At 43.8% G+C, this 72,089-nt stretch overlaps 1 non-coding gene across 1 annotated transcript; it reads left to right on the forward strand.

The window, feature by feature from the left end:
- The first annotated feature begins 7,960 nt into the window (after positions 1-7,960).
- LOC134374468 (small nucleolar RNA U13) lies at positions 7,961-8,065 on the forward strand. Its single transcript, XR_010023311.1, has one exon. It is a non-coding gene; the product is annotated as a small nucleolar RNA U13 (small nucleolar RNA).
- The last annotated feature ends 64,024 nt before the right edge of the window (positions 8,066-72,089 follow it).

Below are 72,089 nucleotides of genomic sequence, written 5' to 3' on the forward strand. Positions count from 1 at the left end.
GGGATCTTTGGGCTTCCTGGATCTGAAGGTCTGCATCTCTCCCTATACCTGGCAAGTCTTCTGTTATTATTTCCTTGAATAGGTTTTCTATGACTTTTCCTTTCTCCTCCCCTTCTGGGTACCCAGGATTTAGATGTTTGTGTGTATGAGGTTGTCTGCTAGCTCTCTTAGAATTTCTTCATTTTTAAAAATTCTTTTTTCCTTTTTTTTTGTCTGCCTGGGTTATTTAATAAAGACTATATTTGAGGTCTGAAATTCTTTCTTTTGCTTGCTGTAGCCTGCTGCTCAAGCTTTCTGTTCTGTTTTTTCTTTCATTGAGTGAATCCTTCAATTCTAGGAGTTCTGTTACATTCTTTTTTAAGGTATTAATCTCTTTGTAAATTTCCTCCTTCATATCCTGGATATTTTTTCTTGTTTCATGTGTTCTCTAATTGATTCTTCTCTTATCTCTTTGAGTTTTCCTAAGATCAGTGCTTGGAATTCCTTTTCAGACGTCTCAAGGGTTTCCTAAAATCAGTGGTACTTGAAAATTACCATGTTCCTTTGGTGGTGTGATATCTTCTTGTTTATTTGTAGTTGTAGTATTTTTTCATTGATGTTTGGTTATCCAGTAGGACACTTCTTTCTTCTATTACTCTGGAGTGGGCTATGAGAGAAAAGAATTCCTCCTCTATTTGTAGGCTCTGCTGATGACTCTTCCTGTATCAATGTATTTGAGTGTGTGGTGGGCTGCCTTAGCTCTCACTCAGTTGGTAGGTGGGCCTCTCAGGCTTGGGCTGGGCCAGCATCGGCAGCAGGGTTGGCACATGGGACTGGCGCTCACCTGGGCACCCACTTGGTTGGTGAGAGGGCCTCTCTGGGCCTTGGGTGTGGGCCAGCCTAATTTACCATTTTTAAGTGTATGATTCAGTGGCATTAAGAGCATTCACAATGTTGTGTAACCATCACCTCTATTTCCAGAACATTTTCATCACCCCAAACAGAATCTCTGTACCTGCTAAGCAATAAGTCCCTATCTCCTGGCATTTTGATCCTTAGCTTGTGAATTTTTAAGTGAATGCACTTTAGAGCCAAGGAAACTGAGTTGGAATATTGGCTCTGGGGCCTTGAACAATTTACCTGATCTCTTTAAGTCTCAGTTTACCCATCTGCAAAATGGAGAATAACAGCCTTCGTAGGGTTGTTTGGTGCACATACCACATGCAAAAGGTAGCACCTAAACCATCATAAACTCTCACTAAGCACCAACTTCTTTTATTGTCTGCTTTGCTTGCTTGTCATCAGTGGCTCATTGCTTCAGATGAGGGTTCTTTGCTATGATCCCCAAGTCCCTAGAACCTCACTCCACCTGGTCTAGACCTAACTCCCTCCACTCCCCTTGGGGTGGAGCTCAGAGGGGATCAGGGCATTTCTTAATCTTCACAATACCCAGTAACATTTGTCAAGTGCTGACATATGAGGAAAGTGACCACAGAGATATAAACTAAGTAACAGGAATAAGGTCTCCCAGCTTGTGGGTGAAAGAGACAGGATTTGAAAGCAGTATCACGTCATAACTCATGTTCTCAGCTGTTGGACTACAAGGTCTTGGCGAGTTAATAAACATCTGGTAATGATGATGGCAGAGGTGGAACTTAAAAGGGGAAATTCAAGCTCACCCAGCAAGTCAGTGGCATGGCTAAGACAGCAGTCTATGTCTTCTGACTCACCATCAGATGCTCCCCCACCCCAGCCACTGGCTCTGGCTGTGCTGCGGGTGTCATTATCATAAGAGTGTAATGTCAAAAGCAATCTAGGTGTCAGGTAATTAACTTCCCCTTCCATAGAGTGAAGCCTGAGGTATTTAGGAAGATTTTAGACATGGACAATTCCAATGGCCTCCTTCATGTAGTATTGATTTGATGGGTTTCCTCATATATCTTCCCACAGATCAGCCAAAACACATGCTTGGAGTTGCCTGAAGATAAGTGAGTGCCACCAGTCACCCACCCACCCACTGCCACCTTCCTCATTCTCAGTCCCCTAACAAACCCACCTTGAAGGCTTTATTAACTGATTTTAGGTGGATCTCCTTCATTTCCCTTACAAGGTGGTTGAGACACCTCACATTTAAGACTTTGTTCATGTTCTCATGTTGGTTTCTTAAAATGGCTTTGTCAAGGTCCCTAAGTTAGAGCAGAAGACCTTTTTCCTTGTTCTCCAGGAATTGATGGAGTTTGTCAAACTCACAGGTGACTCTCTGCCACTCAAATTCTGTTTCTAGAATAGATAGAAATAAGTGGTCACATGAACACTGAAGCAATCACATACATCATTCCTTTTCACCATTGCTGAGAAATGCTACCCTGTAATTTCCTCTTCATTTGATTCTATTCCTATCACATATCAACTGTACAAGAATTAAAAAAGAAAGACAGAACATAAACATTCTTCAGAATTTTAAAGTGTATGTCATGCAATGTGATTCCAAACAGTTTTTGCAACTCCAAGGTTATCTCCAGCTATCTTAGGGGATAATTGTAATAACGAGCTTCTCAGAAAATTAATTTTAATTCATTTTGGTTCAAGATTAGAGACATCCATGTATTTCTAAGAGGAGAATGGGATGTGTCATAAAGTCAAGAAAACGTGTATGTGGGTGTAATTATGAAAAGACTGGGAATGAGTGAGTTACTCTGTAAAGCATGTGGGTGTCTGCTTTGTGGGTTAGTTCTTTGGTTCTGGTGTTGGGCTTTAGGGGACTAACTATATGTATCTTAAAATATGTGAATAGGAAGAGCTCAAGGAACATGACTATTTCTGCTGCATTCAGACTCTATTCTTGACAAGTAACATTCAGAATGACTCAGGTATGGTGAATGAGGAGGGAATGTAAAGGGCAGAAGGCAGGTGCTCTGGAGAACTAAACTGCATGGACTAGGAGGGTGTGTTCTGAGAGATAGTAGCAGACATGAGATAATTAAGTATTTATCACCAAGATCCTAAGTATCAGCTAATTGTAGGAGCTGAAACCAACTAAACCACAAGTGGTAACAATTTTTTTTAATGGCTCAGAGGTAGTAAGATATAAAGTGATCAATTAGAAACAATTTCAGATTTAATAACAAGGTACAGAAACTGTATCCAATTTGTGTTTATGAATAACTTTTTTTTGGTCTTCCTTTAAGTCAGAGACTGGCAAGCTACTGCCTGCCGGCCAAGTCCACCTCACCATCTGTTTTTGTTTAGCCCTTGAGCTAAGAATGTTTTCTACATTTTTAAATCGTTGGGGGAAAAAACCAAAAGAAGACTATTTCATGACAAGTGAAAATGATATGAAATTCAAATTTCAGTATTCGTAAATAAAATTTTATTGGAACACAGCCACGCTTATTCATTTACATGTTGTCTATGGTTGCTTTTGAGCTTCAAGAGGAGAGGTGAGTAGTTGCACAGAAATCACACGGCCCTCAAAGCCTAAAATATTTTCTATCTGGTTCTTTTCAGAAAAAAGTTTGCTGAGCCCTGCTCTGAGGCAATGCTTACAGAGTGGGCAGTTGGTAGCTGTTCCCTAAGAAAAAAGAGTGCATTGACATATAAGTTAGGAAATTCTATTCTAAATAAAATCAAACCAGTTTCTTTAATAAGCCAAGGTGACATGTAGATCCACCAATAGAATGGCGGAGGAGGGAAACAAAATATCTGGTGTTTCCCAAAATTATTGGCTGTGGAACCTTCTTTTTCTTTTTCTTTTTTTTAAATGGGCTCTTTGGTGGGACTAATCTTCCGGGGAACATGACTCGTTGGTAAATGCTGCTGAAAAGTAATTGGTGATTTATAGATACACAATGAGGAGAAAAAAAAATCCTACTACTGAAAAAACTGGTAGTAGAATTTTTCTCAGGGAGAAACCTGTTTTTTGTTTCACAAAACCCTTTAATGGGTCACTTCGTCATGAAAAGTTAGGTTCCAGGAACTCGATGTGGAAGATGGAAAATGGAAACAGAGAGCGTTAAGTAATTCTGCATAGTACCGTGAGGGTCATTTGGAGTTTGCGGTCAGCCTAGGAAGAAGGTTTGAGAGGTGAACAGGACAGGAAAAGAGGGAGGTGAGGAGGGTCTATGGGAGAAAACAAAGAAACCTGGTGGGGGAAGTTGGCCAGTGAGAAAGTCCCTAAGGCAGAGAGGGCTACAAAACATCAGAACAAGGATGACCAGGAATGGCTATATAATTTGTGGAGCCCAGCGCAAAATGAAAATGTTCACAATGCAGCAAAAAGTACCATTAAAGGTACTAAATTATGAAGCTCTTTCCTTTCCACTGCAGTCTCTCTCTTGATCTGTCACGCCATTTTTAGTTTGCTGTTTCGTGTTGTGAAGGGAGATGGGAGGGGCTGCTCTATAACTCACAGTGCACAGGCGTGCAGCCCACTGGCTGCCCATCGGTCACCTGATCTAGGTGCTTTGCCCAAGCCAGGGGCAGGGAAGTCAGACCAGATATCTCCCCTTCCCATGTGCTAGCTGCCCCAACCCACAATGGATTGGCAAGAGACAGAGGGTGGAGGGTAGGCCAGTGGGTGAGGGCAAAGAGGGGGCTTGGGGCACCAGGCATAGGTGGGAGGTGGGGGGAAGGCATTGGAGACAGCTGAGAACCTGGCCCGGGAAGGCAGAGAGTTGGCAGGAGGCAGTACTGGGCATGAAGCAAGGCTCCATCTTGCTGGCACATGCTTCACTGATCCATCAGACTTCATTTTCATAATGCCAATTCAAAGATAAAATTATCAAGAATTTCAAGACAGTGACCACAGAGTGTGAAAGCTCAAGTAAGGGACGCTTCTAAGCACAGAGCCCTGCAGGATTGCACTGGTTGGCACACCCATGAAGCCAGCCCTAATGATGTCTAATCACTTACTCTGTTGAAAAGAATAAATTATCCCCATGCTTTTATATCCACACCATAGGTCAAAAGCTGCTGCATAAACAGTATTGTGTTGAGCCAGAGATTACCTTGGGAAATTCAAAGCAAAAGGGACGGATTTCCTTGTTTGGGTCAATGCCAGCTGAATGAACAAAACAGTAGCAAGGAGGCAAGGCTAGAAGGAGACACAGAGTTCAGCATAAATGAGAAATTGGATGAGAAATGGTTGTGAGAACAATCCCACTGGGAGAATGTGGACATTCTGGACTTCTAGGCATGCAAGTGACCAGAGCCAGCTGGAGGACTTGGAGACAGCCAGATGGCCAACACTTGCATTGCCCATAGTATGGACTTGTGCTTTATGGGGCACATGTTAAAATATGTAAAAATCATACAAGGATATTTAGTAGTCTATTTTTTTTTTTTTTTGTCGTTTTTTTCGTGACCGGCACTCAGCCAGTGAGTGCACCGGTCAGTCCTATATAGGATCCGAACCCGCGGCGGGAGCGTCGCCGCGCTGCCAGCGCAGCACTCTACCAAGTGCACCACGGGCTCGGCCCTAGTAGTCTATTTTTAATATATGCATTTCTCTAAATCTAATTATGGTCTTATGCTCCTTTAATTTGTCACTGTTTATCACTGGTGGCAGGAATTGGCAGAGATAGATGCTAATAGATCTTAGCTCCAGTTCAGGTTCTTACTTCATGTCCCAGCTCCCATATGACTTGGTGAGAAGCTGGCTACATACCAAGAGGCACTTTCACCAAATAGAGAGGAATATATAATGCACATTTTATGGAAAAGAAAAAAGCAAGACAAGGAGGAGGTGGACCACTTCTGCCCAGCCACCCTGGCTTTGGTCAGAACAGAGTGATGGAGAAGGTGGAGAAAGAAAAGCAGTGGCTGTGTTTAGCTCACTTGCCCAAGCTGAAGGCATTGAGTAAAGAAGGAATAAATGAATAATACAAGCTACTATTATTATTATTATTATTATTTTTTATTTTTTATTTTTTTATAAAGATGACCAGTAAGGGGATCTCAACCCTTGGCTTGGTGTTGTCAGCACCACGCTCAGCCAGTGAGCAAACCGGCCATCCCTATATAGGATCCGAACCCGTGGCCTTGGTGTTATCAGCACCGCACTCTACCGAGTGAGCCACGGGCCGGCCTACAAGCTACTATTTTTGAATACTTTCCAAGTGTCAGCATCCTGCCAAGTGATTCTCATGCATTAATCTCACTTAATTGTCACATTGATCCTATGGGGTGAATTATCACCTACAAGGGTACTTCAACAAGTTCATGGAAAGATTTGCATTATCTTTTAATTCTATTTTTTCATGAATGTTTTGAAGTACCCTAATATTTTACAAATGAGAAAACTGAGGCTCAGAGAAGTTATGTTTGTGTATAGTGATATAGCCCGTAATTGGGAGAGGCAGGATTCAAACCCAGATCTGTCTGATTGCAAAGCCAACCTCTTCAGTCAAATCTAATAAGCTTATGCTGGCTTTTACCAAGAGATGAAACTCTTCTTACCCTCGAGTAACCATATCCAGGAGGTCCTAAAGCTGCTTAGAAATTTTGTTAATAGTAGTAACCCAAGATGAATCAAATTGCCAAACACCAGACATAAAATAGAATCAATGGGAGGGATTGACGGCACTGGCATCTAAACATCATTCCTTTGATTTACAGTGTTTTACATCAAAGATTTAAGGCTAAGATCCTGTGTCTCATGCCTAATTTTATCTTCAGTGTCTTACGGTTAGCAGTCACTCAAATGCTAAAGGACATAATGCTTAGAGAAGAACATTAAGATTGCTGTTCATCTTAAAACTTTTGGTGGCTAACATGATTAATGGCTGTTTTAGGACAGATAAAAAATTATCAGGAAAATTTTGGCAATACTTTGCAATTAAGAGTTGATATGTGATTTAAAATCAAGTGGTATTTAAATAAAAGTGTTTTGAAAGAGAAGAGTGAACATTTTAAAAAGGTTATCCAGTTTACCCTCTTCATTGTACAGAAAGGTAACAGTTCCAGAGAGGACAAATGGCCCATCCAACTCTCCAACCCAAGTCTCAGCAGCTGACCTCACCAGCTACTTCCCTGAACTTATGGAAGCCATTTCAGGTTTAGTTTAGGAACTTGGACTTGTCCTCTCCTTCAAGCTCCACATGCACCTGTCACCAGGCACTGTTATCTAAGTATCTCTTGAATCTGTTTCTTTCCTTTCCCACTGACACTGCCTGTTTTTAGGTAGCCCAGATTTCTCATTTGGACGGTTGCTGTGGCCCCCTATGCTCTAATGCACCTTATATACTTGGGTGGGATATTTCCAAAATTAAAATGTGGTACTGCCTCTCCTCTACTTAAACATCCTCGGAGGCTCCTGAGAGTGGAGAATGGCATACCCAATAAAACTTTATGTGATGATGGAAATGTCCAATATGGCAGCCACTAGCCCCCCTGCCCCCATGTGGCTACTGGGCATTTGGAATGTGGCTGCATAAATGTGACTATGGAACTGAGTTTTTAATTTTACTTGATTCTAATTAATTTAAATACCAACATGTGTCTAAGGTATTGGACAGTGCAGGTGTGGGATAACATGCAAATTACTTAGCACTGCCCACATGTTGCCCCTCTTTCCCTTCTCTATCCTCATTTCCTGCAACTCACCCCTCCAAACCCTGAGCTCCAACTGAACTGCTTTCTTTTTCCTATACACACATACACACTATGCTCTTTCACACTGTTGCTTATTCTGGAATGCCCTATCCTGTTTTATTTGCCTGACAAAGTTCCTACTTTCCTACTCGGCTTTTAGGACTCAGCTCAAATACCTGCGAGGCTTTCCTGTGCCACCTTGGGATGAGTTGAGTCCTTTGGGCTCCCTTCAGGGCCACCACACAACTCCAGAGGGTGCCATTTACACTGGAGTCCATGCAAGTGGCACCTTCTGGATTTGTGCAGTACACAGTATATGCAGCCCTCATGGTGGTCAAGGTCAAAACTTGTTTCATGTATGTTGCTATTTTGATAGAATACTTTTATTCAGATCATTTTGTGGTTCATAAGCTTGATGATTGGGTTTTCACACTATTGTGTAAGATGTGCCTTCCTCTAAACCTTGTTATTATGTCTGCACATTACCAATCTGATGCAAACTTTGAGGGTAAAAACACCCCAATTTATTCAGTTCATTCATTCATTCATGAGGCACTGGGCTTGACTTATGTACTATGTAGTCATTTGCTTGTATGTCTCACTCCTCTGCCACTCTGTGAGTCCCTGCCGGCAATGACCTTGTATCCCTAAAACCTGGCTTACTACCTGCCACATAGTAGAAACTCAATAAATATCTGTCAAAGCAGGGTTTGGCAAATGGTAGTCTGTAGGCCAACTCTAAGCCACTACCTGCTTTTGTATGGCCCGCGAGCTAATAAGGGTTTTTACATTTTTAAAGGGTTAGATAAAAATCAAAAGAAGAGTAATATTATGTGACACATGAAAATTATATAAAATTCAAATTTCAGTGTCAATACACAAAGTTTCATTGGACACAGACACATTATTCATTTAAATATTGTCTGTAGCTTCTGTTGCCCTACAACCACAGAATTGAGAAGTTTTAACAGAGACTGGCCCACAAAGCCAAAAAAATTTACTATCTGGCCCTTTAAAGAAAAAGTTTGCTGACCTCTGTGTTAAAGGAATACATGAATAGACTCCCTCCCCATCGGAACTCAGCTACTCTTCCTCCCATTTTCCCTCCTGGCTACGTGCTTCGGAGCAAGGCATAGCGCTGGTCCTTGCCAAGCCTCATGGAGAGATCCTCGCTGCCTGGCTTCCTTGGTACTTTGACCCTCAATTGCACTGATGTTTTATTTGCCTCAAGTTATTCTTGCCTCATACTCTATGCTCCATAAATATCAGATGGCTTGAGGTTCTCCCAAACCACGTATTTTCTGCCTTTCCTTTATAATCCCAATATACAAGATTCTTTTTCCCTCCTTCCAGTTTCTAAAGTCTCCCCCTCCCCCCACTCCCAACACATATACCTCTGCCTGGGGTTCTTCTAGGACCCAGAGCAGAACCAAAGCCTGGAAGTCTTTCCCAAACCCTCCCTCTCTTAAATTTATTCACTTGCTCTCTGCAGAGTTCAGACTCTAACTATAGCTAGTCTGAAATACCGCATTATATCTAGTGAATGGTATGTGTCTAACTCCTTCTTTACATTTCATTAATTAACTAACTCATGCATTTTTACAGGTATTTGCTGAGTGCCAATACATGCCAGGCCCTGGGCTAAGTGATACAATGTGTTGGTGACTGAGTCAGATCTGGTCCTTGCTTTGTCTGGCTGGGGAGAAGGTTACTACACATGGCAATAAATGCATCATTATAAATTGTGATAAGTGTTATGGGGGGAGGGGAAACAGTGCTGTGAGAAGAGTTATCTGACGTTTAAGAGACTTTCAGAACTCTTTGCTTAATTGGTGCTGAATAGAAAGGGATGGCCTGAAGAGATGGCCCAGTCAAACCTCTCTCCTCTCAAATGAAGAATTAAAGCTTATAGATCTCATATAGCTTGCCTATAGCTTCTAGCAGTCAATAATAGCAGAATTCAATTGAATGCAGTTAATTGAATTCAGTTGGGTGACTCCAAGTCTGATTGTCTTTACGTTATACTGTTCATCTTATTTTCCAATGAATATTCTCATCAGTAGTCAGCAAGTGCCTATGTGAGAACTTTATATGCATGTTTTAATCATTTACTCATCTTAATTGTATACCAATAAATCAGGCATGCTGAGTTATGGAAAGGTAGTCCAAACAACAGTGACAGTAATAATTTCCAAAGGCTTCAAATTATTTTTCAAGCTATTACGTATTCTTGCAGATTTTTCTTCCATTCACATGCCCTTAGCCCTTCTGGAGGCTGATGTGGGATATACTTTGCTGTAGTTTTTTCTGGAAATGGTGCTGGAGAGTGAATCGCACAAGAAGCTAATGTGCCCTCCCTCCCTGGGCCCCATGTCCCTGTCAGAAGGCTCTCCTTTTGTGGAAGTGGACTAATCAGAAGCTGACATTGAGAAGTGAGTGGATCAGCACAACCAAAAGTGGCTTGGGAGCAACACCAGGTGAGCAGGTGGTGAAATCTGAAGTCACAAAGAAGCAGTGACTGGCTCTCCTTTAAAACATCTCTATCACTTTGAGCTCACTTATGTTTGCAGTGTGCACGGTGTTGGTAAATGGGTTCTGGGGCCTAGGATTGAATGCCAGCTACTCCTACCATGTGGGTGGCCTGGGTCAGTCACTTAGCCTCTGTGGATCTCAGTTTCCTCAAATGCCCAGAGGAAGTAATGGGGGCACCTGCCTTTGAGGGCTGTTGTGAGGGTTAAATGACTTCGTCTCTGTAAAGGGATCTGCACCCAGCACAGGGTGGGGGCTCAGTGACAAGAGCAAACCCCTAAAAAGTGCTTACTGTGCCCCAGGCACTGTTCTAAATTCCTGTATTAACATACTTAATCCTCACAAAAACCCTCCGAACTGTGTACCATTCTCCTCATTTTACTGGACGAGGAAACTGAAGCACAGAGAGATTAACTGGCTTGGCCAGGTCACACAGCTAGGAAGTATCAAAGCTGGGACTTGAATCCAGATAGACTGGCTCCAGCACCCACACGCATAAGCGCTACTCTAAACAGCCTCTCCATGAAGATGAACTCCTCATCCCTCTTCCTTTAAATTGCCAATTCTGTCTGTTCAGGTGTTCTCTAATGACCATCTTATCTGAGCAAAAAAATCTGAGATATATGTTCAGAGAAAGGATTTTTGTGCTGCAGAAGGTAAGAGGTTTAGAGGAAAGAGGCAATTTTGAAGAGATCATTTAGATACTGCAAAGTTGGGATTTCTAAAACATGTGTGATAGCTTAAGGGGACAGCAGGATAGAATATTCGAAATCAATATTGTCTTGGAAAAGCCAGAATAGTAGATGAAGACATTCTTTTCTTTGCCCTTTAAATCCTTTTCCAAATAGATCTAGTACAAGTCTGAGGGCTTGTATGCAGTCAGCCCTCAATAAACACAAGCAACTGGCAGACTCCGATGGAGATGGGGTGCAGCCTGCCTGCCCTCCCATCCCAGGCGTCAGGGCCATCCCTGAGGACGCCCATCGGGAACTATGAGCACATCCATCCCACCAGGAGATCTCAGCTCCTCATTGCTCCTGCCTCTGCAGATTCCACAGCAAACCCTTCTTCATGGTGTTCAAATCGCTGTTAAGTTCCTGGAAAAAAACAAAAACAAACAACCCAAAGATAGCTTTTAAAGGGGTTTGATTCTTTCATGATTTTTCTTACTTATTATTATTTTTTTTATAATACTGGGCATGGCCTTGACCAAACATTACTTTTAGTAGACATCTGAGAGCAGGGTGAATGGCACTGGCTGTTCCAGGGCATTCTTAGGACTGGAGGGAGAAGAACCTGATATCACTGGTTGCCTGTGGGGAGGAGAATTTGAGGCTGGAAGACAGGATGGGAGGGAGAGGGTGTAGTTTTTTTCTACCTCCTGAATTTTTGCCCATGTGAGTGTATTACCTATTCTTAAAGAAACTGGGCTGACCAGTTAGCTCGGTTGGTTAGAGCACAGTGTTATGAATCCAAGGTCAAGGGTTCAGATCCCCATACAGGCCAGCCACCAAACAAACAAACAAACAAATAAAAACCCATAAAATTAAGAAACAAAGGTGGTATTTGAGGCTGCATTCTTCTTCTGTAAGCTAGGGAAGTGGTGACAGCCACTGGTATTGGAATGCTAATCCTCTCAGGTAGGTTGTGAGGCAGCTGTGACAGAGTGGCACACACACTGTCATTTAAGAGCCACATGATCCTGAAAAAACAAACCACTTTCTGAGTCTCAATATCCTCATCTCTGTCAAAGGAAGTATGGCATGTTACTTAAAAACACAGGTTCAACTCCACCACTTGCCAGCTGTATGACCTTGGGCACATTATCTCTTTGTGACTCAGTTTCCTCATCTGTAAAATGGGGATTAATAATACTACTTCCTAATAGGGTTGGGAGGATTATGTGGGTTAAAACACTTAGAACAAGGCCTGGCATATAGCAAGCAGTCAAACATCCATTAGCATTACAGGTAGTGCTTCTTTGCACAGTTCCAATGTGCACAAACTCTGTTTACTACATTTTAGTTAAAGAACACCAGTCCCCCAATAATATGATTCAAATTTCAGTTACCACAGTTGTATTAACTGTAATTGCATTAAGTATCAACTTTCCTGTTAGCCCTTCAGTCCACAAATCACTACGTAAGGAACGGGCACACATCATGATCAGTGACCAATCATGGCACTTATTTAAAAGACTGTTGGTGATTGGCTACTGCACCTCTGTTGTTCAGTTCATGCACAGACAGCAAAGTGCTTGGTTGTGTTGCCTCCTTGTCCCCCAGTGATAACCCATTTACAGAAATGGTTATTCAGAAGAGGGACTTGGTGAACAAAGATGAAACTGCAGCAAAGGAATAAAAGAGATAACACCAGAGGTGAAATGAGATGTGATAAGAAGATTAGAAAATAGCGACAGCAACATGAAGATAAGATGAGATCTAAACCTTCATGAAGCTGTGATATAAATCATGCTGAAAAAGTCTGATGACTACGAAAGCAAGCTAAAGTCACTTCAACGTCCTTTTATTTGAATTGCACTAGGAACAGAAAGCTGCTGAGGGTTGAAATGGAGCATTTACTTCTGCTTTGCGTTACGTGCAGTGTGGAAGTAACTTTGACTCCACTGGGCAAATAACTGCAGGATTCGAATCTAACATACATGGAGTCACAGAAAAAGTCACTAACCATGGGATTGCTGACCTGCTGCCATTTGAGAGACTAGATATGCAATCAGAGGAACTTAGCGTTTACTATGTGCTAAGTGCTTTAGAAACATTACCTTACTTAATCCTCACAGCTACCCTAAGAGGTAGGAAGTGCTGTCGTCATGTTATAGATGAGGAAGTGGGGGTAGCTAGGTTAAGACATTTATCCAAAGTGACTCTGAGGGGAAGAGACAGAGCATGAATATGAATCCAGGCATGACTGACTTCAGATCCCTGGCTCTTAACACTAGGCCACACGAAAATACGATTTCCTCCTGTAAAGCGTTTAATGATAACTGCTAGCATGGTGGGCAGCTCTCTGGTGACCTATGCTGGGAAAATATTCTACTCCGCTACATCTAGGCATTGCCTGTCCCTTCTCTCCCCTCTGCATAACTCCTGTTTAAATCCCATTCTCCATACCTCCTCCCTCAACCTGTGCAAGCCTGTGTGTGTGGGAACCCTTACTCTGCCTGAGGCAAGTACCTCCGAGCTGGCCTCCTGGTCCTCCTCACCAGCAGCTTTACAGCTTTGGACAGACCTCATGGTGCAAGGACCCTGCCCACTCCCACTCCAGCAGCAGCCTGGCACTGTCCTCCACATTTCCCAGCTGCCTGTTGGCCTTGCAGCTCTTGGCTTGGAGGCTCTGGCAGCACTGGGGGTGGAAGAGGTTGCCTGAGACCCTCTTCCAGCAGTGAGTGGGGCAGGCCCTGGCAGAAGCAGTGGCCACACTCTGATTACAGCTGTCAGAAGTATTTGAGGTAGATGCAGCAGGTGACTTCCTCCTTGAAGTACACAGTGGAGCAGCAGCAGTGTGTCTGGAAGCCAGAGGAACAGCAGGGTTGTGTTTCACTTTCCTGTCTCCACACCCTCTTCATTGATTCCTTTGAGTTGAAAGCATTGGCTGTGCCTCCCAGACCAGCCTCTACAAGTAATCTGAGCTTTTTGGCTCTAGGTTCCTCTCAGTTTCCCAGAATTCTCTGGGTTCTGCAACCTTTGCATTCTGCAGGCTGGCAGGGCCCTCTGTAACCGGGGAAGGAGACTGGCCAGGGCAGGAAACCAGTGCGGGCTGCGTCATGGCCCAAAGCACTCCCCATTTGTCGGATCAGGATCTTTGAAAAGTCCTTTTCAATAGCTTTAGGGCTGGCCCTGGAAAGACGGGAATCCGTGAGGGACGTGATGGCTGCTTCCCACAGTGCTCCTACTGATCCCACAGAGCTCTGCTGCTCCAGGACTGAGGGAGGCACGGGAAGTCTGCTTTCCTAATGGTTAGGAAATGCTCCCTAGAAGCTGGCTCCCTAGAGCACTTTGTGAGTCACGTCTCAAGAGAATTGGGGAGGAGAGGTGCTTTTCCACATTTTTTCTTCATGGAAAGTTAGTCATTCTCTCTCTATTGTGTTCCAGAATCTGGGAATATGGCAGTAAACAAAACAAACATAAACAAAGTAAAATAAAGTAAAACAAAACCTGTTTTGGTGGAATGTATATTATAATGGGAGAGCCTGGAAAATAAGAAAAATAAATGAGAGATGTATAGCATGAAACCTGCTATAGAGAAAAGTAAAGCAGGAAACTGGATAGAGAAAGGTGGGTGGGTGTGTTTTCCAGGGGAGGCCTCACTCATAGGAGACTCCTGAGCCTTCTGGAGAAGAGAACGATGAACAAGGGATGAGCTGGATGTCCTGGATTTCTGGTGGTGACAGCTGAAGGACAAAATTGAATTAACCTGACAGTCTCAGGGCTTGCAGCTTCTGCCTTTACATTGTCTTCTGCCCTTGGAAGGCGAGGCTGTGTGCCTGGTGGTGAGGAGTGGAAGGGCTCTTGTTCTGCTTTGAAGTAGGTTCTGGAGCCCTGGGCTGGACTCCTTGGGCACTGGGACATGAGCCTACAGAGAAAGAGGAGATCATAAGAAGACGGAGTGTTTTACCAAAAGCTGGAGATGGTCCTACCCTTATCTAGATGGGAGATCTGATGAGGGGGTTCCTATTTAAGAGGTGGACAAAGGCCTCAGGGTCGGCTGCTCAGAAGCACAGCTTAGCCTAAGAGAAAGTCCTGGCCCTTAGGTGCTGACTTTGGAAGGGCTGTGGCAAGAGTGAACGTTCAGTAGAAAGAGGCATGTGAAGGTTAATTTTACGCATCAACTTGACTGGCCTAAGGAATGCCCAGATACTGGTGAAACATCGTTACTGGGTGTGTCTGTGAGTACATCTCTGGAAGAGAGTAGCATCTGAATCAGTAGACCAAGTAAAGAAGATCCACCCTCGCCACCGTTGGCTGGCGACATCCAATCTGTTGAGGGTGAAACAGCAAAAAAAAGGCAGAGGAAGGGTGAATTTTCTCTCTCCTTGAGCTGGGACATCCATCTTCTCCTGCCCTTGGACATTGGAGCTCCTGGTTCTCAGGTCTTTGGCCTTAGACTGAGTTATACTGCCTGTTCGTAGGCAGCAGATTATGGGTCTTCTCAACCTCCATAATCACATGAGCCAATTCTCATAATAAATCTCCTCTTATATATGTTTACATGTCTCCTATTGGTTCTGTTTCTCTGGAGAACCCTGACTAATACAAGGCAGTTGCCACAGGGATGGGAGAACAGTTAGGACACCCTTGCTGAGCCCAGCTAGATCATGCTGCTTCTGCAGCTTTGCTTGAGAACGAAGTGTTGAGTGGCCTGTGTCAGGAGCCCCTTCCCCCTCATTACCATTCCCTGAGCACCTACTGTGCCCGAGGCACCTGCAAAGCAGTTTTTTACAGATGGATGACCTCTCAGCACACTCACAGCCCCTTCTTCAGGCTCAGTGAGGCAGAGCCACTTGCCTGAGGCCAAACTTCCTGGGAAATGAATGGAGCCTGGATTCAAGACCAGGTCGCTTGAGTTAAAAACCCATGTTTTTACCGTGAACCTTAGATGATTTCTCACACCCAGTGAGGGATTCTGAAGAAATACCACAGGGCCTGTCCTCTGGATGGGGCTAAAAATTCTCTTTGGAGGCAGAAGTCACTGGAACTTCTTTTGCAGCAGAAGGACCAATGGAGTGGGCGTCTTTCTTTGCTCCTTGCACTTAACATGTGTCTGGAGAGAAGCAAGATTGAATAGCAGTTGCAAGAAACTGCTGGGCTTGTGTTAGACATTTAAGGGAAGGGTCCCTGCCCTTGTTTTCCCCACAATCTAGCCTGAAACATCTGGACTGAAAACATTTAGCCACAAGCTCTTCTAGTACATGCAGCCACTAGAGTGACATTTGAGTTTTGGCTGTTAGGACACATTCTCCCAACAATGCACTTTAAGTCACATGAGCAATGCTGCCCTCATCCCAAAGATGCAGTGCCCTGGAGTTTTACCCCTACCTGTATTGGCCTAGGATATTAAGTCAGGGTTGAGGTGGACTCAGGCAGGATGAGCCAGCTGTTATCACCACGAAGAAGAGGCCCAGGCAATTTCTGACAACAACCTGTTTTAGGGCAGAAGTGAGGGGATAATCTTGGTAACGCGTATGGAAAGATGGTATTTTGTTAGATACTGAGAGAACCCAGCAGAACAAATTTGCATTTATGTTCCACATGGGTACCTCTGGTATTTCATGGACTAGCCACAGAAAAATGTGAGGTTTTCACAGTATTTTCTACAGCAAATTCAGTTCCACATTTAAAAGGGCCTAAGGATGAATATTTTAACAATACAGCTGCAGCATTATGTGTTTTACTAAGTGAAAACCTTTCCAATTTTAATTTTTAAAAATGTATTTTACAAATTACGATAGGCAGACAAGGTGATCCATAAAGGAAAATTGTCTTTCCAAAATGATTTGCAGAGCAAAAGGTTTTAAGGCCTTTATCAGGAAGAATAGGTTCTATTTCCAAGGTTTATTATTTGGGGACCCAGGACTCTAAGGCTTGTTTTTAATTGTGTTTCAATGGGAAACTAACTCCACCCTCTTTCCTTCTGCAAGGATGAGAGAGATGCTGTTGTTAGGACTTCAGATAGTCTGGAGAGACTTGTGGTCCCTTGGTGAAAGGAGAGACCACTACCCTAAGTCATAAGTGTCCCTATCCATTCTTTTAACAAAGGTGTATGTGTACACACATAGGAAAAAAATCCTGAAGCAAACTCACCAAATGTGGATGGTTAACTCTGGGTAATTTTCATTTTACTTTTTTAATACTCATGTGTTTTTCAGAATTTCCACAAAGAACATGTATTCCTTTTATATGGAGAGGAACAAACCTATTGTAAAGACCTCTCTCAGGTAGAAAAATAATAAACATTTATATAACACTCTGATTTATAAACTTTTTTTCATGTATATTCTATTTTAATTCTCTCAACAGTGCTCTCTGATGATTTAGTCCTCAGAAGACAAATTTCAGGAGGTTTAGAAACTTACTCAAGGACATGCAGGTCCAGGGAGCAGAGCTGAATTGGAATTCAGTCTTCTCACTGCAGATTGTGTCATAGTCTGTTTTCTGTTGCTATAACAGAATGCCACAAACTTGGTAATTTATAAAGAAAAGAAATTTATTTACTGTAGTTCTGGAAGCTGGGAGTCCACGGTCATTCGGTGAGGGCCTTCTTGCAGGGGGCACCTCTCTGGACAGTCCCGAGGAGACGCAAGGCATCACAGGGCGAGGGGGTACATGAGAGAGAACCAAACTGGCCTTTATAACAAACCCAGTCTCATGATAACTCACCCACTCTGTGATAATGGATTCATTCGTTCAGAGCCCTCATGACCCCGTCTACTCTCAAATGCCCCACCTCTTGATACTGTTGCCATACATTGGGGATTAAATTTCAACATGAATTTTGGAAGGGACAAACATTCAAACCATAGCAACCTAACATCTTCTGTGAGGATCACTGAAACTTGGGATGAGTAGATTGAGGCTGTGGAAGGAATCAAAGGGCAGGTTGGGGGAGAACAAGCAAGCTGACCTCAGGAGAGGCAAGGGTTTGGCAGGTGCTGTTTAGATAATGGGGGTCATCACACTTCTGGTTTTAATTTGTGGGCTTGGAATGATTTTGGGGTGAGTACAAAGCATGGCCTCTGGAGACTGGTCTTTTTGAGATCCTGGCAGCTGAGTTCTGCTCAGCCTGACTTACCTCTATTGGAGACAATTGGGGACTGCTCCTCCAGGTCTTGCAGGCCCCACACATTTCTTCTGGCCCAAGGCAGGGCCTTCTTTCTCTTGAGTTGGACAAAGAGGCACATAGTTCAGAGTTGGCCAGCCTCCTCGCATCAGAAGATCTTGGGGCTCCTCTAGGAGCCAGGAGGTGCCTCCTGCTGGTATGGGGGCTTCCCAACTGAGGCAGGCCTGGGAACCAAACCTTTGGAGATTGGGGGGGTGGGCATTGGAAGATGAAGGCAGGGAGGACGGTGTCAGGTTCTCTCTCAGAGATGGGTCATGATGTTCTGGACAGCCCCTCTTTCTTCAGTTGGTTAGACACGAAAGAAGTGGAAAGAGGGAGTTAGGGAAGGACAAGTGGACCTTTGACCAGAGCCACCAGAGGATGCTTAGGGGCAGCTCCAGCTGGTACTCCACATTCCCTTTTGGGGTCAGCCTTGCTGGGGCGAGGTTGACCTGTTCCTGCTTGTGGATGTGCACCAGCTGGAAGATTCCAGAGTACAGCTGATTAGAAAGGAAGATGAAAAGGTATACTTTTCCTAGAGTTAAAAGAAGTGGTGTGTGGGAGCCAACTCCTACAGCTTGCAAGAGGCCAACTGTTGAAACTGGTCAGAATGGGAGGATTTACACCATGGAAAGTGGCAAACACTACCAATCAGGGCTTCCCTCTGCCTGAGAGCTGGTTGTTAATCATTTACCTACATACCCCTGGGCAAAAAATACCATTTATCTCCTGGTTTGGGGTTCACTGTGGCATTTTAAGGGGGATGACAACAGTGTCTGGCTTTGGCCTCCTCTCTGTGGTCTCATGATGGGAATTGCCTAGCCAGTGCTGAAGAAATGTTTTGTTTTGGGAATATATTTTGAGATGAAGTATAGGTCACCCTTACCTGTGGCTCTCTCTGCTTTCCATCTCCTATACCTAAATCACAGAAGATGGGCTTGGCTAGAACAGAATCTCTCGTGTCATTCATTATTAGCCTCTCAAGTCCATGTAGCAGCTAGTATAATGCCCAGACAAAGCAAGTGCTCCAGAAATAGTTGTTCAAGGGGGCTGGGGAAATGAATATTACCTATTAGAATTTCATAATTTTCCTGACCGTTGTCAGCAGAGGGCACTACAGGACTAATGATGTATTGGTTCCAGTTGCTTCTTATGAAGAGGAAAAGAAAAAAACAATTCATTAATTTGAAAGAATTAGGAAGATGCTGGAATGAATTGATGATTTTTAGGTAAAGTACTAATTTTGGAAACAAAATTATAGTATTCAAGTGATGATAGTAAACATTGCTGTAGCACTTTACAGTTTACAAAAAGCACTTGACCTATATCATGTTGTTTAATCCTTGCAACAGCCCTATCCAGGCATAAGCATCACAGGGGGGCGGATACATGTGTGGGCTCTGGGGTCAGAGCATCTGGGCTTCAGATCCTGGCTCCATCATTTGCTGACTCTGGCTGTGGATGGGTCAAGAGCCTGGTGTGAAATGAAAAGACAGGACACACAAAGCACTTGATAGACTGCTTCACGTGCAATGAGCACTCAGTAGTGTTAGCTCTTACTCGTTATTGTTACAACGCCAGGAAGCTGATCTGGGAGTGAAGGAAATGCTCAAGGTCATATAACTAGTAAGAGCAAAGCCAGGACAGAAGTCCCACCTCTTCCAGCCTAGGGTCTCTGCCTTTGGCTACCACCTGTCCCCCAGCTGTCACTACTGACAAACCTCCCAGCTGTGCTAATAACGCTTGTCATTCCTGCTGGAGTGCTTGAAGACTACTTAGAAAAAAAATTCCCTATTGAAATCCCATTTGCGCTATTAATTTGCTTAGTAACTGATTTTTCTTAAAGAGCTCACAGTTAACTTCAGCCAAGTGCTATCCAGGCTTCATGATCTGAATCTGAGTGCTCAAAATCGAGTAGATTTACTTGTGGGCAGTTTGGTGTCATGAACTCAAATGACTTCAGGACCAGCAGGTATAACAGAAGAGGAGTACTGGAGATTCTGGCTCTGTCTTAAGCAGGAAGTCCATATATGGGACTGGTAGTGTCAGATTTTCTGATTTTTCAAGAGAAGCAAGATCCAGATTTTTATGTGAAATCTCCCAATTGATAAATCTTGTCAACTAATTTTAAGTTTTATAAAAAAGACCATGGGGACTAAATAAAACATGTTTGTAGGATGCATCTAGTCTGTGGCTTCCAGTTAGCAATTGCTGGATGAGCCTTAAGGTGGGGTGGGGTGGTGTGGGGCGGGGTAGTTTTGGCACATGGTCAGTGCTCCCAGGGACAAGAGTAATCCTGCTTCAGTTTGGAAATTTCTGTTTAAAGCCCGTATATTTTGCTCAATTGATCATTTTCTCTCTTTGGCTGAGTTAAGTAGCAGTCTTCGCTCTTTCTGTAAAGAATCAATTCCATGTCTAAGCAGTGTCGGAAGCTTTTGCATGGTGAATTAGAATGACTGGAATCTATCTGCAATCCTGCAGAGTGACTCCAGGCGAGTTTCAGACCCTTCCTGCCCTCTCCCTCTAACACACCCGATGCAGCTGGGTTCCTACCCTTTTAAGATCAGCCATGTCTGTTTTCTCCTCTGTGCAGAACCTCGCTTAGAGCAGGAGCCTCTACTTTCTAAGGGCCAGGCTAGGAGCCTCCTTATTGGCCTACGTTAGATCTTAGATCTTCCCCACCCCCCAATTTTGAAGTATTTTCATCGCTAGTTTATTCTTTAAGGCTCAGGAATCTTTGGAAACATACAAGCCTATGGTATAGTCCATGCAGTGAGTCAAGGCAGGTAGAAAAAGTGTGTCATTTAGGCCCTGTGAGAAACAGATGCCAAGATGGAATTAGGCATGCAATAAACGTCCTGAGGAGAACACCTGTGAAGGAGAAGGGTGAGCGAGCAGGGGTGGGTGAGGAGAGGCTTTAGGCAATGGTGCGGCTCTGACTGTTGCCAAAGGAGAGAGGAAAGGAAAGAGGGTTGGTTAGGAAGAAACTTAGATTGCAGCACAGTTCCAGGAAAGTCTCGGCCAGGCTGATGGAAAGCCCGAGAGCAGCAGAGTCGCCACTGGGCAGGACTGGCCCAGCTGAGCCCAGGGAGGGTGAGGCTTCAGTGTGAAGGCTGCAGGGATCCCAAAGGTCCACCGCTGGAGGCTGGAGGCCTGCTACCCCTGGCAGCAGGTTCTCTCTCAAAGGGACATCTGAGCCATGACTGCCACAATCAGCAGGAAGATTTCCAAGAGTTCTTCAATGTGTGATTTTACTTACTTTTACATAATAAGAGGGAGCAGAGCATGGGGGTTTAAAGTTAGTCTTGGTTTTGTGGCCTCATCACCGTGTTGGCTGTGACCTTAGGCAAGGAGCTAAATTTCCTTATCTGTTAAATGAAAACAATGTAAGTAACTCTTCCATGGAATTACTCTGAGAATTATGGTGGAAGGGATGTAAAGTGCTTAGCACAGTGCCAGGTACCTAGCAAGTGCTGAATAAACATTTTAAATTTGGAATGTATTATAAGGTAAAATATAGGCCAGCTATCCAACAGTGTTAACTTTAATTTTTAGATGTCTTGTCTTTTAAAATGATACTGTTAGGGTGAGTCTGGTCAGTAGGTCAAGTGAAGGTGCATTTATGGAGAATGGCCAATCGGAAACACTCTCCTACTAGTGCTGTGAGGTAGGTTCTATTATTATGTCTATCTTACAGATGAGCAAACTGAGGCCCAGGAAGGTCTTGATGATTAGGTGGAGCAGGTGACCCAGGAATGGCCAGTCAGAGCATTATGTTGTGTCCCCTTGGTTAATGATGGGCAGGTGACCCAATTGGAACCAAGGAGATGTAATGAGACTGGCCAAGGTAACTGCAAAGATGTTGGGTTCTTTTACTTATGGGTTTGGATCAGGAAAGATGTGAGGCTGGTGAGGCTGATGCCATCTTAGCTCCACAAAGGTAAAGTCTCTCTGGGAATGAGGCAGAGGCAGAAATGTTTGGCTGGCTAATCCCACACCCATTCAACCCCTTTCTCCCCTAACTGCTCTAGAGGAGATTGCTAATTGCCCTGAAATATCATGTTCGTAACAGAACTCCCCAAGTTTTAGCTGGCACATGGCTACCAGATACTGCATTTCCCAGCCTCCCTTGCAGCGGGTTGTGATCATGTGACTAAGTTCTGGCCAATGGAATGTGAGCAGAAGAGAAGTGATGAAAGCAGCTCCTGCATCACATCCTTGAAAGGACCTTCTTGCCCTTCACTTCTACTTTCTCCCCTCTTGGCTGGGAAATGACAACAACACATGAAGAGGCAGAACCATCTGGCGATCCTGGGTATGGCTCATTCTTTGTTGTATGGCGACCAAACCAAACCAAACAAAAAACCCTTCCTCTAATGTAAGGACCAGAAAAACCTAAAAACGTGCTTTTCTTGCCTCCTCAGTGGTGGCTAGGGTGGCCATGTGGCACTGATGTATCCAATCAACTGGAAGCAAAGGTCAACTGGGGCATTTGGAGAACCATTTGCTTCTATGGATAAGAGAATCAGAGGCAGCTAGTCATTAGTTTCTGCCTGGATTACCTGGAGCTGGAGCAGTCCTCCTGTGACCCTAAAGACGGAGCAGAAATGAAGGAGGCTGGGTTCTTGATAGCATTACTGAGCTGCTGCATAGTTAGGCCATCTATGCCTATTCTGGGCTAAAAAATAAACCTCTCTCTGGACTATTTATGTGAGCAAAACCAACCACACTTTGTTGAAGTCCCTATTAGCTGAGTTTCGTCTTATTACAGCCCAAAGGCCAAAACATCAGTGGAAATTAACAGTGTGAAAGAGAGCCCAGAGGTTGGTGATGTCATCCGGCCTCCTGAGACTAACCCACCTCCCTGGACTTCTCAGTTATTAGAGATGGTAAGTTCTCTTTCTGCTCAAGCAGTTTAGGTTGGGTTTTCTGTTGCCTGAAATGGGAAGACTCCTGATAACAGCTATTAACAAATAGCCAAGTAGACTGATTCTGTTTTCACTTCCTCTCAGGCCCTCCCCCAAATTTTATGATGCAAAATATGAGTAAAATTAAAGAAGGAAGGAAAGAAGAAAGGAAGAAAGAAGAAAAGAACAAAAAACAATAGCTAAAAGGAGGTTAGTATGCTTTTATAGTTCCTCGTTCAGAAAGCTGGGTCCTGGTTTCCCTTGCTCCGGATGCTGGGTTCTGACTTGTGTGGCCTGCCTTTAATGCCATTTGAGCATACCGATTGCAGTGAGCAGTGTGACTCAGTTTCCCATTCTAAGCACTCCAGTGCCACATTTCTGAGGACTTTTGTTCTCCCTTACTCTCTCTTCTTTAGGTGTGGCATGGCCCATCCTAATTAATCCATGTCCTGAACCAATCTGGTCGTTCTGCCAGGTTACATTTAAGTCTATGGGCCATAACCCTCTTGTCCATACAGATCTCCACGGTTTTCATCACTTCTGAGAATGGGCCGTTTAGTCCAATCATAGTGCACACCAGCATTAATAGGCAATTGTTAAAGGGAGATAATACAGGAAGAAAAATGGCTAAAAATATACAGTGAATCACAGAAAATTACATCTCTTAAAACCTACAGTGTATTCCTATTGCCATAGCAACCCCCGTTTAGTAACGACAGAGCTGATTTATCGCAGGCTTTCCCCAGCACTCAGTTCTGCAGGAAGCACTTCCAGCCTGTGGTGCGAATCCCCTGGAGGACAGCGATGGGACCCTCGCAAGCCCAGTGTTTTTCTCTTCCATCCAGTGGTGTTTCCGTGCTGATGAAACATGAGTTCCTTCCACGCAACCCAGATTGTCTCCCAGCCCCTTTTCTGAGATGAAGGTGACTGTTCTAACCCCTGACAATGCATCCTGCATTCTGCCCACACTAATGCCAATGGCAGGCGTGGACTTCCCAGAGGGGGGCACTGGGGATGGGGGATGTGAGGAGGCTGGAGGTGCCAGACCGGTCTGAGTGGACGAGGACAGGAGAGGAGAGTCCTTCTTCCTTCTCTTCCTTTCCTTCCCTCTCTACCTCCCTCTCACCTTCCTTCACTTCCCTGACTCTTCCGTCTCCATGGCCACTTCCTCAGGAGGTCACTGTGAAAGAGACTGGTCCCACATCAGCACCAGGACAAGTGAGAGGGAGTCATGCCTTGACTTAGGAAATGAGTCTGGTGTCTAGGAAGCTGATACAATTTATGTAAATGAACATTTTGTTAGTTCATCAGAATTCTAAGATTCATTGGCATATAATGTGTTATGTCATAATGTTAAAAATGAGATTCTTGAATGCTATCTAAACTTGTATAATATGGAGCAATATTCTGGACCAGAGTTCTGGGGCATTCTCCCTCAGAAATAGCCCTGCCTGGATATAGCTAAAGGATATAGGAGAGAGCTGGAAGGAACTCCCACTGGCCCAATCTGGGACACCTGAATTTAAAAAAAGAAATGATAGTAGTGGTTTATAATCCATTGAATAAAGTGAGAAAACGTAAGTCCAAATATATAAACAAATAAATAAATGGAGGGAAAGGAAAAGCCCTTCCTTACAGTAAAATTCCAACTAAGAAAAGTAGGAGAAATAATGGGATTAGAAAATCATCATTTGGCAACCTTCATAGTAATAATTGATTCAAGCAAGAATTATCAATGGATTTTAAAAGTAATGGGTAAAAGATTGATGAGAAACAGTATGTTTACACAATCTCAAAGTATCTCCTCACCAAATGCCTATTGATTTCAAAGAGAAAAATAGTAACTTTATAGTGGAAACACTTGACAGACACATCTAAATCAAGCGATCGGAGTTAACATCACAAGGGACAAATGAGACAAATCAGTGTCATGTATCTCCTGATGTATGCACTAAAGGACACAATGTCACCTCTGGTGTTCCTCCCAAAAATGCATGCCCTGAATCTGCTTGAGAGGAAACATCAGACAAACCCCAAATAAAGCACAGTCTACTAAATAAATGGCTTATATTCTTCAAAAACGTCAATGTCATGAAAGACAAAGGCTGAAGAACTAGTCTAATGGAAGGAACCTAAAGAGACATGACAATGTATGATCTTGGATTGGATTCTGGATCAAATTTTTTTTTCTCTTTTACTATAAATAACATTATTAGTGGGCTGGCTGGTTAGTCAGTTGGTTAGAATGTGGTGCTGATAACACCAAGGCCTAGGGTTCAATCTCTATATTGGCCAGCAGCCAAGAAAAAAAAAAAAAGGAACATTATTAGGAAAATTGGTAAAATTTGAAAAAGATGTGTAGTTTAGATAATAATATTGCACCAATATTAATTTCCTGATGTTGATAACATATTGGGTTATGAAAGAGAATGCCCATTGTTTTTAGGAAACATATGTTCAAGTATTTAGGGATAAAAGGGGCTTTTATCTGCAACTTACTCTCAAATGGTTCAGAAAAAAGAGTATATATAGAGAGGGAAATGATTAGCAAGTGAGGTGAAGAGTATACAGGAATTCTTTGTACTTTTTGTATTTTTCTGTAAAAACTACTTAGTGCTTTTCTTTAAATCTGAAATTATTTTAAACTAAAATGTTCCCCATATGCACACTCAAAGTCGTTTTGAGTGAATTTTTTTCATTTTGGAGTCACTGTTTATTTAGTTGGCATATTGATCTAAGTAGGTTAGACAGAAGTAAGAGGATGGGCCTTTCTACTCCTCATCCTGATTTGGCCACCCATTGTAATATGTGATATGATTGCCTTCTTAGATTTATATTTGAAAATCCGCACCCCCCCCCCCCGCATCTTCCTTTATTAGGTGGATCCCTCATAAGATTTAAAATCTCTTTAGGGAATTTGTGTTTCCTGTGGATCAGATTTAATAGTTTTACGTCTTTCGTAATGTAGTATTTAAAAAAATATCTGTATAGTCTTTTAACACCTTAGTTGAGTGAATTTTCTTCCCACTCCTTTTTTCCCTCACTCTGATATTATGCTTTAGTATTTAGGTTCTCACAGCTTTCTTCACATTCCCCCTTAATGGAGGCGTGAGAGGAGGGTGTGTGAGTGTGTGTGTGTGTGTGTGTGTGTGTGTGTGTGTGTGTGTGTGTGTGCGCGTGCGCGCGCGTAGACGCAGCTTCTCCCTCAGGGTGCCACAAGAGGCCAGACATAAAACTGGGGTAAAGTCAGTTGTGACAATGCCAAATCAGACCAGTGAATGAAGTCAAAGGCCTCTTAATGACTGCTTTCTGGTTTCTGAGGGTAGGGAGGGCATGGCCTTGGTGGGATGTAGCGACACAGCTCAGTGCGAGCCCAGAGCAAGTCTAAGATGTGAGAAACAGCACTGCGCTCGCGTTCTTCATTTTCTGTCTCTATCTCTGTGTCTCTCTCACACACACAAGTCTTTCATCTTCTTTCCAAGAATCTTTTCAAACACTCTGGTACCTGGTGAAGGGCCATTTCTATCTGGGACAGCCATCTGTCCACAGCAATGGGGACTTTCTTCTTCTGGGACCACAAAATGAAGTTTAGTATGTGGAACCTGCTAAGTTCAGGAGGTAGGGTGGGGTAGGGGGAGCAATGTGAGGCCCACTGCCCCCTCCCCCTACATTTGGTCCAGCCCGTACAGAACGTTGTATTCAGGTCCAAGGATCTGGTATAAAAGTCCCAAAGCACTTACCCCAGTGCCTACACAATGGTCATAACATGAAAAGATTCTAAAGACAGATTTTCCATATGCTACATTAAAATTCACTCCCCTACTTTGTCTAATAGCCATTTACTTTAATTCACTCATCTCAATATCGTGAGCTGCAGTGAAGCAGAAAGTGGATCTGCTATTTATAAATGATCCCGATCGAATGAGATAACATCTTGTTTCCTTCTCAGTGGTGTAGGGACAATAACAAGAGAAGACTAAGGGATGAGCAAAGTAGAGCCCTCTCTCCCTTGGTGGTGGGCATCTGTCCAATCCCAGCTTTTAGAGCCCTGGCTTGTGCTTGGAGGGAGGCACAGGGAAAGAAAAAAGATGGACTCATTTGCTGTTCTGGAAAGATATTTGTCTCAATTCACCAACATCAGCCAGATATGAGTTGTATAAATCAAATAGGCACAGTGTTTCAGGCTAGGCTGTGAAAAAGAAAACTTAAGAACTTAAGAGCTGGTCAGCCCTTATTTGATCAGTCAAGAGTAAAAATAAAGACACTAAATCTAAGCCCCCCTTAAAAGAGGCCACAGTCTGTACATTCCTGTGGAGATGGACCCTATGGCTGGGCCCAGGGTTGTGTATAGATAATAATGGGTCCAACTTCCTGCCCATTTTGTGGCCCATTTGCCCACATACTACCCCCCAAATGGCTTTGTATCAGAGATACCATGTACAAAATAGCATTGTTTAGCAATCAAGTGGGAATCAGGGAATGAATGACTAAATGTTAAGTTTAGGCCATGCCCAGCACCTGGATAACCCTATAAGAAACTATAAAACTAGCTCTCAGATGGGAGTGGGTATGATCAGGGAACTCCCTGCACCATCACAGTAACTGGGATGGGGACAGCCAGGGTCCTTTCATCGGGACTGATTCACTCCAACCTCTAGGGCCCAATGATGTGCACATGACCTAGGCTTGGCCAATCAGCATATTCTGTTTTCCTGCCCATCACTGAAAGAGCCATAACGGGCACATGACCTAAGTCAGACCACTGAGACTCAATTCTGGGACTTTTGCTGGAACTATGGAGAAAGGGGTGGACTGTTTCTATCTGGGTTGCTAAGCTGGTAGGTTGCAAGTCTAGTGCCTGCTTGGGGCCATCTTTGCCAGCTCAGAGGGCAAACCTGCCTGGGCATAACATCAATACAAAGTAAGGCACAGCCGAGAGAAGGAGAGAATCAGACTTTTTTAACGTTATCATTTGGGAACCTGGCTCCAGCAACTTGGGAATTTTCTCCTGGATTTTTTAGTTGTGTGAGCTAATAAAGTCCTTTTTTCCCCCCTCTTAGGACAGTTTCAGTTGGATTTCTCTCACAGAAAAGGTGGGAGAAGGTGAGACTTGAGAGAGGACTGTAAGATTGGGTAGAGTAAGCTTCTACATTTGCTTTTTAATTACCTTACACCTTTGAAGCACAGTCTCACACAATCACATTGGAGCCTCCCCACAACCTTGTGAAGGAGACAGAGTCTCTATTATTATTTCCATCTTGAAGAAGAGGAAACTGAGGCTAGAGAAGTGAGGTGACATGTGCAGAGGCACAGGGCCAGGGAGCAGCAGAGCTGGGGCAAAAAACCTAGGCTCTTCCCACTGCATGGAGAAGTGTCTGAAGATTAATCAGATTTGGGTGGGCAAAGAGGAGGCAGGGTGAGATTTTGAAAACATGCCTCAGTGATGGGGACTATTTCTGCTCTTTCTACCTGTTGCATGATTGCCTAATACAGCACTAAATACACCATGACCACAACAGTAGCGAATAATCACTGCTTGCCACATGCCCAGCACTGAGCTAAGTAAGCACTTTGTATGGATTACCCATCTCCTTTTGCTTTTCCCCACCTTCATGAGGTGAAGGTATAGTTACAATCACTGTCATTTAACTAAGTAAGATGAAGTTACTAAAACTCAAGTGAAGCCAGTTGCCCTAAGTGACTCAACGAGGAAGTGGCAGAGTGGGGACTGGAATTCAGATCTGACCCTGTTAAACCCTCAGGCCCCTTAAACACCAGGCGGAACTGCCTCCTTCACAAAGAACACATGGCCACTGTCAGCAACTCCTGGTTGGCTTTTTGGCTTTTAAGTCAGATTAGGGAAGACAATTGTAGATTTTTCTTTTTAATCATACTTCTCCCTTCCTGATGAAGGGGCATGTGTTCTCTAAAACTCCACTAAAGACACAGTCCCTTCAGGTGCGTCATCTTCTCAAGCTGGCTCTGCCTGGCTGGGCTAAGCAGCAACAAGGTCCACAGATGTTTCCAAAATATGACTCGTGTGACCCCCAGCTTCCAATCTTTTGGCTCCTGCTGGTGCTTGGAAGCCCAAAATGGCATTGTAGGGGAACAGAGGAAGTAGGGTCCTGGCAGGAGCAAGGGCCTGAGTCTCCAAACACTCAGAAGCCTTCCTTCTGTGACTCCCCACCCCCTACTCACTCGCTCCATCTACACCTTGTAGGGAAGCAATACAGCTCAGTATCTATTTTATAAAGTGCTGTCCTTGGTGTTAAAATCACCTCAGGGTATAGGGCACTCAATTGTAAAACATTAAAAGATATAAAACAGAGGATTGGCAATGACCACAGTTTTTAAAAATTAGCAATAAAATGCCAGTCTGAGGAGCCCTGCCTCATCCCGGGCTCTGGGGGGCTCTGCCAGCGGGAGGGCCCGGGAGTGATTTCCCGCGGCCTCTGTCTGAGCTATTGGTTCACTCGCTTCAGACTCCCCTGTCTGAGTCTTTATGACTCAGCTTGAGGCCAGCATCAACTCGTTTATTTTCTTCCTGTGCCAGGCTGTTGTTGGTTTGCAGGAGGCCTGTGGTGTCTGACAGGGGACAGAGAGGCAGGCCTGCTCTAAGTGCCCGACACAAGGGACCAGCTTGGCAGCTAGTGTGTCACTGCCTACTTGGCAGCGTAGGCCTCACCAGTAGCTGGTAACCAAATAATAGTAATGAGAGCTAATCCTGACTGAGGCTGCTGCTCTGTGAGGGGAGGTATGTTGGCTCATCACTAAGGTTTCTCCAGTACTGAAAAACGTTTGGTTAGAATCCCAGGGGAGGAGGGAGATAAAAAAGCAATAATAAAAAAAAAAAAAAAAAGAAAAAGAAAAAGAATCACAGGGGAGAGGAAATAAGGCCAAAGCAACCACGTTACCCTGGTTGGAAGAGAAGCTGGGAGAAGAAGGGCACCCCATTGACATCACCTTAGCTTGAATGAAGGTTGACGTGCAGCTGGGGCTCCAGCCACTGGTAACCAATGCTGCTAATTGCAGATAGGTTTCCCTAACAGATGAACAACGAAACAAAGCTTCAGAGAGCTGAGCTGTAATTCCTGACTTCCTCAGTAGCTGCATGACCTTGGGTGAGTCGCTTTACTTCTCTGGACTTTAGTTTTCCTCACTAGTAAATGGAAGGGACTGGTCTAGATAATCTGCTTTTAACACTACATTATGGTCTCTAATTCTCAGAACTCAAACACTCATGGCAAATGTTTATTGACCACCTTGCATCTACCAGGCACCTGTAGAGAGCTCTCAGGAAAAGAGCCATTTCCCAATCTCTTGGTATCACACAGGCTTCTCTCCAGTGGCCACAGTCCAGCCATTTCTCCAAGTGGAAGGACGAAAAGTAACCTTTGGCTCAATTACACATTTATTGATCATCTACCTTCCCCACTGTCCGTACTGGTGGTTGCCATCCGGTAGCTGTTGCATTTGATCCCTGAGCAGCCACGTCTGGAATTCCCTGAGCACCTGAAGAGCAGCCCCAGCTTCTCTGGGCAGTAATGAGGTTTCCTTTCCAGTCTCACACTGGCCTGCTATCTTTCATCCCACTGAGCGTCCCCCCAGCTCCATTCGTTTCTGTCTATGCCTGGGTTTATTCAGCTGTGTTCTCCTCTGCTCCGCAGGCTATCTGTCACAGGAGGCTGTCACAGCCCAATTGGAATTCACTTTGTCTTTCCCTCTGCCCTATTCACTGAGCAAACATGCACATTCAGCATCTCAGCTGTGGAAATTCTCCAGCCCCCTTTGCTCTTGCCTAAAATGGAAACCTCAGTGGCTTTGCAGAAAGATTCCACATTCTCCTGCAACCTAAACCCAATAGCTATTTGCCGAATATTTATGATATGCCTAGTGCTGTTGTGCCCTCAAGAGGCTTATGATGTTGTTGGTGAAATGAAACAGATACACGTGAAGCCATTCGAGAACAGCAAAGCACAGTACGCTGTCGGTACTATCATTAGGTGCCAAAATGTGTGGTACTAAAACACCACCACTGACACTAGTCGTGGATGCTGACTTCATAACAAGCCTGTGAGGTGGGTATTATTGTCCCCGTTTTACACATCAGCAGACTGAGTCACAGAGAATTTAATCAGCTTCAGCTCTCGTGGATGGTAAGACAACCCAGCCCTGTCCAACCCCACAGTACTATGTGTATTTGAACACACATAACATCTACCCTATTCACAATCACCACTCTGTAAGCTCCATGAAGGTGGGGTTTGGGTGTTTTGCTCATGGCTGTTTTCCAGAACCATTTTCCACGGCTTACCATAGTAAAGGCTCATTAAAAAAAAAAAAACAAATTATATATATATGTATATATGTATGTATAATATATAATGCATGCTGCACCTGCTACAGACAGAAAGATGTATAGGAAAAGCTAGACAGAATGGTCTGTTTTCTAGAGTCAGAGGTGGGATGAATGTTGAGGGGTCTGGAAGATTATGAGGATCAAGCCTGGTCATCACAGTGGGGTGTGGGGTGGGGGGTGGGTGGGTTTGATGATAAAAGAGTGGGGAAAGAAATAAGGAGAGACAGACAATACACAAACACACACGACACAACCACCACCAAACCCCCGCACATTCCAGCACCGCTCCTCTTTTTGCGGCCTGAAACCCAGCTCTTCCGCCCACCGTGTTCCTGCGTGCACGCAGCACACCTCGCCACGTGGGGTCCGCCTGCCTCTGTGCTGCTCCTGCCTGAGCCTCGGTCAAACGTGGGAGCCTCAGGAGGTGGTGGCTGGCTTCACCCTACTTTGTATCCCCTGAGGTGGGTTGGTCCCTCACGACCCATATTTGTTGAAATGTGTTGACATTAGGAAGTGTCCCCTGCTACTCAGACATTTTTTTAGCCTTCGTTTTCTTATCTGATGCTTTTGGGGAAGTAGCAATGACATAGGCAGAAAGAGCAGCAGAGAAATCCCTTTGGTAGTTAGGAGGGGAAGTGAAAGTGGTGCTTTTGTTTTTAAAAGCCCTGAGTCTGATCCAGCCATGAGTGGATTCCCATTCTTAGAAAAAGAAAAGGGGAAAAATGAACCTGCATCTCCCATGGAGTCAGCCTGGAGGGTCTGCCTCAAAGAGGGTTGAGGAGAAATGTTCGGTTTTATTGGTTGGTCCTGCCAAGTCCTTCTCTGCAGGACACTGTTTAGTGCACTGAGTGAAGTGGAAAATGAAGACCAGGTGATCAATCAGCTATGAAGAGCTTTAATGGACCTGGCACCCCTTTGGGAACAAGGCGAGGAGGCTCTTGCTGGCGCTCAGGAACAACATCTCTTTCAGCTCAGTGGGCTTTGTTTTTGCAATGGGGATTTAACTCCCTCAGGTGGCCCTAGGATGGAGTCATATTTTTTCATTCAGCAGCAGTGAGGCTGCAGCATCTTCTAAAGGGAACCGAGGCCACTGTCCCAGAAGGAGCCACCTCACTCACTGGGTGCCTTTGGAAATCTTGACCTTCCCGAGTAGGAGAGGAGAGCAGGTCATGTGACCCTGTGTACGGAGTGATACTGTGACCACCTGAGGCTTCCAAGCAATGGAGCTGGGACATTCCTGGAGCAGAGGAGACTGTGCTGGTATGGATCCAGACCCAGGGTGCTTGGGACCACAACAGTATTACTGCTCATGGGAGCAATGGGCGGGCTGCCTCTTTTAAACTCCTTGAAGTGTCCTATAAAGAATTAGGCCTCAGATTTGTGCTAGGAGGGTGGGAAAGGATGCCCATAGTAATAATGAGTAGGAGTGAAGTAAGAAGCGGGTATCCGGTGTGTACCATATATCAGGCCCTGTGCTAACCCTCTTATTTATTATGGTGTGAGAGCTATGTCTTCCCTCCCGAACACTAACAGAAATGCAGTCTTTGTCCAATTAGCTTCTTCCTCCCTCCTGTCCTCTAACGGCTTTCCTGGCTACTGTGCTTTTTTTAAGATATAGAATCAGGAGAACGGATATAGAGAGGCAGGACTGGAGAGGCAGGGGCAGCTTGCTGGGGCAGCTCCAGAGCTCTCCTTTATTGTGAAGAATGCTGATAATGGGAAAGTGTTGATGAAAATTTAAAAATGAAATGAGAGAAACTTACTAAGTGATCTAAGTTGACCTATGTAACAGATATGGGATGGGGAAGAAGGAAAAGCAGAAAAAAAGATTTGTGGGTTGGGTATTGGGTAGAGTTGCTAGATAAAATGCAGGACACCAGTTAAATCTGAATTTCAGATAAACAACAAATGATTTTTTATTATAAGTCCTTCCCAAATATTGCACGGGACATGTATGTACTAAAAAAATGATTCATTGTATACCTAAAATTCGAATTTAGTAGGGCATCCTTTTTGTTGTTTGCTTTATTTTGTTTTGTTTCTTCCTAAATCTAGCAAGTCTTAGTGGTGGGGAGAGTTTTGTGGGGTTTCTAACTGTTGAAAGTCTGGAGCAGTTGGTGGACGGAGGTAGGGGTATTAGGTAAAAGAAGAAAAGATTTTTTAAGGAATATTGCCATGGGTTATAAATTGATTCCCCTTTTATGTTTTTTGAGTGATATTAATATGATTAGAAAACTTTATAAATCACATTTGGTTTTAGAACTTTGTTCTTCCAATGGAACTCCATGCCGCGACTGGGTGATGTGAGGTCCTGACTTATCTCTGGGGTGCATAAATATTATCTTGTGTAATCCTTACAATTGTGCAAGGTAGGTAGCATTATCCTCACCTTATAGTTGAGGCAGTTGAGGCTCAGAGAGGTTAAATACCTTGCCCAGGGTCACACAGGAAGCAGTGGAGCTGAATTCCAAGCCTAAGTTCATTCGACCTCCTGTATCCTAAACCTGAAGCCTAAAGAGCCCACTTCATACTGAATCTCTCCTTCCCAATTATATGCCACTAGAATAGAGGGTAAAAAACAAACAAACAAAACCCCCTCCAAAAGACACTTGAATATGACATGATAAATTCACCTAGAATAGACTGATCGATTTTTTTTGTTTTTTAAAGATGACTGGCGAGGGGATCTTCACCCTTGACTTGGTGTTGTCAGCACTGTGCTCAGCCAGTGAGCGAACCGGCCATCCCTGTATAGGGATCTGAACCCGTGGCCTTGGTGTTATCAGCACCGCACTCTCCCAAGTGAGCCACGGGCCAGCCCCAGACTCGTCGATTTTTAGCATTCCTTCTTCCATTGAAGAGCTCTCTGGAGAAGATAAGGGTAACACAGGTAAGTGATTAGAGGCAAGGCCAAGACAAGAACCCAGAGGGGATGACTGGGATTGAAAGCTCCAGGGGAAAGCTACAAAAAAATGAAGCTGGCCAAGTTGGCTACCCCTTATTGTCAGCCTCCTCCTTCCTCATATTCACCCACCTCTTCCCCTCCCATTTCCTTTGTCTCCAAGCATCGAGCTGTGTCCCATTTCTACGTGTTCCTACTTTGAGCCAGCTTTCATAATCCCTGCAAGGTGTTAGCTGATAGTGGCCTGTGGGAGGATCATAAAATGTCAGCTCAGTGGAGGATATTAAAGGCTGTAGAAGTCTGAAAGCAAGTGTGTGCTGAGACAGATACTGCAGGTGGTACCAGAGGGCCTGGCTATCAAGCCTAGCAAGGCGGCTTTTACCTTGAGGCATTCACTGTGGTCTAGCATCTGTCTGTCCCCAGCCTTGCTAGTTCAGACACTCTGTCTCCTCATACCCCAAATGTGACTGGATGCGGGGATGATGACTCATAGTAACAAAGCTCAAGGAGAGAGATGCAAACAAGAAAGCCAATTTATTAGCATATACTAAGACATAAACCCACTGAGCTGACATTAGCCTGACCAGAGCCTTTCTCTCGTGGGATGAGAAGATACGTGAGGAGTGAAATGTGGACTGGCTGTTCAGGGCTCCTGGATCAGTACAGGGGGAACTAGGTAAAGAAGACCACAGTTTAACAGCATTGAGCTCTAGGGTCTAAGGCTGTCACCTCCGCAATGAAGGCCTACCTGCTGCAGTGACTGGACACACATGCCCCCATTCAACCAGGCATGCTCTCTTCTGGGTGGAGTTAGGATGAGGCAGGTATCAGAGCAGGTCCAGAGAGGGAACTCAGGAAAGAAATACCTTGGCTTCTGTTTCCTACTGTCCTCTGATCCTGCTGCCTCCCATTGGCTGAACGCAGCTGGAAGCCAGAGTGCCTGGTTGGTGAGTCTGGAAAGGCCAGCCTCTCAGATCACGAGCAGGTTAGCAAAGGTGGAGAGCAGATCAGAGGGGCAAGCAGAGATATCCGGCACATAGACCACAAGCATTGTGCCTCCTCTCTCCAAGGCTTCCTTGCCAGCCCCACCCGATTTCTGCCTGAGACATTCCGGAATGATTCCTTCAATCTGGTTACACAGGGGTCTTCCTGGTCTGGGAGCTGTTCTCTCTCTTTAAGGTGACTCTAAGTATCTCTGTTCTGATGGGTAAAGTGATGAATTAATTAGTGTAATCTTATAATCTTATTTTCCTCATTTTCTCATGGTTTGTAGGGCAGGGTGGGGGCACCTCACAGAGACCTCCATGAACCAACCTAATTCAGCCTCACTGAATAGTGTTAATGGCAGAGGGGAGCTCAAAAGCAGGCAGGGCTCTCTCAAACACTCTCGGCATCAGCTTAACCAGGAGTGTTTGCATTTTAGAAGGGACTCTTAAGCATATGAAATTTAAGACCAAAGGAATGTCTCTCATTTAGTAGTGGGGAGGTGTGGTGGGCTAAATGGTGCCTCTGCCCTAGCCCCCCAAGATGTCCACATTCTAATCCCCAGAACCTGTGAATATGTTCCCTTATATGGAAAAGGGATTTTGCAGGTGTGATTAAATGAAGGGTCTTGCGATATGGAGATTATCCTGGATTATCTGGGTAGGCCTGATATAATCACAAGGGGCCTTATTAGAGCAAGGCAGGAGGGTCGGAAGGAGAGAGAGGAGAGGGCATGACAGGATGACAGAAGCAGATGCTGGACTGATGCACTTTAAAGATGGAGAAGGCGCCATGAGCCAGGAAATCCAGGAGACCACTAAAAGCTAGAAGGCAAGAGCATAATTCTTCCCTAGAGCCTTTGATTTTAGCCCCATAAGACCCAGCGTGGACTTCTGACTTCCAGAACTGTAAGAGAATAAATTTGTATTGTTTCAGCCACTAAATTTGTGACAATTCACAAATTTAGTGGCTGAAACAACACAAACTATCAAATTATCACAAATGTAGCAGGAAACTAACAAGGAGGGTATTTTGGGGGTAGAAGCTCCTTTCCAACATCTTTCGGTCACAGGAGGTAGAGGCTACCCTAAGACTGCTTGGGATGGCTTCTTTGCCCACCAATTTGGGGTCTGTACACAGACACCGATGGACTGGAACCCTGAGCACAAAAGCTCCCCTGGTAATCTGTCTAATAACACACGGAACATATGCCACAGTGGGTCTCTGCATGGCTCAGCGTGTTCCCACAACTTGTCCTTCACTGCTCACTGGGCCAAGGATGGTTGAGGCCCTCCCACCCCTGAGACCTCTGAGTTGAGAGCTCTGCATTCCCAGAAAGGCAAGCGAGACAGGCAGGCAGGGATGGAGGAAGCATCTCCAGGCAGGGACGAGTGGTGAAAAAATCGAATGACACAGAGGATACATTTCCACCTGGCACTCGATTGCAAAAATAGCCCAAGGAAAGGGCTTAGAATCAGCTTTGAACCGAAACACTTGGGGGAAAAAAATCCACCACATGAACTTCATATCGTTTAGCAGGTTTCTTTAATTCTTGCTCCACCCCTGCAGTGACCAACAGGCTCTCAGGGAGAGGTCCTTCTCTGTAAATCTGTTTGCTTTCTTCTCCAATTAAGTCACGCACACTAAATGGGAATGAGGAGGACATTGCTTAAAATGTGCCTTTAGAATGAAATGGGATATGAAAAGGCTCAAATCCATTTTAGAGATGGCCTCTTCTGTCAGAAATCAATACAGTCCTTGCATTCTACAAAGTGCCAGTTCTTAAAGTGGAAACTGTTCGAATTCTCAATTTAACATTTTCAAAGCTGATGTTAAATTCCAGGTTTTTGTATCTGCTGTTGCCCATTTAGGACAAGTTATAAATCTAAAGTCTCTCCCCAGCTTGCAAATCTGACAGTGCTCAATAAAAACTTTTATAATCAAGTTCGATAAAGAATCACAAATCTCTATCTTGTGATTTTTTAGCCTACAACCAACAGTCTTCATAAATAACATCTTCCTGCCTTGATGTTTGCCAATATTTGCCATGTCTTAAAAGGGATAAAATAAAAATACTATGTAAACCTCTTGGACAGAAATTATTGTCAGTAAAGGATTCAATGAACAAGGTATCTTCATAGTGGCATTTATAAATGACCACGAAAAGCCAGAAGATGGAACCTTTAGTGACACACATGGTCTGCTACCAATGACATCCACCGGGAAACACGAGATAGGCCATCATCTGAAATCTTAAAAAAAGACTCCTCTTTGCTAATTAGTATTTATTTCAATCCTGAAAAGGGGAATCAGGTACCCATCCTTTCTAAACTAGTCTTAGGCAAAAATTGAAGGAGCCAGTTTCACCTCCTGTTTTTGGTGAACTTCCGTTTTCATAACCAGAACCTTTTAAAAAAAACATTAATGAAAGAGACATTTTTAGTCAAGAAAGTTGGACTGAGTTCTTTGTGGTTTCCTATCTGTAAAAAGAGACTGGAAACAACACTCTACATACACATACATATATGCATGTATCCACACATATGTAAGTACTAGGTAGTATGTAGTATGTACTAAAATTATAAAGAAATGTATGGGAATGGTGGACATCAAATTCAGGACAGTGGTCACCTCTGAGGATGAGGAGGGAGGGGGACGTGAGGAAGAGAATGTACTGGAAGCTTCAAGTGAATTTGTAATGTTTTATCCTGTCAAAGTGGGTAGTTCTCAAATGCTCATTAGAACATTGTCTATATCTTTTTTATTTGCACATTTCCCATATTTTATAATCAAAACAAACTTTAAAGAAGAGTTTAGGGTTGGCTCATCAGAATAATGGGGAAACAAGGAAACAGTCCAAACATCACTCAAATTTAAAATGATCCCTTTTGCTCCCCTCAGGATTGCTCTGCTGGTGCTACAGTGAAGTGGGGACCCTGACATGTCAGTGACAAAGGAAGGTGAAAGGCAGAATGGTGTGCTGACTTGTACCGGCTGAGAGAAGCTGATGGTTAAATTTTCAGGAATTTTGCAAGCCAGCAGTTAAGCACCCATTATTAAAATTTAACATATATAAACTTACAATTTAAAAAATTATGTTAAAAACAAAGGTAATCAATATTTAAAACTCATCACATTCTAATTATTTTATTGCACTTGATTGTTACTGCTCTCTTGAGGTTATGTATATCTATTATATTTGCATGGTGGAAATACTGTATAAGGGCCCACTACGGCACATCTCTTCATAACTCTGCACTCAGTGCCATCATGTTGATCATTTGAAATTGGACATGGTGGGAGTATTTACACCATGGCAATTGGCAAATGCTACTGATTGTGGCTCCTCACCTCCCCACTTCACACACACACACACACACACACACACACACACACACACACACACACACACACACACACACACACACACACACACTTGAGAGCCTGGTGTTGAATATTTACCAGCACACCACTGGGCAGACACCAACTTCCTCAACAGTTTCTTGGCTCTAGCTTCATTCTGAACATTCTGAATTCTAAATCACCAAGAAAAGCTCAGCCCTCCACTAGATTTGGATGACTTCTGCAAAACCAACTGGATAGATACTTGTGGTATTAGGCAATTGGGCAGAATTTTCAGGAGAGAGGTGGTCTGTTCCCTTTTGTATACCCCTCAGACCTCAAAGGATCAGTTTTTCAGTGTCCCTCATAGTCCCAGGACAAGGGTGCATTTGTCTGTTAGGCTGTTCTAATCCTGGATGTCACAATATCATCCTTGGCTATCGTTGTTTTAATTCCCTTTCTTTTCTCAGTTGTGACTTATCTTCAGCTGATAACTCTCTGGAGGCCTTAGACCTTGACTTATACAATGTGAAGAACTGGCAAAGGAGTGGGATGCTGGCCTGCAGAAACTCTGGGATGTATGGGTTTGTGCATATGCCTGATGGCCAAATTTCTTGCCCATATGAAAGTGTGGCCTTTGGGTTGTGTCCTGCTACTTGCGGCTCCTAGGACATCTGGAGCTTAGCACAAGGCAGGCAAGGGCTAGTTTAAGAATAGCCACCCCCCAGCAATTCCCTGAGCCTAGGGCTTCAGCCCCCTGAAGCCCTAGAGTCAAAGAGTAGCATTGGTTCTAAATGGGGTAGAAGAAACTTGGTAACTATACTGGGAGATCAAAGAGATACTGCTAAGAACTGTCAAAAATAGTGCTTATCTTTGAAGTGGATCTTGACTTTTTTTTTTTTTTCATTCTCGGTTCCTCTCCAAGTCATTTTAAAAATAAGCCCCTTGAAAAATGGAAAACAACCTAAATATCTATTAACAGGGGGCAGATTATGTATATTCTATCTTAAGAAGAAAAATTATGAATGAATGAAAAAACTTCTTTCCTTTTGAATATTGCACCATCTCCATGTGATACATGCTAGAAATGTGACATTTAAAAAAAACAAAACTGTAAATGGTTATGTTGTAGAGATCACATGACACATAAAAAATCTACCTTCTATTATTTATTACTGTATTTAGAAGGAGAACTGAACTGTTTTAGGTAGAACTAACTATTCTACTTGGGATTTAGGATTAAATTTCCAGTAACAACAAATAGATTTTCTAAGTGTTGTAACTAAAGAAATTTAGGCAGAAGAGAAGGTAATGTACTCTAGAAAACTGTGTGAGACAATCCAAAAAGTGGCTCTGGGGAAGGCAAAGACACGAATGTGAAAGAGACATGGGAAGAGTTTGAATAAATTATGTCATGAAATGTGAGAAAAAAGTAGTATTTCCATCCTTGTACATTATTTTACATAGTACATGACTATTAAGTTGACTGTTCAACTAAAATAATGTATAATTTGAGCTAAAAATCATGTTTTAGAAGACCAGTGACATGGAGAAAAGGTCATGGCAGTGATAAATCAGTATTAAAATTCTTGGTATATAAAAATTATTCCGTTATAAATACCAATACATATGAAAGAAAATAAATACATATTGATCTGGAAGGAAAGTCGTCAAAAACAATCAGAATGGTTATATTTGGATGTAAGATTACAGGTGACTTTTATATTCTTTATACATCTACGTAGTTTCCAAACCTTACACAATGAATAGTCATTACTTTTATAACAAAAAAAGAACCTTATTTTAAAAGCAATATGAGAAAACATCTGCCTGTAGACACTGCCTCTACTGTGCCCCTGGAAATCCTCCTAGGTGTACTATGGTGGAGTAGAAATAATATAATTGCTAACTTTGACTGAGTGTGAATCATGTACCTGACATCGTACTGAGCAACTTCGCATGGATTATTTTATGTAATCACCACGCCAGTCCTATGAATTTGGCTTGAATACCCTGATTTTATAGGTGAGAAAACTAAAGATCAGAGAGGTTTAGTTCTTTGCCTAAGTCACACAGCTGACGAGTGGGGTTGCTGGCATTTAAAGCTAAGCGGACTGACTCCAGAAGCCATACTCTTAGCTATGGTGCTTCCTGGAATCCCTGTTTCCCTCTATAGTTTCTCCAGCATGTATCTGGGAAAGGGAGCCAGACACGTTACCAGGCTGCCAACTTGGCAGGGCCTGGAAGTCTCTTTTGGGCTCACTTCTGTTTCTTGTGTAACCTATTCATGATGTAGATGTTATAAGTTGCTCTCTCACTTGTAGATGTTATAAGTTGCTAGGTATCGGAATTTCTCCATTTTAATTGGTCCATTTTAAAGGGCCAATCAATAGCTACTATCATTTAATTCCAGGATCCTGATAGTGGAAGTTTACAGACAAGGTAGCTGTGAGGAGAATGTGATCCGAAGGGTGTCAGAATATGCCACCCCCAATATGTGCCGCTTTGGCAGAAAGGTCATTTTGAGCTGAAGCCACTTAAAAAACAGCAGATGCAAAAGGAGCACTCTGACTTCTCCTTTTTCTCTCGAAAGCAAGAGATAAAACCCCCAGGACTCACCCCTGAGAGTCTGACTAAGCAGGTTTGAGGTGGGGCTCAGAATTCTGCATTTCCAGTGCTGGTGGTTCACAGACCACCTATGTTCATTCAGGTCCATTGAGAAACAGATGCCAAGATGGGATTGGACATAAGAGATTTACTGGGGAAATACCTGTAAAGGATAAAAGTGTGGGAGCCCAGGAAGGTGGGGTGAGTTTGGATCACAATGCAGGTCAGCCCCCTGTGAAGGAGAGGGATGGGTAGAGGGAAAAGTCAGGGCACTGCCAAGTTTAGAAGGAACAGTTCCCACCAGACCACCCTCACTTCTGATACCAGTTGCAAGTTTGGAGGTCCCCAAGATCACACTCAAGGTTCAATAATTTGCAAGTAGGACTCACTGAACTCACTGAAGGCTGTCATACTCTTGCTTACAGATTATTACAGAGAAAATATATAGATTAAAATCAGCCAAAGGAAGAAGTGCATAGGGTGGGGTCCAGGGAAGTACGAGACACGGAACTTCTGTTGTCCTGTCCCCATGGAATCAGGACGTGCTACTCTCCTGGCATTGATGTGTGACGATATCCATGGTGTATTGCCAAACAGGGAAGCTCGCCCAAGCCCTGGTTGATATCCAGAGCCCCACCTTAATTTATGACATTGGTCCTTCTGGTGTGGCCAGCCCCTTCCCTAAGAGCACTGTTACTCTCTGGCCAACTCAAGGCCCCCAGGCACAAAGATGACCTCCCAGGAGCCAAGGGTAAAGGCCAGACTACTTTTGGGGCAAGATTCAATTCTTTACTGAACAGGTAGGAAGAGTCTTAGACTGTAGCATGGCTCTGAGAAAGCTTCAGCTGGGTGGATGGGGAGTCTTTGAGCCAGAGTCCCCTTAGGAGGAGTCCTGGCTCTGGCTGGAATGGCTGGTATTAGTGGCCTCACCTCCACGCTCAGCACTGCAGGAGTAGGGAGCACGGCGTCGGTGTGAATGTGAAGTGGATGCAGAGCAGTAGCAGCCGGGGCCCTGGCGCAGGAGGGCAGAGCTGGGAGGGGGCTGTGGGGCTGGGGGGGAGGCGCTGGCCCACTGGCCTTCCTGCAGCAATGCACTGCAAGCTTCCTTGCCTGGCATGACTGTGTATCCTCCTCTTCCACCCAGTCTCCTTACTCCTGTAGAGAGGGATGGGGAAGGGCAGGGCTGCCAGGCACAGCCATGTCAGGGAGGGCTAGACCTTGAACTTTATGTTCGTCTGTTGTTGTGCCTCAGGGGCCACCGGGGCCAAGTGCACAGAGTGAGAACAGAACATGAACAGAAGTGGGGGTGTGGGTGACACACTGGCTTCCATGAGCCCTTCCCTGCTGTGGCTTCTGCTCTGGCTGCTGCTCTCTGGGGATCCCATGCAGCTTTGCCTCTGCTTCATGCTGGAGAGTCCTCACGTATGGGGCCGATCCAGGGGCTGTGGCTCAGGGTCTCCCATGCTGGGAGCATTCTGCATGACCAGGGTGACAGTGAGGGCAGTAGCTCCTCTCCTTCGTGCTGGGGAGGAGCCACCCAGAGCAGTTGCCACAGCCAGACCTGCTCTCCTAGGCCCGTCCTCTTGGAGATACTTCAAGTCTTTTATATATTTCTCCTCCTCAAGCTCCACAAGCTGTTTGGGCAAGAAAGCAGGTGGGAGAAACTGAGATGATAGGGAAAGTGCAAAGTGTAGACCAGTCATGTGGAACCGGGGGGGTGACTCAGAATAGCACAATGGGCTCTGGGTGTGTGCTTCCTGACAGACCCAGCTGGGCCTGCCCCTTACTTCGGCTGGTTCCTACTTTCACCTTTGCTTTCACGTTGTCTTGATGTCTTCCTCTCTGGTGCTGCGATCCCAGCCTGGAAGACAGTCTACTATGCTTCAGGAAAGACGTGAATGAGGGGCTGGCCAGTGAGCTCACTTGGTTACAGTGTGGTGCCGATAACATCAAGGTCAAGGGTTACGGATCCCCGTACAGGCCAGCCACCAAAACGAATGAGGAATCTTTGCACACTTAAAAAACATCAGGCCAGGCCTGAGCCAAGCCCCCACTAACATTGAGCCTAAAGGAAGGCGGGGGGTGGCCCCAGCAGCCACACACATGACAGAACCCCACCCCTAGAACATCATGATCTTGGGAACAGGACACGGGACATGGAGGCTGGTGCTCTGGGTTCTACAACTGATGTTGCTGCTGACTATTGTCACTGTGTTTCCTGGATTCTAGGACACCAGTCATTGCACCATCAGTTTAAAAGATGCACCGTCAGTTTAAAAACTGCTTTAAGGGGGAGAAAAAGAAACACAGCCACATCAAATGCACACATCAATTGAGACACCATCCTGATTTTAGGACCACTAAAATGTGCAAAATACATCTTAAAATTAAAATGGAAAAAAGGGAGCAGAATTTATAAAAATTAAATGCAGAGATTTTTTTTCTAATTCTGGGAATAAGATGCAAAACCAATACCCACAATTTTTGGAAAAATTGTTTTAATAGGTTTTTAGCATGTATAGCTACTATTTTTTTGAGAGGAGGAGGACATGAGTTGACCTGGTATATATATACTCACACCAAAGTGTGATATGCGTGATATTTATATTCAGCGAGTCGTGCAGGGTTTCAATTGGTTAGTAGATATTTGCATCTTCTAACCACACAGCTGAAATAAGTGAACTAAATGAAATTTCAGTTTTAGAATAATGATAGCTCATGTTTGTGGAGGATGTTTATGTACAGGCGCTGCTCTAGGTACTTTACGTGTATTAACTCATTTAACCCCACGAAAATCCTATCAGGAGGTGCTGTGACTATCTCTAGTCACAGAGATGGGGACATCAAGGCACAAAGAGATTAAGCAATATGCTCAAGGTCTCACAGGAGGGTGTAGACTTGAACCCGGGTAGTGCTCTAGAGCTCCCCCTCTGAACTATACAACCTCTCCTAAAGCATAAGAGAAGGAAATAGACCAAATAAAACTGAGAATTTCTAGTCATTATCTGTGGGTAGAAGGAAATGTTGAGTTGGACTAAAGGTAGTGGTTTGCTGGTAAACTGGGTTTTTCCCCTACCCGCAAAGGCCTGGTTTATAACATTTGCCAATGTCCTTGATATAAATACTTCCACCTTGGCTGATTTCAAGACACCAACCTGCTGGTAAACTTTCTGAGTGTTTAACAATTGCCTCTCTGGAGCCAGTGTGAGCTGGCCCCAGCACACCACTGGCCAAAAGTAAATATCCTCATTGACGTGGGGCAGTTTGGCCAGGAACGTGTGTTGCATGATGTTGAACTAAGCCAACTGTGGGTGTGACACTGCTTGTATGTTCAGGGCTTGGAAAAGCTTTCTCCCCTTCTGCCTCCCCACCTGCCAACCAGGACAGCAAGGCCCTTGCTGGACTCTGGGGAGGGTGGGTGCATGCTCACCCCTCCTGGCTGGCCTCCCTGCGTGTCACAGAAGCTGAAGACCAAAGTTTCCACTCAATGGGAGGCAGCTGCCTGACTCTCACTCAAGAAGGAGCACTTTGCGGCTCCCTAAGCGCCTTCCTCCTGCAGCTGAGTGGCAGCAGTGAAATGAGATGCAAAGGAAGAAAAGAAAAGCAGGTTAAATAAGAAGGAGCAGGGTCTCTGAACTGATGGAGCTGCGGGGCCAGGAGGAGGCTGGTCGGCTGTAGCCAGTGAGGGCCAAGGAGAAGCAGCAAGCCCTAAAAAGCAAAATAACTGGAAAACATTTAGGTCACTATCAGGACAGCTCTAGAAAGTAAGTTATGAAGTAGGGGTCACAAACTCAGAGGCCTCCATGGACCAGGCAGATAACTTCAGTGGACAAATTAGAGAAGGTATGACTTAGGGAGTAGTGGGGACTATGGCAAACCATAAATACATGCCCTGCCAGAGGATAGTAAAGGTTTTTTTTTTTTTTAAAGTTGTTATTATTGTTTTAACATTACAGGCCAAACCAAATAGGTCTGTGACCTGCATGTAGGCCTCTACTTTGTGAGTTGTCACAAAGCCTCTTTTTGAAAGGTTTTGAAGGCCAGACTCATAGGTTGGCCTACCAGTGGCCATGTCTGTGGTCACCCCTGCTCCTCATCTGAGGCATTAAGGTACCAGAGTGGGGCAGGCAGTGGGATCCATTCATCCCAGGTGCAGGCAATAAGAGGTGCATTATCTGCAGCAAATTTAAAAACAATAATAAAAGAAACTAAAATTCACTCTGCTTTTTATTACTACCATGTGTTAGCAATTCTGAACAACAATATCAGTGAGAAAAATATTTCTCTTTAAAAAAAATCTTTTGTTGGTCTAAGTTCTAAATTGTTTTGGCTTCTTTTGAATTTTAACAATATATATGTAAGCTTCAAATTAACACATTTCAATAACTTATCTGTTGTCTTAGTCTGTTTTCTGTTCCTATAACAGAATAATACTACAGACTGGGTGATTTATAAAGAAAAGAAGTTTATTCAGCTCATGGTTCTGGAGGCTGGGAAGTCTAAGAGCATGGCAGCAGCATCTGGTGAGGGTCGTCCCATAGCGGAAAGGGGGGAAGGCAGAAGTGGGCACTCGAGATAGAGACAGATAAAGGGGGCTGAAGTCCCAAGATAACTAACCCACTCCTGAGATAATGGCATTAATCCATTCACAACAGCAATGCCCTCATGGCCTAATCACTTCTTAAAGGCCCCCCTCTTAATACTGTCATGTTGGCAATCAAATTTCCAGCACATGAACTCTGGGGGGACACATTTGAACCATAGCATCTATTAATACACATTATACTCTACACAAGTGGATCCACCACAAGCATTTGTTTCCAGAGTAAGCACCTAATGATTTGGAACCCTTCATTCCAAACCCTGTGGAACTATATATTCCTGTGTTTAAACAATAGAGTCAAAACAAACAATGCTGGTACATGATGGTAAACATGAAGAAACAAAATCTGAATTAGTTCCCATTCCATTGTTCCATCTGACCACTGCCAGAAGAACTCGAAAGAGCCATCTTTAAATGCCTTGATTGTTTTCATCAAGAATTGGTTGCTTGTTCTAAAGCAACAGATCAAACAATGCCAATATTTACTGCCACTCAGCCATTTTCTCTGATTTTTACAGAAGAAAAATTTCAGAAGTTTACCAACTATAATAGAAATTTATGGTGAATTTTCTGGTGAAGATATTTTAGGGAAAAATTTTTGACTGTGGAGATGATATTCGATTCCAAAGAAACAAATATATAGACAGTCTTGTAACTTCTGAAATTAATTGTAAAATGGGATATTTATGAGTCTGACAAACCCATCCTGATTTTACATTGATTCATGTAGAAATTGTTTTCTAAATTAAAATCAATAATTAACTATGAGTGAAGATAGATGACAATCTTAACAAAGTCATTGACAAATTTGTAGGGGTTAAGCCTCAAAAACAAAGCTGCAAAATTATTCATTGCTGTGTCAGACCAATATGTAGGTATGTTTGTTTTTAAAAAATATTAATGTCATTAAAACATATCAATCCATTACTTTTTCTCTGTTTAAAATTTTAACATTTATTATTTATTTTTACTGGCACAATTATATATATGAGGATCAACAAAAGAAAAGCTTTACTGTCTGTGCTTCTTTTCTGGCCATTGTTATTATTTGTTTCGTTGCATGATTATTGCTGAAAGTTGTCACACAGTGGGGGACAGGTTAAAAAAGGATCTGCCCATGCCAGGTGTCCCTGCTGTGCCACTACTGTGGGGTCTGCCTTGGCCTCTTAGGTGGGATGGCCTCCAGGTTGTCATAGTCAAGCAGCAGGAACTCCCATGACTCTTGTACAGGGACCATGTGGGATTTCCATGTGGGATTTTTTATATTTTTTAATATAAAAACTTTATCCAACATTGGAACTGTTTTGAGATAACCTCATTCTGAGCACTTAGGTTCCTGCTTTGAGATTCTATCTTGGCAGCACAGCATGGGCTTTGAGCAACCATGGAACTCCTGGTAGGTTAAGGATGGATTCTGTGGCCGAGGAGTGGTGAGTCTTGTTCCCACTGGAGAATTAAAATGTTATGGGGGCCACCATCCCAGATGGGTGACTTGGGGGCTTTCACTGGCACCGTGCCCTGACATTTGGCAGGAGGATTGAGACGACTTTGCTCTCCTGTTGGCTCCTGGCTCCTAGTCAGACCATTTCACTGCTTGTTCCACCGCGGTTCCCCTTTGTGGAATGAGGGGGTGGAGACAGGCCAGGCCGAGGAAGCAGCAGAGCCAAGGCCGTGGGGATGACCCCAAACCAGCCCTGGCATACAGCGCGAGGTGGCACCCCATGTGGCCACTCCTAAGTGGGCAAAGATTGTGACTTCCTTTGAGGACTATCTTGAAAATGGCCCAAGATAGACACCCCCTCCCTCGAGACCAGAAGTTCTCCCCGTTGTAGTCTCTGCACTGAGGTGTTACCAGTACTGCTATTACTATCACCACCATTTTCACTCTGCTTCCTAGATATTTTTGTAAGTGCATAAAAGTGCCACCTGGAGGGACTCCTACATTCACTCTCAAAATGACAAGGAAGACCACCTTGTCAGTAGCCGGCCTAGCCTTGCACGGCCCTGGAGGTCAGGGATGCAGAGTGGGGGTGGGTTAACCTGGAGTCTTGGCCGAGGGGAGATCTGTGACAATTGGTCAGGATAAAGAGAACACCTAAAGGAGGGGAAAGGTTGGACAGCCAGGCCTAGGTGGAGGCCTGGTACTCAGAGATGGGACAGGCAGAGGTATTGGTCCTCACTGCTTTGCCTGGTTCAGTCCAGGCATCTAAAATTTTCATGTGCTGGGGAGATCAGGCAGTGGCATGGAGACACACCAAACACAACTGATGTCCTCCTGGAGGCTGTTAAGATTACTGATTAAAGTCACGACAGGCTCAAGGGCACTAAGAGATTCTCTCAAAGGAAATCAAACTGTTTCTCCAAGTGACTATTGCTTTCTTTTAGGCAAGGGTCTAAATCTACTGAGGTGAAAGCCATTGGGTCTTGCCTCTGGAGCAATCTGGGGAGACACATAACGGTTATTGATTTGCCTGACTTAACTTACACCGGCTAATAATAAAACAACTAGACCCATCCATCTGTCCCCGAGCCCCCAAGTGAATGATTTCAGAGCGGACTGACTCCTCCTCGGAGACAGCAGTTTATGGGGAGAGCACTGAGGGCGTTGGGGAGATAGAGGCTGCCCCGTGCTGAGGCCCAGTCTGTCTGTTTGCATTGCACAGTGACATTCTAGGGCAGCACCAGAGAAACCACTCCTCTGCCCAGGTGCGGGAGCTGGGACAGGGCCAGGAGTTCTCTGGGAATAGGCTGCAGTTGCCTTTCTGGACAGCAAAGAGCTAGACAGCCCCATCAGGGGGGGTGTGGGAAGCCTCCAGACATATCCTTGCCAGGTAAGAAAAGGAGAGAGAATGAGGGTGTTGACACAGGGCAAGGATGGAGGGTGCATGCAGGGGGCAGAGAGCCAGGCTAACTGAGTGGCCAGTGCACCCGCCTTGAAGTCTGGAGCAGGACCTTCCAGAGGACATGCTGCAGGCCACCTCTGTGCCGACAGGAAGGACTGGATGGGGCAGGGAAGAGGAGTCATTCAGCCCAATTCACCAAGTATTCCTCTTGCCTCAGGAAGTAAGACATGTCCTTACCTGGGGTTACTTGCAGGCTTGGAGAGACAAAATGTTCCCATTTAATGAGATCATGACCTGAGACCTTGGACAATGAAACGCCGAGTCAGTGGCACATGTTGTAAGTGCTGCAAGAATTCAGGAAAAGGGGTCCCCTATGAGGGCTAGAGGGGTTGGGAGGGTCTCAGAGAGAAGGTGAGACTTGAACTAGGCTTCTCTAGTACCAGAAGAACAAAGGGGAGTTTGATGAGTAAATCCATCTCCTAGAAATGTAGCATCCACTGTTTAATTGGGCACAGAAGTACGTATGGACTATGAGATAATAGATATACATAGTGGTTAAATGTGAGCGCTCTGGAGTCAATGTTTGGGTTTAAGCCTGGGCTCCACCAATTATTATCTGTATGGGCAAGTGACTTGACATGTGTGACTTGTAATCTTCTCATCTATAAAATGGGGATAATAATAGTACCTATTAATGGTACCTAGTAATAAAAGGACTTAATAAAAGTAGTAATAATAATAGTCCTTAATACTATAATAGTATTATTAATATTACAACAGTATTAATTACTAGTAGCACCTAATAATACTATCTATATGGAAAAGCAGTTGTAAAGATGAAATGAGATTAACGTTTGTAAAGCACTCAGCACAGTGCCTGGTGCATAGAAAACATTTAGTAAAGGACGGTCACTGCCATTATCATTATTATGAGTGGTGGTGGTAACAATATCCAGATCACCACCAGATTCTGGAGACTCTGATTCCTCACAGACTACTTATGAGGAATGGATAAAGGGCAAGAAGAGAGATCACAGAGGGAACAATGTTCAAAGTTTGAACTTGCTCTTCCCCAGTGGAAAGGACTTCCATGGAGTTCCAGGAAGTTCTCTTTTTATCTTCTTGGCCCCAGAATGCCCTCCCTGTGCCCCTCCCCAGCCTATTTTCCCTCCCTTCCAGAGCCCATTCAAGCTCCCCCAAATGAAGATCCCTTACAGCTCTGCCCACCAGGCTCTTTCCTCCCCTGAGCCTATGGCCCTCGCCTCTCCTTGGGTGTGACATCGGAGGACTGACTCCTGTCCTGTTGCGTCCCTCTTGCAGGGCTGTGCTGTGTCTCCCCAATAAGGTGTGCATTTCTCAAAAGTAGAAACTGAGCAGAGCATGTGCTCCATAGACCTTAGACGAATGGAATCTCACTGAGAATGCAAACTTGGTTCTCTGCGAGATTGAAGGGTCTGTGCTCTCTCGCCCGTCCCACCCCCACTCTTTTTCCATCAAGCCCCTGCATAATTCTCAGTTCCTGGAAACCAGGCATCTTGTGGGGTTCTGCTCTTGACCTCTGTGAACTTCCCAGGATGCCCGTGCCCAGGGTGGCGACAGTGCCAGTGGGCAGGCTGGGCTTCTGTGGATGACGGAAGAGGAGGCAGCTACCACCATGCCAGGCCCAAACTTTGATCAATGTCCAGCCTTTTCAGGCTGTTCCCAGAGAGATGGCCACACCAGTGCCAAATAGGTCTTGATAAGTTTCCACTTGAGAGATTTGAGTCACAGTCAAACCCGACAGCTGAGACAGATTGGGGTCTGTGCTGGGAGGACGGAAATGACACTCCCTTTTTGCTTTTCTTGTGGCTTTCCTTCAGGGCTGCGAGTTGCCCCTAAACCACTTTTTGTACCCTTGGGTTTCAATAATCACCTGTTGGGGAAGCAGATTATTGGAACCATTTCTGTTCCTCCCACTACCCCTGTTTTGTTCCTTAATCCACAGGGTTAGGCTAAGGAGGGGAGATTAACATGGAGATATATTGCGGGATGGATTAGAGAGGCTCCTGGACCATCAAAAGAGATGATGACGAAACAGGGAACACCTGCATCCAGAATAAATCATCTTAAACATCATGCAAGGATAGGCACCCACAGGCCAAGGACAACCAGTCATATTAGGAATGACAAAACTGAGGTCTGGCCCCTAGTCTCTGCTTTTTCAAGGAGAGGCATTTTGGCACAAATACGGAGATTGTTCTCTATATGGGCCCTCCTGTCCTGGCTGAGATTTCCTCAAGCCCATGCTATCCTTTCTGAAGCATACATGAGGCCCAGAAGCCCATTGAGGAGGTGAACAACAGTCTGCCACACTGGCCAGCTAGTTTATGTGACCCCTGACTTCTTCAGAGCATCCCCTTACAATGGGGCCTCCCCAAAGGCACCACTGGAGGGCTGGCAGAAATGTAATCAGGAGAGAATGCAGCTCGAGACTTGAACTTGAAGGAGCCTAGAGAATAGATAAGTTGAAGAAACTGAGAGAAGACAATCCTTTGGGGATTTAACACAGGCACATCTAGAAGCTCTGGCTCCACACAACAATTTCACAGAGGGACTTTTAGCCATTTGTGAGATGAAAAATAAACCAATCTCCAGTGCAATACCAGAGCGCCTTGGGTGATATTAACAAACACATTCAGATCTGGGAAAAGGAGCAAGAGTTTCTCACTCACCCTCTAGCCAGGTCTCCTTTGCTTTTCCCTGTGCAAACAAAAGTTGCAGGGCTAATAAGCCCTCAGAAAGTGGGGGTGGGGGGTGAGGGGGTGGGGGAGGGGGCAGGGGAATGCAACTTCCAGAAACAGTACTTTCTGCAGGTTGTTAAGGATTAGCCATGGTATCTCAGAGGTCAAGAAATACGAGTTTCATTTTCAAGGCTCCCGACATAAAAAAAAAAAAAAAGGAAAAATGTCAAAATAGAATCATAAAAATTATGTTATTTTTTGAAACTTTACATTTAATAAATTGGTTCTTTTTAACACCAAAGCACTGAGCTATTCACAAGAAAATTACGGGACTTTTGAAGAATATTTATTCATATTGTACTACAGGCAGCCTGATCTGGTGATGGGGACACAAGTTTTAGCTGTATAAAGAACGTCATCTTCTTCTGGTGGTGTTTTTAGTGTGACTCTGAGGTGTCTATGTATAACTTCTTTTGGAGATGAGTAAAATCTTAAATTTGAGGCCTTTGTTTGGCCCAGGATAAGTGGGATAAACGGCTTCCCCAACCCTCTACTCCCCTCCTACCATGGTAGCCCTGGGCTTAGCAGGAGTAAATAGTTTATATAAATGCAGCATTTGACGAAGATTCAGAAGTCTTGGATAATATTTAATAAAGATTCCTTTGTTGAGCTAGAGAAATTTTAAAGAAGAGGTTATTAATGGCTTCTGGGACAGCATTTGGGGGGTCCTTTTACCTCTAGGGCCCACATTTCATGAAAGCATTGCCAGTGATATCAGTTACATACGTGTATCTCCACAAAAGGCCTAAAAAGACTTTGAAATAAAATGCAAAAGGGAGAAAACCATTCTTCCTTACCACATATGTGGGAAACACCTTTTGTGAGTCACTTTAGAGGTTTGGGTCTCACTTGTTTCATTCCAGCTGTGCCCGGGTCTGTGGGGTGTCAGCGAGTTCCCACCTCATGTTCCTGCTCCTTGCTTTCTGCCTTTGGGCCTCTGAGTGATATTGTGGGTAGGACCATCATGGAAGTCTGCTTGGCACGCACGTGCGAGGGGCAGACATCCATGGGGAGAATCTTTGGCTGGTGGTATGTGGAGCAAGGGAGAAACGCTGCTCCCTCTCCTCGCCCTCTGGTTGGTGCTAAGACGCCTTTCATACAGCTCCTCCATGGTCTCCCAAGATTGCACAAGCAGTAGGCTGTGGACAGGGCCAGCCCAACCACACAGCTCTGTACTGGTTCTTCCTTCTTCTATCTTCACTCCCCCACTCCCCCATTGCCCACTTTCGCTCCTTAGATCACAATCCCCAGGAAAGAGCTGGCATTTCGGTTTCTGTCTTAGGCTCTGCTCTCTGGAAAACCCAAAACCCTTTCCATAAGACCTGGTGGTGGACTTGATCTTTCTTTCACTGTTCCCTGGCAGTTGATTTTTTGAGACTAAATGCAAGATTCTACATTCGTTACATTCCATCTATGGGGATGTTTTTTTCATTCTGATTTTGTCATTTAATGGTGTTAGCTGTCCTTCCTAGCCTTCGGTTATCTACAAATTTGCTTATAAAATTTATCGACTGTTAAAAAAAGCCATCAGTGACAAACCTCTGCAGCCTTCCTATGCATCATCCTCCTTGACAGCCCATGCAGCAGCCTCAGCTCCTCTCAAGCTCTCCCTCATGGTCTTGCACCTGCTCTTCTTTCTGCTTGGAACTCTCTTCCCTCAGGCTCTTCACATGGACATCTTGTCATACTTTAAAACCCGACTTAAGTGGCACTTCTTAAAAAAGGATTTCCATCACCACTGTGCTTCTGTCATAGCACATGTCCCAAGACATTGTTACCATGCCTAATTTATTAGTTTTCTTTTTTCTTTCTTTTAGAGGCTGGTCGCTATGGAGATTCGTACTCTTGACCTTGGTGTTGTCAGTACCACGCTCTCCCAAGCAAGCTAACCGGCCAGCCCCTGTTTGCTTTTCATTGTCTGTCTCCCTAACTAGAATGAAATCCACAGAACGGCAGGGTGTTGCCCATTTTCTTCACTGCTGTAACCCCAGCACCCAGCCCAGGTTCTGACACCTGGCAGGGGCTCATTCTTTCCACACATGCTCTAGATCCCATCCCCTCTCACCTACTCAAGGACATCATTCCACCAATGCCTTTGCTCTCCCCTGTATCACCATTTCCCCCTTGTTACTGGATCATTCCCATCAGCAGACAAACATGCTGTAATTTCTCCTGTCTTAAAAGACAAAAAAGGAGCTGGCCAGTTAGCTCAGTTGGTTAGACTGTAGTGCTGAAAACAACAAGATCCAGGGTTCGATCCCTATACCCGCCAGCCACCAAAAAAGAAAGAAAAAGCAAAACAAACAAACAAAAAACTTCTCTTGAACCATGTCCTCTTTCAGTTGACACACTACGTACTTTATTGTCTAGCTCCTCCACTAAAGAAGGAGGGAAGGATTTGTGTCTGTTTTGTTTATTGTTGTATCCCTAGTGCCTCAAAAGTGCCTGGCATGGGGACTGGACTGCCCTCCCACAACTAGGCATACTGCCAGTGCCTTGGGGCCCACCTGGGGACCTGAGGTATGGAGCTTGGGACTGGACGCCCCAACCCCTGCCCAGCAACCAGGCACACCACCAGCACCAAGGAGCCTGCCAAAAACATCACCTCCATGTGGGTGGCCCACCACAGCCACCACCATAACCATGGCTGCTGCAAAAGTGGCTTGACGTCACAACCACCACGCAGATGGTCTTCCAGCCACTGGAGTGCTTTGACAAAAGGAGAGTCACCATCAGAGACTGAAGAAAAGAAGAGGACGTCTCTCTCCACAAAGCCCATGACAGAAGAAGCATCTGCTCTATGATAATATTGGGGGACCTGAACACACCTTTCAGCATTGGACAGATCATCTAGGCAACAAATCAACAGAGTAACCATTACTCTTTCAGAAGGAGAGAAGAAATCTAGAGTTATCAGTGGAGGGAGGGGGAACGTAGAGGGGGATGGGGAGAGATTGGACAAGGGGCGTAAAGAATAAGTACAATTTGTAACAACATATATGCTAGTAATATTGATTTGACCAACATATGTCAACATTGAACCCCCAAAATACGTATAATCAATTATGATTCAATAAAAATTTTAAAAAAGTGCCTGGCACATAGTAGGCTGTCAATAAAAATGTGTTGAATGAATTAATTGTTTTGTGGAATGAATGAATAAAACAATAAAGCCTTTTTCAGGTAACAGAGAAAAAAAATCAGTCTATATCTTGAGCAATGTCTAAATAACATTCAACCAAGAAAGCAAATGTACACAAGAAAGCTCTGTAGAGATATGTAACTGGGTAAGTATGGGGGGGGGGCGAGAATTCTCTTCCATTCTCTGGCGCTGCTTACTAATGTGGAAGGCTCAAAAGAGTAGTTGGATGGAAAAAGAAAAAATAGCTCTAGGTTCCTCAGCATTCAGGTAACGGTCTCGCCTTAGAGATGGGAAAACTGAGGCCCAGAGGCAGTGATTTCCCCAAACTCTGTGTCCTCCCCAGGGCATAATCTTAAACAAAACACAACCAGATTACTAATTCGCAGAAAAGAAGACGTTCTTATGCTTATTTAAAGCCAGGACACCAGGAATTGCTTTGAAGCACGGGCATGCAATAACAGTGCTGGCCAGGAGATGGCGACTCACCTTTCTCTGCAGGCGGACTACACTCTAGGCGGCACTGAAGGGCAGCGAGAGGAGGCTGGGGCCTGGCCCGGGCCAGCTGGGGCCTCTGGGGAGGACAGGCAGGGAAACAGGGCTCCACCTCAGAATGTCTCTTTCTATCGGCTGGGCCCCCATGAGTAAAATAGTTGTTGCTGAGAAAGAAACATTTTTAAGGCTTCGGATGCAAGAGCAACTACGAATCCAGGATGGTTGGCAGGTCCACACTCAGTTGACACAGTACGTACTTTATTGTCTAGCTCCTCCACTAAAGAAGGAGGGAAGGATTTGTGTCTGTTTTGTTTATCGTTGTATCCCTAGTGCCTCAAAAGTGCCTGGTATGGGGACTGGACCGCCCTCCCACAACCAGGCATACTGCCAGTGCCTTGGGGCCCACCTGGGGACCTGAGGTATGGAGCTTGGGACCGGACCACCCACCCCCTGCCCAGGGAGTCTGAAAGTCTAGGACAACTCCTTGGCAACCCTGCACTGACAGACCTTTCGTTAGACTTTCCCTAGGCTTAGGCAACAGCCTCTGAGAGCCAACTAGAAGATTTTCTCCAAGATGGAGACACTACCTAGCTGATATTCTACCTCAAGGATTATTGCCTGTGTTTGGGGTCCACCAACCCTTAAAACTGTGTGTAAAATTGTGTACAGGGGTTGGAGGTGGGTGATGTGCTGATAGCTACTGACAGTTCCTAGAGAGAAAGTCCATTGTTCCCTCTGTTTCCCTGGGGGCTCCACAATTCAAAAAAGGTTAAGATACTACTTCAGCCCTTGCCTCTAGAGGTCTTATCGATTCTTTACCCCAACCAGTCCCCAGAGATACACCAATTCTCCATTTTTTATTAACAGGTGTCTCAGTCTGGCACCACTCAGGGGACAGAAACCATCATCAGTTATTTGTGGTGTTTGTGGTGGGCCAGTACAGGCATGGAACCCTGGACTCTGGTGTTACGAGCACCGGTCTAGCCAACTGAGCTAACCGGCCAGCCTAGTTATTTGAACAGAGAAAGTAATAAGAATTACTAATGAAGTATGAAGTTGTTAACTTGGTAACTGAAAAGGCAAAAAAAGGACACTGAAGTATTACAGTAGAAGCAACTGCAGGAAGCAGCTACCATCCCTAGAGCTGCATATGGGAAGGGGTGGGAATTACTAAAACTTAAAAACTTGAAACTCAGACTCTGAGGAGGAGACTGAGCTTGGCTGGGCTGGTGTCTCTGAGCTGGAGGCGGGCAGTGAGGACCTGATGTCCATTGAGGGGAAGGAGGGGGTGGGGCGTGAGGAAGTCGGTTCTGTAAGTGTTGGAAAAACTGAAGTCTGTATTCAACTGCTGCTACAAGAAGGAACTGCTACTGTCAAGGTGAAGAAGCGAGACAGGGTGACACTGACGGAAACTGAAAAGCCACAGGAAGCAGACAGGAAGGAACAAGCCCTTTCTTTCTCCTCTAGCCATGCTGTTCCCTTGAGGGCCTCCCATTGGGAGAGCCTAACATGGAGCCAGCTGGCAAAGCAGGGATGTGGCTGGCAGAGTCCCAGCTCCAGTGTCATAAAACCAAGCACAGAAGGGTAGGTTTGGGGCTGAGAGACAATGAGTTAAGAAACAAAACGTTTTGTTTACTGTAATATTCACAGCCATTATCCAGTCCCTTTGTCTAAAGGGATTCAAGGCGTTAATAGTCATCATCAGGCAGTCTCTGGGGGCATATCTAGTGGACTTTTAGACCAAGTTTGGGATCGCCAATGGTAAGGCAGTAGCAGCCATCTGCCTCCATGGCCTTACGGCAACCAGGCAGCAGCAGCTCCACTATTTGCAATCTCAGGTCAGGATGGCCTTCTAGATTGGGTGGGGAGCAATGGAGACCTCTTGGCCATGGCCCCATGGTGGCTGTGGGCACTGGCCTATTTATATAGTTGGTCTCACCTCTCTAGCAAAGTCTTCTGGGATTCTGAACCAGAGTCCACCTCATAAACCACAGCACTCGTTCCCTGGGCACTGGTAAATCAATCTCCCAGTACTGGAAATGTGGAAGATCATCACGCTGAACAAACACGAATCATGGGGTGAATTAAAAAAGCAAATTTCTTTTGCTCTCCTACTGTCCTTTCTCATCTGTTCAGGGGAGTGAGCTCTTCCTCTGCCCCAGATGAAATTTAGAGCGAGTCCCATGACTGTCTGGTTATACTTAGTAGTATACTTTAAATTGCACAGTTTAAACTTAGTGATCAAACTATTCAGTCCCATAACTTCTTGTTTTAAAGTTGAAGATTCTCCCCTCTCTCCCAACTCAGGATTCTTGGAAGGCAAAAAGAAATGGGGTTGGGAAAGGGGTGCGTGGTCAGCTGCTAACATTTCTCCTTCTCCCCGAGATGACTAGGTAGGAGTCCCGCCTCTGTCGGAGTTGGGGTTGTGGAAATGAGAAGAGGTGAGGGCAGCGGGGAAGTTCTTGCTTGACTGGCCCAGGCATGGCCATTGCATCTGCTCCCTCTGGACTTGGCAGATGCTGGAGGCTGACTCTCACGGGTTCTTTGCGGTGATCTTCCCTCCCACCGAGGGTCTCTTACCTGCAGTTTGCTTCACAGGACAAACATTCTCTGTTCCACTCACACACTCCTCCCCCAGCCTCTATGTACCTGCTGACACCTCGAGCTTCTCTCTGAGAAGGTCTGTTTGTCCTTCCACGCAGCCCTCTTGGACAGATCTGAGACAACCCCTCCCTGCTGATCCTTTTCTGGGTGTGGTCCACACCTGGCCACACACTCACACATCCTCTATCATGACAAATTCGGGGAGCGCAAGCTGTCCTAGCATCGACCTCCACTTTACTTCACAGTCAAACCCCAGGCAGCCTGTTGCTTGCCCTTTGGAATTTTTTTCATTTCTTCCTTTGCAGTTTCTAGTGGGAACTGGACACCTGTGCACTGTGTTTACTAAGCTATGAGGGACGTGCATTAAGCTCTCTCAGAGAACAAGTTGAAGCCCCTTTCCCTAAGGTTGTGATAAGGGCCCTTCCTGCCCTGTGCACCTTCCCCTGCCCACCGTGGGACTCACAGCACACCACAGACTTTGTCCAGAAATCCTCTTTTCTCATCTCCTGGCCATTTTATCACTGTGAGTGAGTACAAGACTCACTAGGACTGGCCGGTTACTCAGTTGGTTAGAGCGAGGTGTTATAACACCAAGGTCAAAGTTCAGATACCCTCACTGGTCGGCTGCCAAAAAACCCCACCAAAAACAAAACCAAAAAAAAAGGAGTCACTAAACTAGTTTCCTCTCTCTTTTCTTCTAAATCTTACATGGTCATTGGTACCTCATTTTGGAATGTGATCTCTGTTGTCTTCAAGCCTTAGCAGATCTTCTGTTTTAACATCTTACTATATGTGTACATTGAGAAAAAATGAAGTAACCTCGGTTGCTTTATTATTTTAAAAGTGACAATATTCCTAAAGCTTCCAAACATGAGTACAATGGCCAGAAAGGGACTTTTTAGGTCCCACAGGGATTGTTCAGACAGAAGAGAGATGCTGCAAAACCTCCCACAGGCCTTGGAATCAACTCCCAACTGAAATCACTAAATTGTTTCTTTTTTTTTTTTTTTTTTTTTTTTTAAAAGATGACCGGTAAGGGGATCTTAACCCTTGACTTGGTGTTGTGAGCACCACGCTCAGCCAGTGAGCGAACCGGCCATCCGTATATGGGATCCGAACCCGGGGCCTTGGTGTTCTCAGCACCACACTCTCCCGAGTGAGCCACGGGCCGGCCCCACTAAATTGTTTCTGTTCCCTTGTAGAAGGATGGAAAATTCTGGCATGGCTTTGGAGGACGACCATCCACCCCACTGGTTTACCATGAGGATTAAATGAGATAATATATGCAAACATATTTCATAATTGTGTATCTAGAAGGCACAATGCACAGACACGAGACTGTCAGGACCGTGGATACTTTCAGGGGTTTTTGATTATCTAGAATTTCTAAAGACAGCTTTAAGCAGGTATTTACAGTTCAAAGAGAAAACTTTGCTCTTTAAAACTTAATCCAGAGCAAACAATGGGGCTGTTTGGCAAGCGTTTCTGAGAAAAGAGTACACCTGGAGTGTCCATTAGCAACACTGGGAGATTACTCTGTAGCTGGCAGTTAGGGCCGCAACCTACCCAGCCTCACCTGCGTGTTGTCCTGGTGCTTTCCATTACTTGTCGCCTGAGGGTGTGCTCTGGCCCTTGGAGCATGCTGCCCCTGAGGTGGGCAGGTAGTCAGTGCCCCAGGAGCAACCCTTACCCCCCAGGGGATGGGTGCATGGGTCCTGAGGGGCCATGAGGAGGTGTCTTCCAAACAATTTCTCAGAGGGTCCCAGTGGGATTGAGGTCCCCCCAATCCCTCTCCCATGGTAACTTATTCACTAGCGCCTTTCTCTGCTTGCCTTCCTTTCCTGCCTCACTTTCCCCATTCTCACTCAGAACTTTCTGGGGTCACTGACCAGACAAACTGCTTGCCTTCAAATCTTTGCCCCAGGGTCTGCTTTTAGAGGGGGAATCAAGCTAAAGCAGAGAAGTCATTTTCCAGTCTTTGGTAGGAAAATGCAAATTATACTAACTGAAATGGAAGATTCTTTGTAAATCCAGCTATTGGGTGCTAATAGAAATCGTTACTAATGACTTGCATTTATTCCAGCATGCCAAGCAGGACCCTAAGCACTTTTCCCATACCTCATTCATAGCGATCTCAGAAGTGGGTGCTGTTATGATTCCTTATTTTATAGATGAAGAAACTAAGGCACAGAGACTTGCTCAAGGTCGCATAACTTTTAAGTGCTAGAGCTGGGATTCCGACCCCAGCAATTTACTTCTAGAACCCACACTCTCAGCCATTCACTGTACTTTTCAAACTATTGACCAATGAATGAACAAAGAACCAGGGAGCCCAGTGCCATTCCTCGCGTTGTTTTGAGAGGCGTCACTCAGGGATTGTTGCTGAGAGACAGAAGACTACAGTAAGATGAGTATAGATTTGAGAATTAGAAGCCTAAACTCAAAACTTACCACTTCCGAGTTGAGTGACCTTGGACAAATCACTTCTCTGACTCTCAGTTTAAACCTTATATATAACACGGGGTAACAAAAAATAATACCTGACTCATGGGGTTTTGGTGATTGTTGGGGTTTTGGGGCTTGTGGAGTGCTTGGTAAGCTCTGAGCATGATGGCCAATTTTGGATGCTGTGATATCTGTCACAGGCTCCCAACTCTCTCCTCTGCAGAGCACCATCCCTTCTAGCCCATCTCCCAGGACCTAGGACTCTCTCCTGCTGCTTCCTTGAAAGAGTTTGTTGTATGATGTAGGTTAGTATGATGATGGCAACTTGGAATCTGACGGACAGGAATTCGAATCCCAGTTCTGCAGTTTCTACCTTTGAAAAAACAAAATAAAATAAAACCTTGGGCAGGTCGTTTAATCTCTCCAGGCCTCAGTTATCTCATCTGTAAAATGGGTATAATAAGACAGGACTGTGGAAAGGGTTAAGGCAATGCCCATAAAGTGCTTAGCACAGTCCAGCACATGTCAGTGCTCACAACATGGTAGGTACAATTATTACTATTGATTTTATGAGAGAAAAATATGAGCCCCATCCAAAACAGGAAAAGAGAAGGTTTGATCTGATTGATTTTACATGATATTCAAGAAGAGAATTATTAGCTGTCTCCATCTACTCAAGAGAAAGTGAGAAAACCCCAATCTGTCATCACATCCTTGTTTATGTTCAAATTCCACACATCTTGCCGGGGAAAAGGATAAAGAGACTTTGAAGAGAAAATAGTTTTGGAGGGCTTTCTTGAAAGCAACCGTGATGTAACAAAACAGATGTAGTCTATAGTAGTGAACCCACATTAGATTCTTTAAATATAAACAAAAGCTTTTATTTCTGAATCTTGCTTCCTCCTCTCCCTTGAAAAAACCCATCAAACCAAAAGTGGGGGATTGGGGGAGTAGGAGGGCAATGTGCTGAATCTGAAAAGAGACCTCCTTCGGCAGCCAGGCATGGAATTTGGAAGGAACAGAGCAGGGTCAAAAACAAAGAGGGAAAGAAGGTTGGAGACTTGGGCAGAAAATGGTGAAAAAGAAAGCTGGCACTGGGCTCCTAACTTGAGCAGGGTGCCTGACAAATCGCTTCTCTCCTCTGGTGTCCTGCCCCAGGGGCTCATGGAGAGAACTGTTGGGTCTCCCTGACTCTGAGAACCGCACTGCTCTGGGGGCCTTACGTGCCTACTGGAAACTCAGCACTTGTTAACTTGTCACAGTATAAAAGGGAGAGGCCTGACATTTTCCCAACCCCTCAAAGTGAAAGAAGAAAGGGTTCTTTACTTTCAGGGCCACATCCTGAATGACAGGGGTCAATGTCTGCAACTGATCCGTGTGGGCGCAGGCTTCTAATTATTTCCTGGATAACCTGTTATCTATTATCTAGCAGGCTGCTTGCCAGAATATGCTAATGTCTCCAGAGTTCCTGGTCTGGATTCTGAGGAGCGGTGTTTTCTGTTTTATTTTTGTTTTTAAAGGAGAAGTAGGAGTTGAGGAGCCTGCAGCTAGAGGATTCCCATTAGCAGAAAGACCGTCTGTCCTCTCCGCTGCCCTTAGACTGTGCTGAGGGGCAGCAAGTGCCCAGGAATCCACGTGGTGGCCCCGTGGGACTCTGCAGGCTCTCCTGCTTCTCCTGGCTCCTTGTCTCACACTCCTGTGGGAGATTTGGCTTTATCGGAACCTTCTGGAAAATTTCTTACAGAGAAATGCTTTTCTGGGCTGCTATCATTTGCTTAGAGAACAAGAAAACTCTTCAAATAATCTTTTGTTTGGGGAAAGGAGGGGAGGGAGGGTGTCATCATTCAATAGGCCTCTTTTGTTGAGTAGGAGAACTTGGCATCACCCAGGTGAGCTCCTTATCAGCTATCAGTTACACCCTGGCCTCTATTACTTGTACTAAGGGACAGGGAAATGCCATCTACTGGGAGGGGTACACAAATATAGGGCATCATTCTTTTTCTTATTATATAAAGGTAGCATATGTTCATTATTTAAAAATATAGAAACTCCAGAACAGAAAAAAAGAAAACACTCAAAATTTCATTCTTCAGAGATAATCACTGTTAACATTTTGGTGTATCTCCTTCTACCTTTTTTTTTTTCTATACTAATTTACATCTACCTATGAAAAACAGGGATTTTGATTAAAAAGCAATAGTGTCCTCTGATCTTTTGGAGTTGTCTGTGGGATAACTTGCCCTTTAGCTTTGAGGTTTGGGATTAGCTCTCTGAGATCCTCAGAGGGTCAGTTTTATGAAGCTAAGATGGAGCATTGTTCACAGTCCAGCAGGATCTAGTGATGGCTGAAATCTAGGACCTTCGGTTTTGAGAATTTACTTTCATTTATGTGCATATGGGGAAGAGTCTAGTAAAGCTGCTCAGGAGTAGAGAAAAAGTGCATGTGAATTCATGTCATCAAAAAGCAAGCAGGCAGATGCTGAACCAGTCTTCCCATGGTAAAGTAAACTTCTAGAAAAGTAGTCAAAGTATGTAAAACAACTGTTTTCACACATGTCAGACATTCACTGAGAGAAGAGAAACAAGTGACATAATCTCTAGACTGCCCCAGCTTTCTGCCTAGAAGCACATTTCAGACCACAGCCCAGGGATAGAAAACCAAGCAGAACACAGCAGTCCTGCTGAGTGGAGGAGACAGAGACCAGGGGAGGCTGAGGGGGTTGGAATTTGCCAGGCAGAGTACCAGGAAGGAGAGAACGACACAAAGACCTCTAGAAACCTTTACAGGAGTACTCTTAAGTATTTGGCTGAATGCCAGGCCACACAAGCACGGGGTATGGCTGCATGGGTCTGGACAAAAGACAGCTGTCAGGGAAAGAGCAAGTACTGGGGAGCTATCATCTGAACACCTCTAGAAGCTTGTACATAGCTGGAAGGTTTTTGAGCTCTAACCAGTTAGAATTAAGAGATCTCACTGAACACTTGGGACATTCAGTAGAGACCCCAGGAAAGGCAGGCTTTCAGAGTGAGACTGAACCAGCCCTAGACAAAGGTTATGCTAGACCTGCCCTAGCAAACTTCAAAACAAGCCCCAAGAGGATCATGATGACCCATAGAAACTCACACTCGCCACCAAAACAAAATTCAACACTCTGAAGGAAGACAAAAAAAATCAGACCTTCAGCAGTGTCATATTTGTAATGTCGAGCACTCATTAAAAAGTTTCTTTCTTTTTTTTTTTTTTTGGCAGCTGGCTCGTATAGGGATCCAAACCCTTGGCCTTCGTGTTACTATCATGACGCTCTAACCAATTGAATCAACCTTAAAAAGTTCCTTGACGTGCAAGAAGGCAGAGGAAACATTAAGAAATGAGAGGGATGATGCAATTAGCCGGCAAGGACCTTAAAACAGCTATTAAAAATATGCATATAATGAAGAGAAAAATAGACACTAAAAAAGTAACCAAATAGAACTTTTAGAAGTGAAAAATACATCTGAAATGAAAAATTAGGCATTGAAAAGGAACTTGAAGACAGAGCAAAGAAAAAAGAATGGGCAAAAATGAACAAAGTTTCAATGCTCTGTGGGACAGCACAAGGCCTGTAGTGCATGTAAGGAGCAGGCTGGAATAAGGTGGGAGGCAGAAAAAATATGTGAAGAAATAATGACTGAAAAACATTTCAGTTTCAACCCATAGATTCAAGAAATTTAACCATCTCCATGCAGGATGAATACAAAGAAAACCACACAAAGGCTCATCATAAACAAATTACTGAAAACCAATGACACAGAGAAAGCCTTTAAACAGCCAGAAAGAAAAGACACAGGAAGCAAATCAGAGGTTTTCTGGGGTAGGGAGATTAACTGCAAAGGAACACAGGAGGACTTTCTGGTGTTATGGAAGTGTTCTATATATTGACAGCAGCAGTGGTAATGGTGGTTTTGTGGGGGACGGTGTGCATGCATGTGTGTATTTTAGAAATCACTTGTTCATATTAACACATCGAATGCCAGTATAATCCATCCATAACTGTATGTCTGCTCCCCCACAATAAGAATCATGGCTCCTAACGACACTGGCATATTACTCACTCGCACAAAAGTTTCAGAATTGCTAGATCCATACTATTGTAAAAAAGAAACTTTTGTTGTTGTTGTTAGCTGGTAATTTGTAAATTGTTAAGTAGGTAACTGAACAGGTTAAAAAAGAAATCTAAGGCTGTAGTTCTAAAACTTTTTGGTTTCAGGAGTCTTTTACACTGCTACAAATGCATTGAGGACTACTAGGAGCTTTCATGTAGGTTAAATTTATTGGTATTTATCATCAATATTAAAAACTAAAACTAAAATTTTTTTCAAGATTATTTTTAAAATACATAAAAATAACATTCAACTTATTGCATGCTCTAATGAGAAACAACTATATAAAAAATTACTGAGAAGGGTGGCATTGTTTAACATATTTGCAATCTATTTGATATCTAGCTTCATAGAAGACAGCTGGATACTCAGCTGTTTTTGCATTCAATTTGTTGTGATATGTTGTTTTAGTTGAAGTGTATGAAGAAAACCCAGCCTCTCAAAGATACGCAATTAGAAAGGGAGGGACATCTTAATTGACTTTTTTGGATAATCACGACTATCTTTTTTGATATTACGCCAAAACTCAACAAGTGGTCGTTTCTTAAAGATTGGTTGCAGTGTGGAATCTGAAACTATACCTAAAAAATTTTTGTTAATCTGTGACTGTAGTGGACTCATTGAAGCTTGAATTGTGTCCCTCAAGTTTTATGTATTAGAAACTTGGTCCCCACTGTGACTGTTGGGAGGGTGGGACATCCTATTATGGTAATTGAAAGGTGGGGCCTTGGGGAAGTGATTAGATTTTAGGACCTGCCATAGTGAATGGATTCATAATGACATGGTCAGTGGCGCCATTCTGAGGGCTTTTAAAGGAGAGCACATAAAAGTCTCCCTCTTTCTGCTCCACCATTCTCACCATGGGAGACCCTGCATTGCCAAAGTCACAAACAAAGAAGGCCCTCACCAGATGTATTCTCTGGACTTCGGATTTCCCAGCCTCCGAGACTATAAGCAATAAATTTTGTTTTCTTACAAATCACCCAGTTCCAGGTATTTTGTTATGAGCAATAGAAACTGACTAATACAGTGACATTAAAGTCCCTTGGTCCATCTTGTACTTTGAGTGGATCTTGTAATTCTATGCATTGGTCATTGGAAAATACCAGTTGACTGAGTAATGCAGATATTCTGAATTTGGCACATTTTGGTATACATTATTTTAAAAATCACACTTATTAATATCACCACCAATCTTCTCAGAAAAACCATTAAGTACTGAGAATTGCTAAGCTCACAATGGTAGAGGCACGTTTTCCAAATTTCTAATTTTAGCTTGAACTGACAGGCTCACTTTGTTCATTTTTGAGAAAATGTGTGCTAAATGCACAAGTCTGCATAACCATAGTTTAAAGATGTTCTTTCGATCAAAAATGTTCTTCAGTGAAAAAAGTGGCTAGTTCAGCTAACAACTCAAATCATCACACAAGTGCTGTTCCTTGAGACAATCATCATATTCCCTTACATAGCAAAAGTACTTCCCACTTAATTGTAAGAATATCAAAATGATGTCTCCATGAGGAGCACAGTTTAATAAAGTTACTATTTTACTTCTTCAAGGATATTCTTAAGTTTAACTGGATTATTTTTCCTGAAAGTACATGGTGGTGAAAAATACAATGACTACTAGTACAGTACTGCCTTTATTTATGCTAAAGTGCCAGCAGTTTTCCTCACCATTATCCTTTATACCATCAGTGAAACTGTCAACAGAGTGAAAAAGGAAAATATGTCTTATTATTATTAAGAAAATATATTTGAACTGATGGCTTCCCTAAAAGACCTCAAGGACCCTCCCCAGGGATCTGAGAAACATGCTTTAAGAATTACTGCTCTAAGTTATTATAGTAGCAACTGTAGAAAAGAGCGACCACTTCTTGGGTTCATGGAATAAAAGGAGAATAATAATCATTCATTATTTTTGAATGATTAAAATTTGGAAACTTAGAAGAAGGTCCCTGGGGAGTTGAAACTCAAACCTCTGAGAAAAGACATGACTTGGCTGGGGCTGGTTTCTGTTGTGTTCAGAGGAGGGGGCCCTTTGAGTTGGAAACCAGAGCTCTGAGAAGGGGGTGCCAGCTGGCTGGGGATGGTGTCTCTGAAGTGTCATGATGAGACTGGTTTTGTAAGTATTGGAAAAATTGTAAGCTTCATTTAGCTGTCACTGCTGTAAAGAATTGCTGCTGCCAGCATGAAGGTGGCTTGCTGGGGTGAGACTTACAGGAAGTGCAACCAGAGAGGGAAACAGGAAGGAACAAGCCCTTTCTCCCTCCTGCAGCCTTGCTGTTTCCTTCTCACGCCTCTTATTGGCAGAGCCCAAGAGAAAAACAGCAGACAGGGCAGAATGGTGGTCTGCAGAGTCTTTGCTCCAGCATCACAAAGCAGAGTTTTAAAGGGTGGGCTTGGCACTGAGGGACAATAACAGGCATGTTTGAATTTATTTGCTCTTATTTGCAGTAATATATACATTTCGCCCATCCTTCTTTATTTAATTTAATTTTTTGAATATGTAAATCATTAATATGCTTCCCAAGAATCAAAACTATACAAAAAGAGAAATGTCCTCACTCCACTAACCCTTCAACCAGTATCTGAACCCCTCATAGTAACCCATTTCATTGTTTTCTGATTTATCCTTCCTGTGTGTTTGTTCTCTCAAATTAAGCAGATACACACGTTTTCTTATTCCCTTTTATCTTTTCTTAAAAAGTATATTATGTATAATTATTTGCACTTTGCATTTTTCACTTAATATATTCTGAAAATCAGTACATAGAGGTCTTCCTCATTTTTTGAAATCGTACTTTATATGCTTCATCGAAACACCATCACTTATTTAACCAATCTTCTATGTTTGAGGATTGAACATATTATTATTTTTTTTGAAATTACGAATAATGTTGTATGAACAACCTAGTACGTGAATATTTTTGAATTGTTGGAGGTTTATTTTCATGTTAAATTCCTCCAAGTGGGACTACTGGGTCACAGGGTGAAAGTACGTGTAGTTTTGTTAGGTATTGCCATATTCCTCTCCACAGGGCTTGTACCATTTTTGTTCCCACCAGCAATGAATAAGAGCGCCTGTCTCTCCATAGTCTCGCCAGCAGAGTAGGTGGTATTGTCAAGATTTTGAATTGTTGCCAGTCTGATGAGTGAGAAATGCTATCTCAGTATAGTTTTATAGTTTTAATTTGCATTTGTCTTACTATGAGTGAGGCTGAACATCTATTCATATCTTTAAACATCAATTTTATATTTATTGTTAATTTTCTACTCATATCTTTTGATCATTTTTCTAGAGAATTTTTGATGTTTTCTGTCAATTTTTAAAAGTTATTTACGTATTAGAGATTTTGGTCCTTTATCTGTGATGTAAATATTTTCTCTTACTCTGTCATTTGTCTTTTGATTTTATTTATGAAGTTTTTACCCCACAAAAGCTTAAATTTTTAAAAAGTAATTAAACTTGTCAATATATTTGATTTTATTGCATCTTCATTTTGAGACATAATTAAAAAGGTTTTCTCAAAGTCCAGGGTTCTATCCCTGTACTGGCCAGCTGCCAAAAAAAAAAAAAAAAAAAAAGAAAGAAAGAAAAAAGATAAGATTTTCTCTATGCCCAGGTTACGGAGGAATTTACTGATATTTTCTTGTAATGTTTCATACTTTTGCATTTAGTTCTTTGACCTACTTGGAGTCTACAGTATCTATTCCCAAATGGCTGTTTTGGTTACTTATCACTGTATGGTGAACTATCCCAAAACTTAGTGTCTTAAAACAACATCCATTTTATTATCTTCCATAGCTTTATGTATAGATCGGGCTCAGCTGGGCAGTTCTGCTGATGTTGCTTGGGTTCTGTCACACAGTTGCAGTATTTGGTGGCCGGGGCTGGAGTTGTTTAGAAGCTTGATTTGGATGCTGGGATGGCATAATCTCTCTCCTTCCTCATCTAGTTCCAGAACCTCTTCGCTGCATGTGGCTTCTCCATATCGGCTTCCATTAGGGTAGCTGGACTGCTTCCTTTTTCTTTCTTCTCTCCCTCCCTCCCTCCCTTCCTTCTTCCTTTTACAGTTGTATTGTGATAGATTTAACATACCATAAAATTCATCCACTTAAAGTTTACAGTTCAGTGGTTTTAAGCATAATCATGGAATTGTGCAACAATTACAGCAATCTAATTTTAGAGCATTTTTAACATTCCCCAAAGAAACCCTGTACCCATTAGCAGTCATTCCCCATTCCTGCTGCAACACTCACCCCTACCCCAGCCTCAAGCAACCACAAACTACTCCCTGACTCTAAGGATTTGTGCATTCTGAACATTCTGTATAAATGGAATCATAAAATTTTATTTACTAGCTTCTTTCACTTAGCATAGTGTTTTCAAGATTCATCCATGTTGTAGCATGTATTAGAACTTCATTCCTTTTTATATGTGAATGATAATCCATTATATGGCTATACCACATTTGTTTATCCATTCACCCAGATGGACATCTGGTGGACAATTGTTTCTACTTTTTGGCTATTATGAACAATGCTTCTATGAAGTTTTTTGTACAAGTTTTTGTGTGTATGTATGTTTTTATTTCTTTTGGTTATATACCTAGGAGTGGAAATACTAGGTCAGGTAGTAATTCTATGTTTAACTTTTTGAGGAACTGCCAAACAGTTTTTCAAAGTGGTTACACCATTTAAAACATTTTGTCAAAGGTGTTATTAATTTAAGGTGAAATCGTATTATTTTCTCCTTAGACCCTCTAATATGGTAAATTTTATTAATTATAATAATGAATTATATTAATGAATTATCTTTGCATTCCTAGTAGAATTCCTAATGAGTTATTTCTTGATGGCCCCTCTCTGAATTTCAGTTTTCTTCTCCATAAATTTAGGGTAATAATACTACCTGCCTTGTAGGATTGTGAAGATTTAATAAGATAACGAATGTAAAGTGATTTTCACAGTGCTTGGTATATAGTAAATGCTCAATAAACATTAGCTATATATTACTATGTATAGCTGTAGCTTCCCTCAAAATCCAAAACATTCCCCAGCCACAAAGTTTGAGTCAACTGAATGCCTGTGTAGAGAAATTTTCTGTGGGGATAAATGCCCTTAGTAGTTAAGGTCTCAGGCACTGTAATTTTGCAGACATGAATTAGAATCAGGGGTTACCACTTACCAGCTCTGTGTCTTCTGGCACAATTTGCTTAACTTCTCGGAGCTTCACTTTTGTTATCTGGAAAATAGGGGTATTAATGTCTACTTCATTCTGCTAATGTGTGGATTATCAAGATCATTTATATAAAGCACTTAACCCATAGTAATAGGACAATACATGGTAAGTTAGGCCTTGAAGGTGAAGAATAGTTAGTCTGACAAAAGAAAGATGTTCCGTGAGATGGCAACGAACTGACCCTATGAGGAACTGACTTGACCAGGGTAAAGATCTCCTCTCCACTTTTCTCTCCTCTCCAAAACAGGATTAGTGTTTCCTAACAGAGCAAGCAGGTGGTGTAATGGAAGGGAGCATTGCCCAGGGAGTTGGGAGACCTGGATGCTAGTTTTGATTCTTCCATGAGTGGCTGCTTGGCCTTAAATAAATCACCCTGTAGTTAGATCAGTGACTTTCAAAATTTTGATCACACCCTGAAATAAAAAATGCATTGTACAACATGGTCTAATACTTATGTAATTATATACATATAACTGAAAAAAAATTTCATAATATAATACTTATCTTTACTATTATAGTATTGTATTAGTTTTCTATTGCTGTGTATAATAAAATAGAAAATTAATACTGCTCTGTATAATACAATACTTATCCTTACTACTGTAGTATTGCATTAATTTTCTATTGCTGTGCTGAGAAAACAAATGTCATGGTTTAAAACAACGCCCATTTATTATCTCAGTTTTCATGAGTCAGTGTTCCAGGCACAGCCTAACTGGATGCTCTGTTCAGGGTCTCACAGGCTGTAGTCAAAGTGTCTGCTGGGGCTGTGGTCTCTTCTGGGCTTGGGTCTTCTTCCACGATCACATGTCTGTTGCCAGAATCCATTTCATCACAGCTGTAGCATTCACGGCAGCTTGCTGCTTCTTCAAGGCCCGCAGGAGAATCTTTGTCTCAAAGGATTTGCCTGATTACATCAGGCCCACCAAGGATAATATCTCTTGATTAGCTCAAGGTCAATTGATTACGGACCTGAATTATTTCTGCAAAATCTCTTTCTTTGCCACATAACGAACATAATCTTGAGGGTGGTATTCTGTTATATTCACAGGTACTGCCCACACTGAATGGAAGGGGATCATGTAAGGTCATTGGAGGTTGTCTTGGAGTTCCGCCTACCACATGTAAGATGTACTCATATCTTCTACTCTTCCTTCCTTTAAAAAACAGATTTTGTAGGGCTGGTTGGTTAGTGCAGTGCTATAACACCAAAGTCAAGAGTTTGGATCCCTGGACTGACCAGCTGCCAATAAATAAATAAATAAATAACAGATTTTTGCTGCCTAACTAATGGGTTGTGTCAGCAGCTTAAAAACCCTGGACTGGATGATTTTCAAGGGCCAAGAATCTATGCTCCCAAGCACAGACCAGACCCTTAGATGCTCAGAGGGCTCTGGACATAGGGGCAGAAGACAGTTGTTTTAATAACTTGTGCAGAGAGTTTGTGCAGAGTCAGTGCTAACTTGACTGAATTTCTTTGGCTCTGACCCTCACAGGCAACTTGTATCTTCCCAATTGGGAGCCGAAGCTCTCAGCATGCTGGGTGGTTTATCTAGACAACTCCCAAGAGGAAAGGACGTCCAGGACAAACTCAGAAGCTGCCAGTTGTCATCGATTCTGCTGGGCTCATCAGCTCAAAGTAATGCCAAGGAGGCAGGGTGATGTGGGGGAACAGAAAACAGGCCCAGGCTCAGCAGAGCTACCAGCAGCAGACATGTGATCTGCTCAGAACTGTTGCCCTTTCTGGGCCTCAGTTTCCAACTCCAGTAGAGGAATCTCTAAGGACTCCTCCCACGCAGGACATTTGTGACTCTGAGAGGATGCAGAACAACCATTTCTCTTGGAGGCTGACACAAGAAGGGGACCATCTCCAAAGAGGTGACTTTATTCTGCTGGCCAATGACCAGGTATGTTCCAGAAAAGTTCAGCTGTGAGAAGCCAGATCGAACTCCCCAAGAGCAGAGATGAAGACTTCCCCGCCTTTGGGTTCCTGCCTCAGGCATAGAACCTGACACCTAAAACTTTGTTTAGCTGAACAAAGGGACTCTGGGAATGACCTTTTTTTTTTTTTTATTATTTTTTGGCTTTGACTTCCCAGGTCCCATCATCTTGGCTCATAAAAAAGTACTGCTCATGAACACTTCAGCCAGTGGTTCTGTGAATTCTGCCTCCAAGGAATTTAAAAGGAATTAGAATTCTCTCTAATAAGAGGTGGCTGGGGCTACGGACTAGTGCTGAAGTGGGGTGACAAGAGACATGAGTGCCAGTTCCTTGAGTCTTTCTGAGACCTCAGACATCCACAGGGCATCCTAGCACCTCATCTCCTTTCAGAATCTCTCCCATTTTTTGCTTGGGATGGGGAGGTAAAAAAGGAATGCAGGAGGGGAGAGACGGGACTTCGGGGGAAAAATTTAAAATGGGGAAAGAGAGGTGGGGAGGGAGGGAGGGAAAGAAGGAGAGAGAAAGAAAGAGAGGAGCAAAGAAAAAAGATCGATTTTAAGTCTAGGGTTTTTTTCCCTGGGAATTTTCGAAGACAAACAAAAAAAATCTTAACTATCTTTTTCTTTCTATCTCTGCTGTGTTCTGAATGTTTGTGTCCCCCCGAAGTTCCTATGTTGAAACTTAATCCCCAAGGTGATAATATTAAGAGGTTTGACCTTTGGATGGTGATCAGGTTGTGAGGGATCTATCCTCATTAATGGGATTAGCGTCCTTATGAAAGTGGCCTGAAGGAGCTTGTTGACCCTTCAGCCATGTGAA

The sequence above is a fragment of the Cynocephalus volans genome, chromosome 3 (genome assembly GCF_027409185.1).
Source record: "Cynocephalus volans isolate mCynVol1 chromosome 3, mCynVol1.pri, whole genome shotgun sequence".
NCBI lineage: Eukaryota > Metazoa > Chordata > Mammalia > Dermoptera > Cynocephalidae > Cynocephalus > Cynocephalus volans.